Here is a 72,089-nt window from a genome sequence, read left to right on the forward strand (position 1 = left end):
TTTGGAAAGAGGATTTTTATTGAAAATCCTCCAATATTCTTGAGCGAATGAACGGTTTTCAGTATTCGTGCACAGAATCAACGAACTCTGCCTATTCAAGCTCGAATCAACGGAGTGTGATCATATTGGTTTTGTTTTTCACAAATCATTTTGCAATCAACAAGGAAAGTTTTATGGGGAACATATTGGTAATTGAGGATATGAAATCAAGATAAATTGTCGTGTCCATACGTGAAGTTAATGATGTGTGTTCAAAAATCCGTTGTGGGTTTGTTCAGTTTACGATGAGTTTAGTACAGCTTCTAGTTTGAATTGTGCATCGATAGGAATCCCGATAAGACGTTTTAAGCATTGAGGTCAGTGTCCACTTGTTCATTTGGTAAACCTTCGTTGCTCGTGTTCGTTCGTTAAAAACTCATTCATTACTGGTGCATAATTCATCTCATTTTCATATAGCTTAAATATAGATTTCTCTACTGGGTTAGTTTTGCTCAACCTATCATTTTCAGGTACATCGTAGGGATATTGGCATGGAGTGCTTGACGTGCATCTGTCATCATCATTTTCAAAGCTATCAGGGGAGGATTATTTTGATATATTGGGTAAAACTCTTTTGAGAAATGTAAAATTTTAATTTTTCAATGTAACATTTAAACTCTTCATCTTTTGACTATTTATGGATTGGGACCGAAATGCCGATATTGTATTCCGTTTAAACTTAATCTTTTCTTAAATTGATTATGGGAAAGTATTTGGGATAGTGACATGTACACCTGCAATGGTTTTTCATTAGAAAATACTATTATTAATATATTGAAAATCGTGGACGTGACATTGATAATTAGGGTAATGAGGAGGGATACGATAGATGTTAACTTGATATTTGAAGGATTGATGTAAGTGTGTATGAGTTCTTTGATGTCATATGTATTGCTGGTTCGTTTGATGTATTCTTACTCGCATTACGTTTCTCTTCAATACCTATCATCTCATACGCATATAGAGCTAGCAGAAATTTTTTCCTATTGGGCAAGTGTGTCACGCCCTCGATTTTCAACATAAATATAAATGATTTTTGTAATAAAAACCCTCACATTAATCCGTACAATACCCAAAAGATTACAGTATTTCCATTCCCATAATCATAACTCCAAGTCCATTAGATTCCCAAATATTATATCATCGGCGTAACGACCCAAATTAACATAAGCATCAGGTTTCCTGAGAGATTAGAGTTTACAATTTAAGTTTAGGTACATCCTTCAAAAGAAATTTACAAAGATGAATAAGTAACTTCTTTGGTTAGCTTTCAAAAAGGGGGTGTCCACACTCCAAGCACTCCAAGCATGCAAGCTACTATTCCGAGTTAGCACCTGAAAATGATGTAAGGTTTGAGCTACACTAGCCCAGTAGAAAAGTCTACGCAAACCTTATATGCAAATGAAATGAAAGATGCCGATGAAACATACACTTTCGGATAACAAAGGAGCATTGATAGGACACAAGCGCTATATTAGAAATTAAGAACTTAAAGAATATTTCACTCTTGTCAATCAACCTATCGTTGACTTTTGAATTCCTTTTTTTTTTTACTCGATTTTCGATCTTCACACATCCACCGCATATGGTTAGATTCCAACCGTTTAGTATCTCATATGTTCCATATGGGTCAAAGATAGGCACACAAGAAACCCTTCACGTAGTCACATCACGAGATCGATCTAAAGACATTCCGGGCATTAGGACCCCGTATACCCAGTCTACATTCCGGGTAATCATGACCCCGTACATCCAATTCTCATTCCGGGTTCTTGGGACCCCATATATCCGATTCTCATTCCGGGCTCTTGGGACCCCGTATATCCGACCCTCATTCCGGGTTCTCGGGACCCCATATATCATTTCATATTCCGGATATGAAGGACCCGGTATATCCGATTCATACATTTGGTTTCCAACTTCAAATTCAGATGATATCAACTTTTACCCCGCATGTTTCTCATTTCAGTGAATGGCTACCCCTTTATGTCTTCCGTGTTAATAATTTGTCACCACGCTTCAATTAAGTATTGGAGAGCTCACGATTATTATCTTGGTCTATATCTATTCATAATCTGTCATTAATTCCCCTTAAGCAATCTACTAACCTCTCACTTCAAGTTAAACCCCTACCCCATGCATCAACTGCTCACCGCGGTCTTCGATTCATTTTAGACGGTAATATATCACATTTTATCCGTAGTCCGTTTACGTCATTCCTGTTAATTCAAGTTTTCCTAACAATTGACCAACAATCTCATTTAAGTCCATCGGATACCACTCTAAGTGTGAGACAAGTAATACTCTCTAAAACACTTGAAAGAATGTGCAAACAAACCCATTAGAGTTGATAAGAGGCTTCAAAATGTAATTTGGAAGATATAGGAAAATAGCTGAAAGACACTGCAGCAGCTCAATCTCCTACCGGTAGGTGAATGAGTCCTACTGGTACAGCTTGACCTACCGATAGACTCTACCGGTAGGGTTAAACCTTCTACCGGTAGAAATTGGAAACATAAGGGCCAACCGCTGAAAGACACTGCAACAGCTCAATCTCCTACCGGTAGGTGAATGAGTCCTACTGGCAGAGCTTGACCTACCGGTAGACTCTACTGATAGGGTTACCCCTTCTACCGGTAGAAATTGGAAACATAAGGGCCAACCTGTGAACGAAACAATTTTTGCACTAGACCTACCGGTAGGTGAAGAATTCCTACCGGTAGAACTTGAGCAGCTTGTTGAGCAGCTTTTGAGCTACTGCTGTACGTTTGAGCTAGTTACGAAGGAGTTTCTCAATTGTCCTACCGGTAGGTAACTTTCACCTACCGGTAGGGGAAGTACGTTTCAGATGATTTTTTTGACAGAAATTGTAGATTTCGATCCAAGCTTAAACACGACATCACAAGCACGATTTCAAGCACCAAATCGCTCATAAAATATATAAAGAGAGGTAGAATTCCCTACCTCGAGTATCCAAGCCGAAACCGAAGAGATTGAGCAAGCCCTAGCTTCTGGAATCCAAACCGAGCTAAATACATCGAACCGGGCTCTATCCAACGCGATACAAGCCCCGATACACAAGTAGAAGATGGAGTTGAGGTTGATTATTATGGGTTTTGAGTTTGGAGGTGAGTTTTTTTTTTTGGGTGTGGGAGTGAGAGAGACGGAAAGAGCCGAGAGAAGAGAGAGAGACCGAGAGATGGGAAGGGAGAAAAAAATGGGAAAGTTTTTCCCTGGCACACACACATATACACACATGCACCAAATCACACCAACACCCATATTTTTTCCAAACTTTGCACATTTAACCTCCACATTCATATTCACGTTATTCTCACCCTTTCTCTTCAATTACAAACATTAAAATTAAATAAAATTTTTTACGGGTCTCTACAAAGTGTATACTCAACCCTATCATTTTTAGGTATCAATTAAGGACCATAGTATTGGGTTGCTGAGGTGCATTGCTGGTCATATTTTGGAAGCTCGTATTGAAGTGTTTACCTGATCATCATTCGTAAATCCTATTTTTGGAAGAAGAAACTGCAAATTTTGTTACATACTATTCAACTTCGGATGAATGTAAAGATATATTCTAATTTTTTTCTTTTGCCTCATATAAATATTGAAGTAAGACCTCTCAGTTGTACATTTTGACAGAATATTGATTTATGAAATGATATAGGAATGTCTATTATTGGTATTACGTATGAAAGTGATGATATTTATTTATGAAAAATATATTATTATGTTTAAAATTGAGAGCGTGACAAGGAGAATAAGTGTAGAGACCCGTATTAAAAACCTTTTTATTTTTAATGTTGGGGATATTAGAGGACCCTTTTTAAAAGAATTGATTATTATGGTGGATAATGAATTGGGAATTGATGTGCAAGAAGTTGAAAATTCGGTGCAATTCTGAAATATGTGAGTGTATGGCATGTGATAGATGCATGTGTGGGTATAGGAGATAATTTTCTCCTCAATTATAATTCTCTCTTTTCTCTCACAGTAAACACAACACACACCCACGCCACTCTCTCATCTCTCCCACGGCTTCTCTCTCTCTCTCTCTCATCAAATTTCTTCCCCAAATCTCAAATTAACCAAGGGATCTTGGAGTATTATTCTCCTAGAGTCGAGTTCTAGCCTTTGATCGCGTTGGAAAGCTCGGAGGAGGTGTTTTCGGGAGAGGTTTTGCCTGGAGATTCTTGGGGTTTTAATTTCAACCTTCGAGGTAGGGATCTCCTGCCTTCTTTACATGTTTAAGTGTTGGTTTAATGTACGAGAATCAAGTTTGATCATTTATTTTGAGTCTTGAACAAATCTGGTGTATGCTGAAAATTTCGTGGGTTTTGGAAATCTGTCTTTTGGGAGCCCTTCTGCTAGGAACCAATTTTTGGTGTCTTCATAACAGTTAAAGTACGTTTCAATACGAAGATTTCGGTACCAAGATCATGAAAAACGGATAATCACACAATTAGTTATGAATTTTTGAATACCGGCTGTTTCCTGGATGTGCGAATCTGTGCGTGGCTGTCTTCTTTTAATTTTCTGGGCATGATGAACAATTTGGTGGCTTTGGGTCTTTTACAGGAGCTACATATTTAAGTTAAGAAGGGATTGGCGTTGGAATCAAGTGATTCGGTTAAGTATACAATTTTTGGTGAATTTCTAAAGTAGGGTTGGTCGACTAGGGCGAAAATGGTCGCGAATCTGTATTTCTTTTGATTGTTGGGTTAATCTCCTCTTGTTTCTGAACCTGGAATTTTTACTGAGTGTAGGGCTTGTAGTGGTGGGACTTTTGGCGTTGGTTTCAATATTTTTGGGTTTAAGTTGGAAGAGTTATGATTTTTCAATCAATTTTACTTATTCCCGCGTAGAATCTGACAGCACCGGTGGACTTTGGTAAAATGGCCATAACTCCTAGCTCGGGACTTGAAATGACGCACCGTCTGTTTTGTTAGAAACTAGACACATAGGGCTTTCCAACGATACATCCCATACATCATGGGTATGTCCGAGCGATAACAGATTTGCATCCAAAGTTGACCTAAATTCTGCCCTTGCACCAGTTTTTACTGTTATGTTGAAGCTATAATCGCAAGGCCATAGTTAGGTTACCCGAACTCTGTTTTTGATGTATGACCTATGGATTCAAAGAAGAAGAAGTCTACTTTTCAATGGTCAAATGTAAATGATTAGTTTCGCCAATTTGATATGTGGGGATAGGATGAGTTGATCTAGGTGACTAAGTGTTGGTTAAAGAGAACTAGTAAGTATAAAAGTTGACGTTATCATTTGAGATATGATGATGTGGTAGGATATATGGATTTCAAGGAAAGGTGTGGGAATAAAATGGAATATGAGTAGTGAAATGAATGGTCTGCTTAGGTTTGATTGTTTGGACTTACTTCCATGAGATTGAGATCTTATAGGATTGATTGACACGTTGGGATACGTATTGACTAATGATTAGTTTGTTAATGAAATAGAAAATGAGAAGTGTAACAGTTGCTATGTGGATAAGTATACTGAAACAAGAATACGTGAGAACTTGTGGTGTATAAGGGATTGGCGTATTGATATGCGAGAAAATGACTTGACTTTGATGTTAATTGATACTTACAGAAAAAATGAACAGTTTTTCCTCTTTATGTGTTGTATCCATGGGTTGGTTTAGTTTGCGTCTTTTGCTATGTGTTAGAAGTAGAGAAATGTTGGATAATGAAATTGCTTGCTCAACGAGACTATGTGACACTATATGAGTGGCATGGTGGATAATTGAATGGTAATAAGAAAGCCACGGATCCACCATAAGGTGAGATGCCGGAATGAATATGGGACGCACGGGGTCCCTAATGCCCGGAAGTGCACAAGAAAGCCACGGATCTACCGAAAGGTGTGATGCCGGAATGAACATAGGACGCACGGGGTCCTTAATGCCCGGAAATAAAATCGAAACGCGTGACATGGTGAAAACGGAGAATCTTGTTATTATTTATTATCATACGAAGATTGAAAATGTCAGTTTGAGTTGTTAACTTGGATCGTCTAATGTGTTAATACATGTTTTCTTTTATTTTTCCCTTTAGACCTCCAAATCATTGTGGCTTGTTCTCCTGATGTGTGATGGGCATCTTGTTCTGTGTGAATGTATAATTGGTACCTCGTGATGTGATGCATTGTGAGAGTTTCATATATGGTATTTGTTTGTCAGACTTATAAGGGAAATCTTAATGTGGAGGAGTTTTGCTAGATGTTGAGATTTGAAGTTTGATTTGGGATTGACGGGAGAGTTTCCTTGTTGAGGTGCGATATTGTTCGACTTGTCATTGCTTACCTTATGTTCTAGCTCTACATGCCTAGTGTGTATATTTTTGGTGAGAGGTTGGTTAGTTGTATGAGAAAAGAAAGTAAAACATTTTGTTAAAGAACTCAGACTAATCTTTAGGTCATTGAAATGGAAATGAAAAAGCAGGGATTGGGTTGGGTAATGCCGTAGCGGTAAGCTGAGATATTTAAGAATATTGGTGTGTGGTTGAGAGTGTTGGTGTTTGAGAAATGGAGTTAAATATTTTCCAGCGTGAGTATGACATTTTGAGCTTCACTTTTGACAAAACACGTATGCTTTTGGAAAATGTTTTCCCTTGTGATCTGTCTTCACTTATGCATGTAATTTAGGTATGGATATCTCTGCGAGCTAGTGTAGCTCACCCTATCCTTTCAGGTACTCGCCATGGCACTTAGCTTGGATTGCATGGAGTGCACATTGAGACGTCTCTTGGGAGCTTCATTGGAATTATTAAGGAGTTGTTTATCATCTAGTCTAATTCATGTTGTGTACTTCACCTGCAATTGAATGTAGTATCTTTTGGTTTGAACATATGTAAAGCTATGTATAAACTCATCTCTTTGATTATTGTGAAGCCCTTTTTAATGGAAGACGTTTTGGAGACTTTACGTCAAAAAAAAAAAAAATTAGAGAGAAGAAGAAGAGACTTTGATTCTTTATTTGGATTGGTATGACAGTTAAGGGTAAATATATTTTGAGAGGAAGACTTTTGTTATGGAAAATATATTATTATTTTAGCTGAAAATCTAGGGCGTGACAATAAGACATCAAACCCGAAATGAGATAACTAACAGAAAGAAGATGTAAAGACAATTGAGGAATATGGAATACATCCGAGATAGACAAGAAGAGCCAAAGGTAGGAAGAATGAAACCATTGAAAACAGCATTCATATGGGAACTGTCACAACCCAAATCTAGCAGATTTGAATGTTGTGACCGGCCAGTGAGTCCGTCCTTATCAATTTTTTTTAACAAATAAATATACTTAACATTGTGGAAGCCATTACCCATAATTAAAATTCACTAAATATATTTAGGGAAATGATAATGCCAAAACTATTTTTGTTGGTGTGAATACTTTAATGCATAAAAGTCTTATACATTGCACATGGTACAAATCTTTTCTGCACCAGAGTTTTGCCACCAACAAAAATAGTTTTGACATTATTATTTCCTTGTATTTATTCATTATACTAATGGCAACATAGGTTACATTTTTCCCTTATTCATTACTGATATAGGGAGGCGTGTCGAAATACAAGAAACACGCAACAAGGACAATCATGAATAAGTTTGAACTAGAGTTACTCTCTATACGAACAAACAATGTTGAGAAATTTCTCAAAATTTTCATAATCAAATCATAAACAATTGATTAGCCCTTAGACTTACATCCTTATTTATAATGATAGCCTAGAAATACTAAAAAGGAAATACAATAAAGGAAAGCTAAAAATCTAAATATTGGAGAACAAGAAAATAATAAAAAAGGAAATAGAATCAACCTAAATGAGAAAACTTAATATTCTAGGCAATTTATGCTAAAATGGAACGATTCCTACTAAAATACCAAATTCAAAATAATAAACGAAAATTTCTATATTTCTAGGATATTGGCCTGCACATCCTCCCCAGCTTAAAGAAACTTGTCCTTGAGTTTATATAGTTGAATTCGTCGAAACTTGTTCACATCTAGCTTGTACTTTAGATTGATTTTTTTGAACCCAGACTTTAAAGTAGAGTCTTGAAAATGTGAAGGAACAATTTCCATCAACAAAAAGGATTCATCTTCCTCCTGGATTAAAACACACGGACTCTTGCGTGTAGTACCTTCAATAAATTTTCAAAACGGATCAACAAATTCATTACTCTGGTCAACTTCACTATCTTCAAGTTTTCCATAAAAATGGAATCTAATTGATTTTTTGCCCACTCTAGAGAGCACGAACAAATTAGCCGCATCTAGGCAAGCTAATGATTCCACCACCATGTCTTCATTATCCAATTGCACAACACCAATAAATTCTGGAAGTTGAAGTCTTGAGACCTTGTATTTATCCACCATCTTTCTAACCTCACCAACTACGGTAGCAGCACCTATCAGAAAACCATGAATTGGAATGGTTATGCCGATGCACGAGGATTGTGAGATTGAGCTTTGTCGGTTTCCAACAACGCCAACATTGTAACAACTTTTTTTTAGAATATCTTTATATTTTCTCCACCTGTAATTTTCTCCCCCGGTTCTTCGTCAAAAACTGGTGGTTCACTCCAATCCACAATTGGATCTGGAATAATATTTGATGTGAATGGCCACTCAATGATAGCTTCATCCACCATTGTCCTCCCCCTCGATTGATGGTAACGAGTCAAAGGTTTGGTGATAGAAACATCATCTGACACCTCCCGTGGTTGAACCGGACGACAGCGAGACGGGTTTCCACCAACAAACAAGGCAGCAATCTGATCGGTCAGCGCTCCAAACAGCTCCTCCATCCGCTGCTCAAGTTGTAGAAACCACTCCTCCATTCGTGCTTCTTGTGCAGCTTTACTTCATTCATACACATCTTCAGCAGCAACATAACGACCATAACGAACTCCTTGTCGCGCCATGATCCAAAATCGAGCGCAGGCTCTGATACCAACTGATGCAGGGAGGTGTGTTGGAATAGAAATATGCACAATAAGGACAATCATGAACAAGTATGAACTAGAGGTACTCTGATGCAGAATGAGAATTGAAAATAATTTAATAAATAGCATTGTTTAGTTTTCCGTATTTTGGTTTTAATAATTTTGTTAGGGAGTTTCAATTTTAGAAATAAGGGTTCTAGAGCATTCGGTATTCCAATTATAATTTATTCAGTTTCCTATTATATGTTTTTTGTTCTACAAGAATTAGGGTTTAATTAAGGTTAGGATTTTCTGCCTATATAATAAGTTGTAAGCCTTTGGGTTAAGGGAGTTGTTGATTATTATTGAAATTAAAAGAGTCTAGAGAGCGTTTCTCTAAACCATATCGTTTGTGACTTTTCTTGTTGCACGATTGTTCTATAGTTCATACGCTTCCCTGCATCAGTTGGTATCAGAGCGCAAGTTCCAATCCTGACTATGGCCGGAGGATGTACTGGAGGTCGAGGGGGACGAGGCAATCGAACGGCGTATGTGGAGGAAGTTTATGAAAGAGATGACTTTGCGTAGGAAGCACAAACAGAGGCGCGATTTCAACAACTTGAGCAGCGGATGACAGAAGCAATTGGCGCCCTAGCCAACCAAATCACTGCCTTGTCTATTGGGGGAAATCCACCTCACCATCACCCATATGATCGGCGGCCTCAGGAAGAGGACGAGAATTCGGATGGTGAAGAGGCTGACAACCGTTTTACTAGAGGAGCAACCAGTGACGGTAGGACTGGCGGTGATGGCTACTATCAACCAAGGGGTAGAGGTCGGGAGATCACAATTGACCACTGTGATGTCCGTCATTGGGAATCTGGTTCAAAGACCAACTTTCTTGAGTTCTAGGGAGGTATGGCACCAGAAAAAATTCTAGAGGTTGATATGGTGGACGGTACTACTATTGAGTGGCCATTCACTGTTGAAATTCCTATTTTCCTACCGATCCAGTAATCAAGAAATAATAGGAACAGAGAATAAACGATGAACACCAGATATTCGTGGAAAACCCCAAACGGGTAAAAACCACGGGAAGGAATCAAACACTATAGAAAAACATTGTACGGTTACAATCGAACTTACTACACAATTGAGAATCCTCACAATTGACTCGAGAACAATAGTCGAATCCTCGTTCACTGTACCCCGTGGTTGATTGCCGTCACCTCAAATCCTCAAGCCTTCCAAATAACCCTTCAGAAATCCATCGAAGAACGAACCTATGTTTGTTGAAAGAAAGTAGAGAACATCTCTTGGAGTTTGACTGTGGCTTCGAAAAAACTGAATGAGAACTCCAAGAATCAAAGGTAGACAAATCCTTCTATCTTTTTAACAAAGACCCATGTTTCTTTTCTTTTACGCTGCTGCTCTGTATATGCTCTCGTTCCATTGAAAAAAACCAAAAGCAGCTCTCTATTGTGACTGCTATATTTCTTTCATCGTGCCCTAGTAGAATAGGAAAAGCTGCTATTTATATTAATTGCATCCCGATCGATCTATTTATCAATCCGTCCATCCATCTGCTCAAATTCCAAACGGCTACCACAAATAGTCAGTAGGTTCCAATAGATGATAGCTTGACTACCCCGATCGATCCGTTCCAATAAAGCTCAAAAACACTTGATCTCAATTACAAATAATGATTCCTTCCACTCTAGTCCTATACAGACTCGCTACGCTTAGAAAAGATAAAAAGACATTACAACTCGATAAAGAAGGAATACAAAAGAAAATATGTTTTGTTAATGGAATTTGCCAACAAAAAAAAATGCCACTTTTTGGAGCTAACAACTGTAAATATATTTCGGATCCAGTAGTGGATTGGAGTAAATCACCAATTTTTTATGAAGAGCCGGTGAAGAAAATCACAAAAGAAGAAAATCTGAAAATATTGCAAAAAGTATTTGTCACAATGCTTGTAGATGGTGAAGTTGACCAGAGTAATGAATTTGTTGATCCATTTTGGGAGTTTATTAAAAACACGACACGCAAGAGTCTTTATGTTTCAATCCGGGAGGAAGGTATATTTATTTTATTGATGGAGATTATTTCGTCACATTTTTCAGACTCTTGTTCACAGTTTGGGTTGGAAAAAATCAATTTGAAGTACAAGATTGATTTGGACAAGATTCGGCAAATCCAACTATATAAACTTGAGGACGAGTTTTTTCAAGCCGGAGAGAATGATGCAGAATGAGAATTGAAAGTAATTTAATAAATAGCATTATTTAGTTTTCCGTATTTTGGTTTTAATAATTTTGTTAGGGAGTTTCAATTTTAGATACAAGTGTTCTAGAGCATTCAGTATTCCAATTATAGTTTATTTGGTTTCCTATTATATGTTTTTTTGTTCTACAAGAATTAGGGTTTAATTAAGGTTAGGATTTTCTGCCTATATAATAAGTTGTACGCCTTTGGCTTAAGGGAATTGTTGATTATTATTGAAATTAAAAGAGTCTTGAGAGCATTTCTCTAAACCATATCGTTTGTGACTTTTCTTGTTGCACGATTGTTTTGTAGTTCATACACTTTCCTGCATCATACTCCTTCTTCGAACACACAATAATGAGATAAATCTTAAATTTTTTCTTTAATCAATAACAACTAACTTTAGCCCTAAGGCTTACAATTCAATTTATAATAAACTAGAAATACTAAAAAGGAAACCTAATTAAGGAAAAACTAAATCTATGTCTTAAAGAACAAGAAAACAATAAAGAGGAAATAGAATCAACCTAATTACAAAAACTCAATATCCTGGGCAATTTATGCTAAAACAGAAAGATTCCTAATAAAATACTAATTGCAAAATAATAAACTAAAATTCCTATATTTCTTAAATAATTAAAATATCGGCCTGCATCATTCTCCCCGGGTTGAAGAAACTCGTCCTCGATTTTATATAGTTGAATACGCCGAACCTTGTCTGCATCAAGCTTATACTTCAAATTGATTTTCTCCAACCCAAACTGTAAAGAAGAGTTATGAAAAATAAAAGTAAGAATTTTCTTCCCAATTTTCTCTAAGTACGCAACCCAAATATTCTTCTTCATAGCAACTCCAATATATTCCCCAAAAGGATCCACGAATTGATCACCCCATCCAATTTCACCACCTTCAAGCATGGTAACAACTTCTTTTTGCAATATTTTTTGATTTTTTTCTTTTGTAATTTTCTCCACCGATTCTTTGTAAAAAAATGGCGATTTACTCCAGTCTACAATTGGATTTGGAATAATACTTGATGTGAATGGCCACGCGATGGTAGCATCATCCACCATTGTCCTCCCACTCGACTGATGGTTACCAGATGGTTACAAGCCAAAAGTTTGGCAATAGAAACATCATCCGACACCTCCTCCTCTTTCGGAAACCGAGGTTGAACTGGATGACGGCGATGTGGGTTCCCCCCAACAGCCATGGTAGCCATCTGATATGTTAGGACGCCAATCGCATCCCTCACACGCTGCTCAAGTTGTTGGAACCTGTAACATTCTCCTCCATTCGTGCTTCTCGTGCAGCTTTACTTCGATTATACACATCTTCGGCAACATCATAACGACCATAACGAACTCCTTGTCGCGCCATGATTCGGAATCGAGCGCAGGCTCTAATACCAACTGATGCAGGGAGGTATGTTTGGAATAGAAGAATGCGCAACAAGGACAATGACGAATAAGTATGAACAAGAGGTACTCCCTCTACGAACACACAATAATGAGAAAACTCTCAATTTTCATTAATCAAATCATAAAACAACTACCTCAGCCCTAAGGCTTACAGTCTTATTTATACTAATAGAATTCCTAAACCTACCATTCTTAAAATCTGTAAAGGAAAATAAACATAAGGAAATAAATATTGCAAAAAAAACATAAGTAAAAAATAAACATAAGTAAGCCACCAGTTTTTGACGAAGAACCGGTGGAGAAAATTTCTAAAAAAGAAAATCAAAAAATATTGCAAAAAAAAGAAGTTACAATGTTGGCGTTGGTGGAAACTAAATTTATTGATCCGTTTTGGGAGTTTATTGAAGACACTACATGCAAGCGTCCTTGTGTTTCAATCCGAAATGAAGATATATTTGTTTTATTGATGAAAACTATTTTTTCACACCTTCCAGATTCTAGTTTACAGTTCGGTTTGGAAAAAATAAATTTGAAGTACAAGATTGATGCGTACAAGTTTCGGCGAATTCAATTATATAAACTAAAGGACGCGTTTCTTCAACTCAGGGAGGATGATGCAGGCCAATATTTTGATTAATCTACGAGTTTAGGAATTTTATTTTATTAATTCAAAATTAGTATTTTAGTAGGAATTTTTATTTTTGTCAAGATTTTCTAGAAGTATTTAGTTTCCTAGTTTATTTTGATCTAGTATGCCTATTTTGTAGGTTGCTTGGTCAAGAAGAATTACGGTTAATTTTATTTCCATATGTTTTATTTTATTTTTTATATTTTAGTAGGGCTAGGTATCATTATAAATAAGGATGCAAGCCTTAGGGCTAATTGGTTGTTTATGATTGTAACGACCCTGATTTTCGGTAAATAAAAATTTCGTTAAAATATTTAAATTTTATTATAATTACTTGGATTTCTTTAAAAAATTCCGTTTTTGTTTCTAATAATCCGTCATAATTAGATTTGAGATTTATAAGATTATATCTTTTTATCCCGAACAATTTAAAGACAAGTGTGCTTATAAAAGCACTTGTATATTTCCTAACGAGTTAAATAAAATCTTTAAATTTCATTTTCTTGACTAGAAATCCTATATGGCAAGTAGAATTAGTTTTCAACCGGTTAGTTGGAGAAACCAAACTACCTAGTTCCTTTCTCTTTCATCATTTGGTTAATAGCCGCTAGGAAAACTTGTAACCGTTGGATAATAGAGTTTTAATGGCCAATAAAGCTTTGATGTGACAAGTCAAGAAAAGAATCTTGGGTCATGTCATGTCAACCTTACTTTTTCTTTACCCTTTGGTCCATAATTGTTAGGGGAGATATTACCCATTGGATAATAGTAACTAGTCTACTAATATATATATATATATATATATATATATATATGTGACAAGACTAGTCACATGGGAATCTTGTACCTTGCTTCCAAGAAGTCAACCTTGTCATTTCAACCTTTCATGTCAACCTTACTTTTTCTTTACCCATTAGGTAACAAATGTTGGGGGAATTATTATCCCTTGGTTAATAGATATTAGACTTGCCAAGTGTATATACATATATATACAATTTGATAAGACAAGTCATGCCTAGGGTTATAGCCTTAAGCCTATTTATACTAGAGTCACTTTCCTAGATTCTTTAAGTACATATATAACCATATATGTAGTCATATATATATATGTATGTATTCATTGAGAGAGAGAGAGAGAGAGAGAGAGAGAGAGAGAGAGAGAGAGAGAGAGAGAGCCGAGAGGGGGAGAGGAGAGAGAGGCCGAGAGAGAGTGAGAGAGAGGGTGGAGTGTGTGCATGTGTTTGTACACTTGCACAAGCTACCTCTTTAGCCCTATTTTAGCCTTAAGTCCTATTGACTAGACAACTCATTCTAGTCAATTTCTAGCATAGAATCCTAGCCCTAATCATCCTAGATTTGATTCCAAAGTAGCCTTTAATCATCCTAGAAATTGACTACAACCTAGACCTATGAATGACTAAACATGGAAGGCTATGCCTTAGCCTAATCAAACCCTACCCTAGACTTGTAAGACTTCGCAACCTAGACTATAATCACCTAGATTTACCTAGAAAGCCTAAGATCCTACTTGATTTTACAGCCTTATGCCTAAAGATTGGATTTGACAAGTCACAGAAGGCTTTCAATCACGATTTTCCCTTTTAACCATTGGACAATATTTGCTAGGGAAAATTTTATTCATTGGGTAATAGAAGTTAGTTTGGCTATAAATAGCACCCCCCATTCACCATTCAACTCACACCTTCACCCATTCAACTTCTCTCTCTAGAATCCTTGTGTTCTTACTTTATTTTTCCTAGTTCTTCCTTGTTCTTGAGTTCTTCCTAAGTTCTTCAAGAAACTCATCCTAGGCCGCCACTCAACCACCCTTCGATCTATAAAGTTTAAGTAGTTTAGTCAAGATCTAGTTTCGAGAGAAACCTTTCTCTTTCGAAGCTACCGGAGGCCAACCGTAGGAAGTTACTCCGCCCGATGTACACATTCTCTCCGTAGTCGCCACTACCCAATTGCTATCAGAGATTGGATAAATAATGTCAGCATCTAAAAGCTTAAGAATTTCCGCTCTAACTACTTCTTGCATAGCAGGATTTAGACGCCTTTGTGGCTCACGTGAAGTTTTAGCATTTTCCTTTAAATGGATTCAATGCATGACCAATGAAGGACTAACTCCCTTGATATCATTTATGGACCACCCTATTGCTTCCTTGTGCTCTTTTAGGACATTCCACAATTTTTGTTATTGTGTATCATCTAAATCAGAGGCTATGATTACTGGTAAAGACTCACAAGGGCCAAGGAATTTGTATTTAAGAGTGTTTGGCAATGGCTTGAGTTCTAACTTAGGTGGCTCCACGATAGATGGAAGTGTTGGTGATGTAGATAGTGAAAGAGGGTTCACTTTTGGTTGCCATTCATCGATGCTCATTAACGGGGCAGCATCTAATAATGCATTAACCTCCTCAATTGATTCATCTATGTCAAATTCACACCCAAAATGAGCTAGACAAGCTTCTAAGGGATCCTCATAACTTGACTGAACAAAAGTATTTTCAACCAAAGTGTCTATCATACAAACTATACTAACCTCATCATCATCTAGTGGTTGCTTGCTTGTATTAAAAATATTTAGCTCGACAACCATATTACAAAATGATAATTTCATCACACCATTTCTACAATTGATTAAAGCATTAGAAGTGGCTAAGAGAGGACACCCTAAAATAACAGGAATTTGCCCAGTAAAGTTTTGGACAGGCTGAGTGTCAAGGACTATGAAGTCCATAGGAAAGTATAATTTGTCAACCTTAATTACCACATCCTCAATGACTCCTCTAGGAATTTTGACAGATCTATCAGCTAATTGGAGTGTTGCTTGTGTGGGTTTTAACTCTCCTAACCCTAATTGTGAGTACACTGAGTAAGGTAATAAATTGACACTCGCCCCCACATCTAACAAAGCTTGATCAATATGATGGTTACCTATTATGCAAGAGATTGTTGGACAACCAGGGTCTTTATAATTAATTGAGACTTTGCACTAAATAATAGAGCTAACCTGTTCAGTTAAAAATGCCTTCTTTGGAACATTTGTCTTTCTTTTTATAGTGACTAGATCTTTCAAAAATTTAGCGTATGAGGGCACTTGTTGAATGGCATCTAAAAATGGAATGTTGATTTGCACTTGCTGAAACACTTCTAGAATGTCTCCAAATTGTGCGCCTTTCTTAGGAGCTACTAGTCGATGAGGATAAGGAGCTTTAAGGACAAAGTTCCTAACAAGTGGCTCTATTATAAGTGGTGGAGAAATAGACTCTTGAACTTTAGTAGGGTCAACATGATTCTCTTCTTTTTCAGCTTCAGCTAATTCCTCTGTTAGCATACTAACTTTATTATCAACTTCTTTCCCGGATCTAAGGGTAATGATTGATTGAACATGGTGTTGCTCGTTTGAAGGAGTAGAGGTGGTGCCTATAGAAAACTGCCCTTTTGGATTCACTAGAGTTTGACTCGAAAACTTCCCTTTCTCTCTCTGCCACTTGATTAGCCAATTGACCCATTTGATTTTCCAGTTTAGCGATGGCTATGTGAGTGGAATTTTTAATCTCTATAATGGCTTGAGTATTCAAGTGAGTAGTACTTTTCATTTTAGCCATGAATGCTTAAAGAGTGTCCTCTAAGGATGATTGTTGTTGTAGTGCAATAGATTGGAAGTTCGGTTGAGACATGGGAGTTGGAGCATAAAAAGGCTGAGATTGAGCAGGATATGATTGTGTAGGAGGACGAAAACCTGGGGGAGATTGATTTTGTGAATGGAATCGTTGCCCACCTATATTAGTAGAAGGTTGGTTATGACGCCATGAAAAGTTTGGATGTTTTGACCAATTTTGGTTGTATGTTTCCGAAAACGGACTAGCAAATGATTTTTCATAATTATTGAGTGCATTCGCTTGTTCAACATAGCTATCAGAATATCCAATAATGGAAGGACATGTTTGTGTTGTGTGAATGTGACTACCACAAAGAGAACACACCTTACTTTGAACTTGATTGGCTGACTCCAGTTTTACTTAAAACTAACACCTCAACCCTTCGAGTAAGATCATCTAACTTTATTCTTATATCTGAATCTTCTTTCACCCCATATAATCCCCCTCTCTTAGGTATGGAAGTTGGTTTGTCTTGATGAGAAGTAAAATCCCACTGTTGAGATCTCTCAGACAAATTTTCAAGAAACTCATAAGCTGCCTCACCCCTAAGATTTAAAAAATCACCACCGTTCATTGATTCAATCATATTGCGATTAGACTGAGTTAAACCATTATAGAAAATTGGGCAAGTCTCCATGTTTCAAAACCATGAGGGGGGCACTTTAAAATAAGATCTTTACATCTCTTCCAACTCTCATAAAACTTTTCATGTTCTTCTTGACAACAATTAGTAATCGCCCTCCTTAGATGTGTTGTTCTAGACATTGAAAAGAATTTTGAAAGAAACTTTTTAACGAGGGTGTCCCATGAAGTGATTGAGCCAGAGGGTAGAGAATTTAACCATGCCTTTGCTTTATCTTTCAGTGAAAAGGGAAAAAGGCACAATTTAATAGACTCCTCGGAAATTTTTTGAAACCTAAAGGTAGCACAAATTTCAAGAAAGTCTTTAACATGCATGTACGGATCCTCTCGTTCAACCCCATGAAATTGAGGAAGAAGTTGTATTATGTGAGGTTTCAACTCAAACTGTGTCACATTTGTCGTGGGTAACACAATACAAGAAGGAGGATTTGTGGTTACAAGTGAGAACAACTCTCTTAAAGGCTTTGTATCTTATACAAGTTCCGTCATTTTTAATTGATTATGTTATACTCTTTGAATCTTTAAGCTGCATCGAAAGCTTCTCTCAATTTCCGGATCACGAGGTATTAATTCTAAATTTTTCGAACGGCAACCAAACATAAACTTATGAATGAAAGCAAATAAGGGAAACGACCGAAAATAAAAATGAAAATGCAACAGAAGTGTCTGACGCTAACTAAAATGATTCTCTCTTTTTTCAAGACAAAAAGTTCAAGGCTTTTAAAATGATTACTGAATGCTTTACTTAGCAAAATGAAAACCTACAGTAGCATATTTTATTGTTAAAAGCACTAACAAACGTAAATTATGATAAGCAAACAGTGAGTAGAATGAAATTTTTTTTTTCGAACACTAACTTACTAAGTACAGTACTTGATAATGAAAACAAAAACAGATCAATAGCAAAAGTAAATTAAGATTAATTAGAGATCGACTAACGTGTGACTTGTTGCTTCTAACTCCAACCACCATGGTGCATGGTAAATACAGTACGTGGTTCCCAAAATTATTTCAATCAAGCACTTGTAGCCGACTTGGAAATCTCGGCCAACAAAAACAAATAAAAAGACAGCTCTACTGTGTGACAGCAACCACAAAAATACTTAGTGACAAAAAGCAATTTCTACTAATCAGAGATTCACGGTATAGCAAATTAATGCACGTGATGAAGGTTTTTTTTTTTTCCCAGTTTTTTTTTTCAATGCAAAGTAAACTAGTTGAAGAGTGAAATCAATTCAAATCTCTAGATTTCCTAAAAAAAATAATTAAGTCCTCGGCAACAGCGCCAAAAACTTGATGTGAAATGTTAATGTACTCGCAAGCGAACGAATCGTACCAAAGTATAGTAATGCAAGAGCGAGGTCGAACCCACAGGGACTTGGTGATTTTTTTTAGGAAAAATAAATAAACTTAAATCGATTAACCCTAACCTAGTTGACAAAATTGTGATTGATTTAATGGAACTAAAATTGGAGTAAATAGCAATAATAAGTAAATAATGTACTAAACTAGCAAGGACAAGGAGATTGAAGTTTCTTTTTAATCAACGGAAAAATACTAAGGTTTTGGAATCCACACCCATTAACTCATATTATTATATATTCATGATCATTGACTTTACCCTAAAATTTCTTCATGATAATCTGAAAGCTAATTCTGTTACCATGGAAAATATCATCGTGAAAGTTCATTAAAAAGTCTAATGTATGTTCCTCTCCGCTCACAAGTATAAAACCAAATCATTAATTGTATCCGCTTTTAACAAATCACAATAAATATCCAATGTTATAGTTAACTGTGAAAATCCAACATTCAACGCTAAAGACAATTCCAAATCATGAGAAAAACATGATTGAACTCATATCCAGAATCTATCCCTGACAATTGATTTGGAGTAAGAACAATTTAATCAAAATCAAACCAAATAATCGGGTAAAATCAAATCTCATGAACATATAAACAATAGTCATTAATGGGGCTTCATTCTCAACCCTAGTTTAAAGGTTTAGCCACTCATGGAGTGCGAAAGCATATTCATATAATAGAAGAACTCCATAAAACGAAAGCTTACAAAAGAGTAGAATTTTTCCTTCTCTTCAGTGCTCTTCAATGCCGAGATGGTGCTGCCGTGTTGGTGTTGCTGCTTGTGCGTGGAAAAAGGGTCCTAGCCTTCAAACCCTATGCTTCCTATTTATAAGGCCCCAGATCCCTTTGGAATATAATTCCTTTTTCCGTCAACTTCTCGTCAATTCGGTAATCACCGATTGTGTAGTATTTCTTTTCCTTAAACAATACTTGCCTTAAAGAGTTCTAGTATTAGATGTACAAGCCACGTGCAAAGAACAAAATCCTTCCAATCCAATCTTCTTATTTCAATTCCATCATAGAGAAATTCTGTGATCTTAGATTTTGGGTTTTGCTCTTTTGAATCTTCTAATTTAGATTGGGTTGAACCCACTTGAATCAGACTCCATCTCATAAGTCTCGAAAGAAACGTTTTTGCATTATAAAGTCCAAAATACCTACAAAACATAAATAGATGATAATACGACATAAATAATTATAAAGTCAAGACTAACAATGCAAGTATGAGCGTCTTTTAAGTTGGGGAAATTACCGGACAGTGGTCCATGGGGCAAACAATGCCCAAGTGATGGAGTAGTTTTTAGGAAATTCATGTAAATATGGGAAGGAGAAAAGTATTTCCCAATACATGGAAAGGTCACATGAAAAGACTATGAAGCCCCTCATCAAAAAAACCCTAAACCTCAAATCCACCCATCCATCGTTCTCATTCATTTGCCCCCAATTCCCACACGGCTCTGAACAGGACGACCGACTGGAAGTGAATAACAAGAGGTAGGGTTTCTTGGGTTTCTTCTGCTTCTTTCCTCCTCTCGACCTCTTCTCCTTCACCTCTTCTTCCTCTCTGACTTCATCTCTCTATGGTACAGTACTCTTTCCATTCCACGGAAGAAGAAGCAAGATCTTGTCCTCCAAATGGAAAACGTACGCATCTGGTAAGGAATGTTTTGGGTTGGGTGTTTCAATTTTTTTGCAGTTTTCTCTATTTTCTCTTCTCTCATTTCGTCTATGTGTCTTTGTTTGTACGCAAATTGGTTTTTTTCATTGTATGAGTGAGGAATAGAAGGGGCAATATTGAGACTTGCCCATTAGTTCCCCCTAGGAGAAAAAAGGTACTATATTGCTACCAACATTTGATCCACCATTCTGTACCCCCATTGCAATGGAAGTTTGTTTTTCCAGAAAATATAATAGTTGCTCTTTAAGTCACCTAATGTTTCTCCTTGTAAGAACTGTTGTTGCTCTCTATGTAAGAAAGTACGCCCTAGAGTGTTAAGGGCAGTGACCCATGTTTTTAACTCACTGAATGGCTGTGCCTTTACCCTTGTGTGTTGGTCAGTATGAAATGTGGTTCCTTTTTAAGTTATGTAACACTAGCAAATGCCCGTGCCTGAAGGCACGGGTCAACGTGACGTAATATTGCTTCAATTGACAAAGCCAACTAATAATATCAATTACTAAATTATGATCAATGAATCAAATATAAATAATAAATTCAACAAATCAAATTCTCCATTAAATTTAACATGGAAAATGAAAATGAACCACAAAACATGGGTTAAATCTTTTAAAGATTTAGCCGCAAAAAGTAGTCCCAAAAAGAGAGAGACTAAATGCACATAAGTGAAAATGTCATGAACATGTATTTTTTGCTCCCTTACACTGAGGTTGCTTTCTTTTTCCGTTGTACACTATTTATGTTCTAGCAAATTTTCCGGTACCCAAAAACAATCAAGCCCTAAGATCTGATCTTATGCCTAGATAACTACATAATACACAAAGGTGTCCAAATAGGAGATAGTTAGGCACAATAGTTGGCCCATATTTCAGGTTCCAAACTTGAGGTGCATGTAAACTTGTCCAGTAACTAAGGAGCTATTTGCCTTCTCCGGTTTTGTAAACACCACCAAAACCTCATTTTCCTTTACTTTCATCCGCGTTTAGCTTCAGAGTTCTTGCACCAAGAGGATACCATTTAACTAAAATAGGAGAAGTAGCAAGAGGATTTGGGGGAGGGGGAATTTAAATGCGTCAACACATTTAGATTTGTAAGACTCAATTTTTCTACAACTATTTGGAACATTGGAATCAATTTTATCAAAAAAATTCCTATTTCTATCTTTCCAAATCTTCCATAGGGTAATTGGACAGAGAATACACCAAGGAAATACACTTAGGTACTTTCCTATGCATCCAAGTTGTGTGGGGTATTCAAGTCACTCAATCCTATAGAATTGCTCACACCATTCCTATGCACCTGTATCGATATAAGGTGAAGTATCCATTTTTAGATTATGTCTAGTTCAAATGCAGAAAAAAAGAAAAAGAAAAAGGGGGGGGGGGGGGGGGGCGGGTGGGGGGGGGGGGGCGTGGGCATGCAAAGCTTCCTTATAATTCAAACAATATCACATAATAAATGTAAATAGAATATCTCAAAAGAATTGATGATAAGAACCGAAGGAAACCATATTGTGAAGCACAATAGAAGGACATACACATGATAAGTTTGTTCCAACCCGAACTCATAAAAACGAAACTTGAAAATTAACAACACATTCCATTCTAAATTCAACTTACCAAGAAAGATAAACTTTTTCGATCAGGGTACCATATAAAACAAACCAGCTAAGTAGTTACTACCAATTTCAACTTAAAATACAAAAAAGTGTCTAACTCATTCTTAATGATGTCGCGGACTCGCAAAACTTCATTAGTAGAAAACACACGCTTGCGTCAAATAGTTATGCAATACCTAGCTCCAGCTCATTGAGCAAAGTATGTCATGACCCACCGCCCTTCATGCCTACTACTTTTTTAAAAATAGACTGCTGCTATGTGTTGGTTTATATAGAAATTAAAATAAAAGTAGACTGCCACTTTTTGATAGCTAGACATTTAAACCATGTCTACATTTTTTTAGAAATCTATGTCCGTGAGCGTGCTACATAGCAATGGATGCTACAATCAAAACTGAGCTAATTTCATTTCAAACATTTGGGATTGAACTATTAGGACTAAAAGAGGAACTCACACATCTAAAGAGGCTCATAAGTCATAAGACTTGAATGCTTCTCTTTTTGTGATTGATTAAGCAGAGAAAACAAAATGGATATTTAAGGGCTTCTTACCTTGAACCAAAACTTACCCTCTGTTTGTACTGGAGGATGGGTAGGTCAACTTGCTAGTGGCACAACCACAACTTAGCCTCCCTGTTTGTACTGGGTAATGGGCATTTCAACAAAAACTGCAAAGAAAGTGATCGAACAACTTATAGCAAAACCATAAAAAAAAAAAAAAAAACAAACAAACTACTTTTCCCATCAGAAAGTCTGCAATAAGAGAGAAGCGAGTCTTGTGTATTGTAAAGGTCTCACCCATGTGAGAGGAGCGTTGCAAATAACCGTTAGATGGCATCATTCACATTAAACCAAAAGTTCGTAAAGAGTGCTCATATCAAAGAACCCCCGTACCCCATCATCAAGAATATCTCCAACATTAAAGGGTTCAAGCCATTTCCTAGCAAGCTGTTCATTTGCCTTGCATCACCATTGATATAAACTTTCCTACATCAAATGGACATGTCACTAAACCTATTGAATGATATTATGGTCTCACAATGGCTTCCAAACTGAAGCACATGCGTCTTTGAGATTTCGGAACCATAAACCTAACAATATGATCAATTAAAGAAACCAAAATATCAAGGGAGAATTACTGAACAGTGGAGAAAGGGGTTAACAATTCCCAACTCATGGACCACTTTTCAGGGAATTCATCTAAATATGAGAAGGAGAAAAATAATTCTCAATACATGGAGAGGGCCACCTAAAAAGACTATTATGCCCCTCATGAAAAAACCCTAAATCCCCAATCCCATCCACCGTTCTCATTTCAAAATCCAATCCCAATCCCATTCGTGCGCAGAAAGAGGAAGAGAACAACAGAGGTAGGGTTCTTCGTCTTCGTCTACTGCTTCTGCTATCTTTAGACCTCTTCTCCTTCACTTCGATCTTCTTCCCTTTCTCACTTCATCTCTCTGTTCCATTCGACCCAAGAAGCAGCAGCATCTTTTGCTTCCCCGAGCGAGTTCATCGTCGTACGCAGCTAGTAAGATTTTTGGGTGATTCAATTTTTTTGCAGCTTTCTCTTCTCTCATTTCATCCTTATGTCTCTGTGCACTGTTTGTAAGCAACTTGATATTTTTAGCATGAGTGAGTGGTCTGGTAAAGGCAGAGGTTTGTTAGGTTTTGGGTTAGGTTTTCTCTTTTATATAGTGACGCGAAAACAACAACGCAAGCAAAATGGCTTCGACGAATTTCTCAAATTTCGAAATACAGCCCAGCCCCAATTTCCAACAGCAAACTGATAGGATTAATGAAACCATTTCATTAGAAAGTAAACTACAATTTCTTTAAGCCAAAAATGCCTCTCTGAAAGATAGACTGAGGACGTACCTATTTTGTCATGCATAACATGTGCTCGATAAATTGTTGAAGAGAAAGAAATAACCTATATTTTAGACGTAGGATATTGTGGGTGTTTCATTCTCCTATCAGCAATGGGAATGACCTATATTTTAGCTCACTGAATGATTGTCCCTTTACGAAGGTGTGTTGGTTTGTATGAAATATGGTTCTTGTTCAAGTTGTTAGCTTTTGGGATAAGTTTTCTCCTTTCTATAGTGATGTGAAAACAACGCAAGCAAACCATTTCGAGGGCCTTCACTCAAGTATTTTTTCCATTGACAATGTCCTAGCACCATAATTCGTTCCAACTAATGGAACAAATTAGGAACTTTCTAAGTCTAACAATGTGCAAGGCACAATAGTATGACTGCAACAGAAAAAAACAATGTGTTGTCATCCATAATTCGTTCTAACTCATGTAACATGTTTTTCCTGAAAATAAAACTGTTGCTCTTTAAGTTACCTAATGTTACTCCTTGTAAGAACTTTTGTTGCTATCTATGTACGAATGTATGCCCTAGACTGTTAAGGGCAGTGACCTATATTTTAATGGTTGTCCCTTTACAAAGGTGTGTTGGTCAATCTGAATCCACAATTCCACGCACAAAACCCTCCCCCCCTCTCTCTCTGTCTGTGTCATACTCTGTATACTCATAACTCCACAGTCCACAGCATTGTTACAAACACAAATTCAGAATTTTGATCGATGAAGGCTTAAGGAGAGGAGTTGGCTGCAATGGACGATTTTTGTAGCTAATGATAGTTGAATTCACACCATTCTTACACACACAAATCCCGAATTTTGATCGATGAAGGCTTAAAGAGAGGAGTTGGCTGCAATGGACAATTTTTGTAGCTAACGACAGTTGAATCCACACCATTCTTACACACACAAATGTAGAAGTTTGTAACTAATAGCAGAACCAGAATGTGGTATGTTTTTTTTGTAGCTATTGACAGTTTAATTTGAACTAGTTGAACCTACTTTTGTTTGATAGCTACTGAATCTGTATTTGGCTATGAATCTGCACTTTCAGTTTAAGTTTTGTGTTATGCACTTTCAGTTTCAGCTTTGATTTGCAATGATTGCTATAGTTTGCTGCACTTTGATTGATGCACTTTACTGCACCAGTTTTTAGATGCAGCTTTGTTACCAATTTTGGAGTGTTGAAATCATTTCATTGCACAAACAAATGAAAGGTAGTGGTGAAATCATTTCATTGCAATTTAAGCCACAAATTTTAGACACAGACACAGACACAACTTAGGACACAATCATTACTTCAGTTTCAGCACTTCAAACATGGACACAACTTCATGGTAGATACTTTAGATTTCTAGCAGTTACACTCTTGTCAACCAAAAAATGATCAATAGGGTACTCATTTAGAGTGTTTCAAGAGGATGAGGATGAGGAATGCATGGCTAGAGATGGATGGAGGGAGTTCACAGGAAGGGAGGGAAGTCACAGAAAGGGAGAGAGGGCAACGGATGGAGGCTGGTGGTGTACTCTTGATGTTGTACTTTGTATTTTCTCGTTCTTGTTGTGATAGTCATGTAACGTGTTTTTTCCTGAAAATAAAATAGTTGCTCTTTAAGTCACCTAATGTTACTCCTTGTAAGAATTTTTGCTGCTCTCTATGTAAGAATGTATGCCCTAGACTGTTAAGGGCAGTTAATTCAATTTTAACTCACTGTTTGGCTGTCCCTTTACAGGGGTGTGTTGGTCTATATGAAATGTGGTTCTTGTTTCTTAAGGGCAGTTAACTCACTGGTTTCTTAAACTCACTGGTTCTTGTTTCTATATGAAATGTGGCTGTCCCTTTAAATTTTAGGTAACATGATTTTTCCTGGGTATAAACTAGTTGCTCTTTAAGTCACCTAATGTTACTCCTTGTAAGAACTTTTGATGCTCTCTATTTAAGAATGTATGCCCTAGACTGTTAAGAATGTATGCTCTATATTTTGTCTTTTTAGGTATGGAGAATAGGGAAAAGAAAACATTGACAAGTTTTTGCTACTGGGGCGGAGAACGGAAGGTAAACGCCAATGGCACCTTCTTGTACAACGGTGGGATGTGTGTAGCAGTTCTACTTGAGGAAGGAAGTCAACTCAATGAGTTACATGAGAAGGTTTGTGGTGCCCTTCACATTAATTTCGAAGGTAAAATGTTTTTCTACAACACGAAGAGGGACAAGACGAAGTATGTAACATTGAATGACGACAATGGTGTTGCAATGTTGTTCCACTTGAACGAAGATGATGTCGACTTATTTGTAGAAGATTAGGCCAGAATAATGACCCTATCCACAATACCGCTTACAATTCAACAAGGTTAGATGGGATGTTTCATTTTAATTTACAGTTATTATTTATCTGTGTGCATTTGAATAACCATATATATTTTATTTTGTTAGGGAATCGATGGTCACTGACAATAGTAGCTCGCCTGGAGGAATACTGGCAATACCTTCTCCAAGTCAGGTGAGCAATAGTTGTAGCCAAGAGATGGGGTTGGTGCCGTACTTGCCGGACAATGCAAATGAGATTTTAACTGGGAAGGGTCAACTATTTGAAAGCCCTGACCTTTTCAAGCAATCAGTGTTACTATTTGCTGCATCCAACAAGTTCAGCTTCACTTATTTGGATAATAGTAGAGCCTACTATCGATTGGTATGTAAAGTACCAGGGTGTCCTTGGAAGCTAACTGCAAAATGTGAAGGTTCAAGTGATTTGGTTCGTGTCATCATGTTAAGGAATGAGCACCTACACAATGCAGAAGATGCTAGTAATTATAAGTTGACCTTTCGTAGTAAACAAGTGGGGTTGCTTTTCAAAAACCGAATTGTGGACAAGCCTGAATATTTGCCGAGGGATATTTGCAAGGACTTTGAGCATGTGTTCCAATGTCGTCTGAATTACAGTCAAGGTTGGAGGGCGAAAGAAAAGGCTAAGGAAGCCATCACAGGACCTCCTTCGATGACTTTCCACCTAGTCCCATGGATGTGTCGGCGGCTTGTTGAAGCCATACCAAACACTAGGGCAATATGGACGTCAACAAATGAAGCCAAGTTCAAGCAACTTTTTGTTTCTTATGGTTGCTCCATTGCAGCATTCCGATTAGGTTATCTAAGGCCAGTTTTGAAATTGGATGCATGTTTCTTGACCGGATACTATTGGGGCCACGTTCTATCGGCTAGGGCACATGATGCGGACGATGGGTTGTACCCCCTAGCATATGCCATTGTGTCTAGTGAGAATGATGAAGACTGGTTATGGTTCTTGGTTAATCTTAAGGAAGTTCTTGGAGGATGTCAAGTCGTCTTGGTCACCGATTGGAATACTTCTTTGCTCAATGGTATAATAAAGGTTTTTGGCGGGGATTGTAATGCATGGTGTCTCCGTCACCTAAAGGAAAACTTTAGCAAGTTTGCCAGCTCAAAGGGGTTGAAAGCTGAAAGATGAAACACGGCTCTAAAGGTGGTTAATGATATTGCGTACGCAAGGACGGAAGACTCATTCAAGTATCATTTAGCCAAGTTGTATGGAATTTCGGAAGATCTATCAAAATGGGTGGAAGATAACAATCCAAAGCACTGGTCTAATGCTTTTTTCCCTTACAAGAGATGGGACAAGATGTACACGAACCTTGCTGAATGTTTCAATTCTTGGATATTGCCATTAAGGGATTTGGACATCATACAATTTATGACGGGACATGTGTCGAAGACCACTGAATTGTTGCTCCGTAAGCATACCGAGGTTAGGAAATGGAAATTGCCAGTTGGCAAACAAATTGAGAAGGAAATTAAGAAGTCTCAAGAATATGCTCGAAAATTTACGCATTGAAACTCTTCGCCTACCGAGTTCATTGTCGCAAATGACACTAGAAAACTTTATGCAGTCAAGCTGATCCCTCGGCATTACAGTTGTCTTGCTTGGCAGATGTCCGGAATTCCTTGCGCTCATGCTGCTCGTGCTATTCAAAGCTCTGGTTTTTGTATTTATGACATGGTGGATCCTTTCCTCAAAAAGGAGATGCAAATGGCGATATACGATAATACCATGTCCCCAGTGCCGTTGCATGACATGCCTAGTCCATCATCATTTTTGGCTGTGAACGACCTGAATGATAATAACGTCAACAACGGTGTTTCTTGAAGTACCATATTGTGGGCTACATACATGTAATTACTTTTTAGATGGAAACGAACATATAGGACCTTTTGGATTCTTTAGTTAGGAGGACAAACGAATTGTCCACCAATCCTACATAATGAAATGCAGACGAGTATCCCAGGCAACATGTATAGTTACAAAGATTATTTGGTTAGGAAATTCAATTTATACGGCAGCAGCCAGAGAAACAATCTCAAACCCACAATGACTCCAACTTCACAAATACTAAATCCACCTTATTCAATGGAATGTCTTAGTCCACGATAGTGCTTCAAGTAGTACATCCACCTAAATGGGCATACATGTCCTTGATGCTCCAGTTATCTTTATACAATCAACACAATGATTCTGAACGCTTCATCTTCTACGGTTCTACCTACTCAACTTTTAGACACACATGAATCGGCAACAAGACTGTTACACTCTTTAATAGCAAAATAAAACCTCAAAAAAGACCATCTTTCAAGCCATTACTACTTCATTCATACATACAGTTCTAAAACCTGACTGTAACAACTAACATTAGGGTGATATATGTTCATTAGATGTGAGAAGAATCAGAAGACTTTGCATCAGCAACGCAAAGACATTAACGCCTATTTGCAAATGAGCTGAAGATATGCCAATCCGTAAAAGTGTACATAACCTACGTGTAGTCCAACGTATGACAGTTATTCAACGTTATGACACAAATAACACAAATTGAAGTATGGAACATACCATATTAGACACAAGGCCCCTCGGTTTAAACAATTGAGCAACTTCCTTGCGAGTAAGAGGCCACTTTGCCCCTTGAATACGGATCAACACCTCGCTGTTGTGCCAAAATATTTTGTTAGTATACCAAAATCGGGAAAGAGATAGCATGGTTTCAGAAATGTAACCGATGGTCTGTCCCTTACAAGTAATATGGTATGTCGCGAAAAAGATAAAGGTACCTTAAATCATTTGTCGGTCCCCTAATAAGATAGTTAATGACTGATTCTTCGTCTTCCTTTAATTTTGTTGTCTTGACGAAGGGTTGTGCAACAAAAGGAGATTTAATAGATGGGCTCTGCTTCACATTTCTTCGACGTTTTCTCTTTGTGGGATCAGTTGAGATCGCCACCGCTTCCTGCTTTCGCTTACAGGACGCCGACCCATCCATGATTTTGGATGTCCCGCCCACCTCCCCTTCCTCCTCAATCTCATCCCCCTTTTCCTTAATATGATCCCCCTCCTCCCCCTTATGAATCTGATCCCCCTGCTCTTGAATATGATCCCCCTCGTCCCCCTTATGAATCTGATCCCCCTGCTCCTCCTCCCACTCCCCCTGCTCCTCATATTCATGTAGTTCAAAATTTGCACTAAATTGTGGCGAATGGCCTTCATCTTCTACAGGTTCTGCCCGTGGACCATCTTCAGGACTTCGAAGAACAGGGCTTCCAACGACAGGCTCGCCCATAGCAGCATCCATTTCATGCAACCTTTTTAAGTTATTCATAAATTGACGCATGAAATCTTTGTACATATCAATGCAGATTTGAAATGGTATAAGATAAACCAAAATATGAGCATATGTGAAAACTAATTGAGGCAATCTATAAGAACCATGAATATATGAAATATTGAAACTAAGCCAATACCATCACCTGATTTTTCAAATTATGGGGAGGGAACTGAGAAAAAAAATAATCCTCAATTGGCTTGTCCTCCGCCTCTTTGGAAATGCGAATATCGATCAATTCCTTTGTCCATAAGCCAATAGGAGGCTCAGGTTCATTCCCAATTTCAACATCCAACGGATGTAAGTCAAAATATATGACCTGCAAAACAAATCAGTCATAATTTTTAACTTCCTACATAAACCATAATATTGTTATTGAAAGTGTTAAATAGAATGCTACAAAAGATTAAGTAAACATACCATCAAAAGGAACAGACTACCACCAACTCCTTCCGCCTTCCGTCCACGACCTTTGGTTACCCGAACCTTATAATTTCGAATCTCGTTCACCAACCAATCCAACACAAAGGCCGGCCACTTTTACGTCTTTAAGGTTTCAAGGTCGTCGGCAATCACCCCTGGGAACAATCTATTCCCCGCAACTTCCTTTGTGGTGGGGCACATCAAGCATCCTAATGTAAATAGCATGTAAGCCCTATGAAACTTCCCATCAGTATCGCCTTTCTTAATCACATTTTCCAATTTCACGATTTCAATCCCCTTAAAACCTCCCTTAAAGTCCTCTTCAATTTTTGTTCTGTGTAATTCAAGGCATTCCGTAGGCACAGGTGTGTCCCCTATTGGCATCCCTAAAACTCTTCCAACATCTTCTTCAGTAATATGAACAATTAGGCCCCTCCTAAATTCGATGCTACAGGTTTCTGGATTGAAACATTGGACCAAATGCATAGCAAAAACTCTATGCATATGGCCACACTTCACATGAAGTAATGAATGGAATGGATTACATGCTTTGATTGCATCACGTTGGTCTTGAGTCAATTGAGCAATCAAGGAAACAAATTTCCTAGGGGAACACCTTGTCTTTATAATAAGCTGTAAGTATAAACAAACGGAAAATTATATTAGCATGGTAGTAATTTCATTATCACAAAGGTAGCACACATAGCAGGTATTGGGTGGTAATTTTGTTAGTATGAAACATGTACATGTTAAAACAATCAAAAAGTGATTTGTGGTAATGAATTAAGTAGTTGTGTTAAAGTGGGGCTCAACTCAAATTGGCTAAGACCACAATGAAAAAGGATACATATTCAAAGGCATAACTACCTATATATGGACATAAATGCACATAAAGGTGAAATCCCATGATTAAGCATTTCAACTCCTAAGCACGGTACAAAGCATCGTTAGTTATTGACATACCGGCACTTTCTTCTTCTTTTTACTCTCCCCTGTACTCTTCTTCTTCTTCTTCTTTGGACGGGGCGGACAATTGTCGCCCTCTTGTTCACTCGATTCCTCATCATTCACATCGACCTCATCATTCTCTTCCTCACTACTTGATCCAGAATAGGGTTTGTCGTACTTCTTTCGCAAGTATCCCTCATGCCACCATTCCGACATGGCTGCCATCACCTACATAGGAAATGAATATCATAGACGATATTAAAAAATGGTACTGATAAAAAAAATACAATTTCTTTCCATCCCTCAATCCTAACCTCTGTTTGTTTTATTATATTGTCTTCTTCAAATATTGCCTTTAAACCTCGAGTAAAATCCTTCCTACATTTAACCAAGGATTCAGTGGTCAATACGTAAGCAGGATAACAAAAGACATGAAATATCATCTATTAAAACTCACACATAAACAGCGAAACAACTAGGTTTCCGTTGCTTCTGGTGTGAACTACTTCCCTCGTGAACTATTGCACCCATCTTGACCTGCACTTTCATAGGTGGTACTACTGATTTCCTAGCATTGGCCTTTGAACGTACCATCATAGAGATAACTGCACATGAAACGAAGAAGTTTACACATAAAACCATAATAAGCAGCTTGTGAAGTATAAATCTTGAAAATATGTTTCAGATCATCTTAGTTTCCTAGGGCCAGCCAAAACTATTTCAGACTTAGCCAAATTGCATTGCATTGTTAATGGAAGAAGACAATGCAATGCAATTTCGAACATCGGCATCAACTACTTTGATTTGCAAACAGCAGCATCGACTGAGGTCAATGATCAGAAACAGCAGCAGAAAATATCATTAAGGTGATAGCAAAACAGGTTGTAGCAAATAGGAGATTGGAGCTGCCAAAATAGAATATACAGAACAGCAGAACAACATTTTGCAGCTGATTGCACCAGCAGTGTACCAGCAGCAGCCGCCATAACAGAGACAGCAGTAGCATCCACACACGAAATAGCAGTAAGAACTAGGGAATGCCCCCTACAAAAGGCCTAAACACTCCATAGTAGGCTCAAACAAATTCTATACATCCTAGACTCCTATAGGATGGTCAAGGATAATTACCATTATGCTAGTAACACCTATAGAAGCTACAAAACAATTCATTACTTCCAAGGATCTAAATGGTTACCTGAAACGAATTTATGTAAAAAACAAGAGGCATAAACCTGTTTCCTTATTCATAAAACCGTTTCGGTACAAGTTTGTGTTCAAGCGCATCAAGATTCATCTTATTTTCATCTCAACAATCAAAGACAAGGGAACTCTACAAAGTACTCATATTTTTGAATATAATTCATCAATTCTGCTTAACTATGTATAAGAGTTTGATACATAGTTAACCAGTAACCAAGAATAGTAAACATATTTTGAAGAAGCACCTTACTTCCGCTCCATTTCTTCCATTTCCTCCCAAGTGGAGGGGAAGAAATGGGACAAAGAAATGGTTACAATTTTTTTACCTCCTCACAACTCCTCCATACCCCTCCCTCCCTACCCCTCCTAAAAATCAACCCAAACACGCAACTATTTTTTCACCTCTAACCCTTCACTACTCCTCCAAAGCCCGCATTCCAAACGGAGTGTAGAGTGTTCAAACTGCATAGTTCATACATTTTGATGAGTCATGCAACATAGGTAATGACAAAGTAAAAAAGGTTCAACCCCTAAACAACATTCACAGTCCAATAATTTAGAAGTTGTTTTGGTCAACTAATTGAAAGGGTCTCATATAGTCTCATACATAACCATGACAGAAGCCAATTGAAGTACCTAAACAACAATCATATTCCCAATTTAGCACATAAGGCAACCAAATGAGCAGTAAAATTACGAGCTCACACAGATTTAGGTTTTGAATCAATCAATCAATAAAACATGTCGTTTCGAAAGCAAGGGGATTTCGGAAGTTCAAACCTAGATAAACAAATGCAAAAAAAATTTAAAATAAAGACAAATAATAAGTAGGCTAACTTTTCAAAATAGGACCTAATAATTGATTCCTCTGACAAGCAGAAAACAATTTTGGTTTACTCTCAGGCCATTATTGATTGATCTATGAGCAAAATTTGTTAATCCAACAAGGAGTAATGGTTGATTCCTCTGGTCGTTGGATGTTCTCGACCTATGCGATATTCCCACCCCCACCCCCCGCAAGGAGTAATGGTTGATTCCTCTGGTTGTTGGATGTTCTCGATAAAAATTAAGAATGTGGCAAAAACACCCATAAAGCACTGGCACAAATAATAGTAAGTACGTAAGAAAGAATTGAAGTTGTGTAGGTGAAGAACTCTTACCCAGAGCCCCTATCACCAATTATTCCTGCCCTCCTTGATCCGCCGATTAACACCTTTGTTTAGCTGCCGGGAGATACAAAAGAAAGTAAATCAAGGAACAGTAACACTATTACATAACATACTTGCATGTTGTTACAATAGAAAGCTTCAGATTTATCTTCAATGTTTTGCAATGACCATAAATGTAAGCACACCATCAATGGCAATGCTTCGATTACACGAAAATGAACTATTCATGCTTGTTATGCTAGCATATCATACTTTGCCAATTCGAACGACAAAAGAAAGAAAGAAACTAAACCAGTTGAAAAAAACATCAAGGAAGCCTATGTTTGCAATCTATGAAAGTTTCATGGAAGCCTCGATTGACAACTATGGTTAGCTCCAAAATATTATTGAATAAGGCTAACAAAATAGAGGTTATGGATAAAAATATGCACAACATAGTGTCCGTCAATGGTCCTTGTCGTTTTAGTGCTTTCAGTGTGGGGACAAACAAAAAGCTATGACTGTAACTGACTTCTTTTTGGAGATCATTTTTACTGAAGTGTAGAGAAAGATTTAGTAGATTAAGTGGCACATTTAAATGAAGCTGTGGGAATCTAGTTTGGTATATAATCAAGAAATCTTGTATTTGTACAATCACTCGGACCGCATCTCTACAGTCCAAAATTGGATTGCAGACAAGCCTTGTGCGTATGTATACACCTAACCCAAATTTAATTGGTGGATGCATGGAAAGAAAAGATAATTAACATTGTGGAATAAAGACGTTTCACCCAATAATATAAACAAAATGTTTATGCATATATACACAATAACAAGTGGGACTCACTTTAATTTTATGTCAAAGATGACCAAAAACCTTTTTTTTTTTTTCCCAAACAATAATCACCCATGTCCCCTGTATCTGAACGACTTCCCTACTAGTATTTGAAAAGCTCAAGCTCAAGCTGATGTAAATAAGTCAAACTGTACCTCGAGCATCAAACTTTACCAAACAAGCCCGAACTAAGTATGATTGAGCAAACAAACCAAGTATGATTGAGCTTTGAACTCTTCTAACGTCTCACCATCTCGGTTCGCTTGCAGTCCCGTCGGGCTAATTACTAGTGAATGTGTTGCCCCATCACAAGACCATAGGACTTAGGTAAATGAATCTTGATTATAAGAAATTGAAGGGCACCACTAAATATGTCTACTACATAATTTCTATCACTTTTCCAATTCGAACTTATGATTTAAATATCATTTAGAGTAACATAGACCTTGCTCACCCTTCTCAATAAGGGTTCTATCATTTATTCCCAAACACACACAACGGCAAAATGCTTTAAATTAAATAACCAAAGCACACATGCACCACAAATGGCATATGGAAAAGAGATGGGAAACTATATATCAAAGTTCTATACATCCATAAACAAATAATCTATCATAAACAAAATACCTGTTACAAAGGGCAAGAAACAGTACAAAAGATCTCCAACCTAGGGGATTTCGGAAGCAAATTAGTGCTGGAAGTTCAAACCCAGTCAATTCCGAAACCTGATAGAGGTCTCCGGTGGTCGGAAAAGAAAAGAGATGGTCGCCGAGTTCCAAGGTCGCCTGAGGTCAGCGACTAAAGAAAACAACCGTGTCTGGAGATTCAAGCCCAATGACAATGTGAAGGAAGATCGACGAAGAGAGATGGGGGAATTGCTGGTTGTCGGTTGGCAAGAGAGAGAGGAGGAGAGAGGAGTAACGAGATGGATAGAGAGGAGCAACGAGATGGGTTACAGAGAGCAATAGCGAGAGGGGGGGGGGGGGGGGGGTTTCAGAGTTAGGGTTTGGATGTGATTTGGGGGCGGGAGAGTTGTGTGTTTTGGGAAGGAGGGAGAGGGGTATTTTTGTCCATATGTGTTTTCCAGACCATGTATTGGGAAATAATTTTCTCCTTTCCATGACTTTGCAATTCCTAAAAACTAGTCCATGATTTGGGCAATATTTACCCCTCTTTCCACTGTTCTGCAATTTCCCCTTCATTATACTGGCCATATAGGCAATCGTTCATGCATTTGAGTGTAAACTTCTACCAAAAAGGGCAAGAGGGTGCCAATAGGGAGCTCTAATTCAATATTTTCATAAAAACTAGTGCTTCCAAACATGTCTCTCCCCCCCCCCCCCTCCCCCCCCCCCCCCCCCACACACACACACACAAAATCAACCATTTTGCGTTATTAAAATGAGTCAAACGACTAATCAGAATGGGAAAACTCAAGACAGATTGAACACACACTACAAGAAAAATGAAAATTGGTGACGAAAAAGTGGCAACGAAATTTAATTTCGTCACTAAATGAGTATATTTGGCGACGAAAAAATAAATTCGTCACTGTTTTGACAACTTTCGTGACAAAATAATTTCATCATCAATTATACCTGTTTAACGACGAAAAAAATATTTTTGTCACCAAAGGTTCTCATTTGGTGACGAAATACATTTTTCGTCAACGAAAGCTTAATAAAGGTGACAAAATTATTTTTCGTCGCCAAAGATAATCATTTGGTGACAAAATATATATTTCGTCACCAAATGAGACCAATTTAGTAACGAAATATTTTTTTCGTCACCAAATGCTTAACTTTAGTGACGAAAAATAATTTTGTCACCATTATAACACTTTTAGCGACGAAAAATATATTTCGTCGGCAAATGGGTACATTTCGTGACGAAATTTATGAATTGCGCTTTGTCACTAAATGTATTTCGGACATAACTCTTTACTAAAAATTCTGATTGAAATAATTCAAATTGGATTTGAACAATAACTCAATTGCCTACAACTTTCATGTTTATCAAAATTGCTAATTTTAATGTTTAAAGGTTCAACATTACATTCGAAATATATTTTCATGTTAAACATATATGTTATATATTAGATATTTCAAATATTTACTGAAAAGTGTGTGTGGTGCAGTTGGTTAGAGCTTGCGTGAAAAACTTAAGTAACTTGGGTTCGAAACCCAGTAGGAGCAAGAAAGAAGGATTTTTTTTCCATATGAAAACGTCTTTTGCAACAAAAAATTTCGTCACCGATTTCTTATATTAGTGACGAAATTTTTTGTCACTGTTGAGACCCATTGGTGACGAATTTTTTCGTCGCCAAAAAAAATAATTGATGACAAAAAATTTCGTCGTCAAAAAGTACAATAAGTGATGAAAAAATTTTCGTCACAAATTATTCACTTTTTGGTGACGAAATATTTCGTCATCAAAAGGCAATATAGGTGACGAAAAGTAGATTTCGTCACCAGGTAGGAATCCTCGACAACCTTTAGTCGACAAATTAGTTTTCGTCACCTATATTATTTGTGACGAAAAACATGCAATTTGTGACGATTTTCAGTCGTCACCCAATGCAAATTTTCTTGTAGTGACATGTCAACAAGGGGCTAACATGGTAAGATTAAATTTGATGCCTTTCAAGCATTCCATGTAGCCTTGGGAAATCCCCAGCGAAAAAACACCAAGAATTTAGAGAGAAAAATTCTAGCCAATCTTATTTCGGTAGTTCGACACAATTGGGGGATGGAAATGGTTATAGGAACATGAATTCTCAGTCAATTTATGTAAGAAAGAAAATACACATCTGTCCTCATTTATTTGTGCATTTCCAATATCATGGACATCACACAAAATCGTCTATGTTTTCTAACTTTTTTTATTAGATGATTATGAAAACTTTGTCTACAAAACCTAAATGACATCTTTTAATTGCTAGAAAAGATCTTGAAATCTTTTTCCACCAAAAAACAATATATGTTGACCTGATAAAGGCATGACTGTCAGAAAATGACAAACAATGTGGAGTGGGGACAGAGGGAGTACGAGGAGCGACAAAAGACTCCAACTAAGCTTTAAAGAAAATCAGTGCTCTGATAGTTAGGGGAAACAACTTATAGGCTACCGGTATGAACATTCCTTCAAGTAACTCCACACGTCAACAAACAGAAGCTTAGATGCTAGTTCGAAAGAAAATTAAGTAGGAAGAGAAACTATTCAGAATGAGGAGTATGTCATTTCTTTCCCAACTAGTTTTAAGGAGTGAAGTCCAGCTTACCGTGCTATCAAATTGTGCCTTAGTTGCTCCGCACTTGAGCGCAATAGCAATGCCTTGAGAAGGATATCCCAAACAGTATCAGGTGCTGCATATGCAGATATCAATCAAACCACAAAGTAATCCAGAAAAGTAGCACATTCAAAAGAAGTGCTATAGGCAGTACTTGAGGAATACCACCTACTTGAGATACCATGGGATCTACCACAATAGGGAATACACGCTTACGAAACATGGTAAAATTTTGAAAAATGTCCACTTAAAGCACATTTCTTGGCGCATTATGAAAAACAGTTTTTACGCATCTTCCAAAGAACTACTCTCTTCAAGTTTTAGGCAGTAACAATTTAACTTTTTTCCGCATGAGGTAACTACTCTCTTCGAGTTTTAGGCCGTCACAATTTAACTTTTTTAAGCATGAGGTAAAAGATAAAGAAACAAACAGTGAAAAAGTTAGGGAACACTGAATCCAGCACTTTCAAATATCAATGTGCCCTGTTTTGAAAACTGCGTTCCAATTCGCAATCACTAGGGTATTAGCATTTTCCAGTAGCATAGATCCAGACATAGGCAATGCAAGACAATTCGTGTGGACGATTCAATCATTCTAATCGAAACACAAAGGTGAAAGCCCAAGTTCATTACTCTGGTTCAGCCCATCAGTGGAAAGGCACCATGGGAGCTCTTTTTATTTTATTTTTTGCATGGCAATATAGGACTAAAGAATTAACTCAATATGGAACTCTGAGAATTTCAGATTTTCGATGCTCAGGGCTTCCCTAAATATCACTATCTGTTGATGATCTAAATAAAACACAAAAATAGTAAGCCTCAAGTTCCATGTGAATTAACAAATGAGGGATTCAAACCTATATGTAGCTACTGCTCAAGAACTTCATGAAATGTTGGACAAAGACAACCGATACCTGCATAATCTCAGCCGCATCCGGCCCACACATGGATGCTCCAAGAACTTTATCTGTCTCCGTATCAACAACAAGCTTCGTAATGGTCTTCTCTTGCCGTCTACAGATAGAAATGTCAAGTGACAAATGGAGTTTCAGAGATAAGCATTCTTCACAACGTAATAAGAGCGAAACAAATTACATGTCACATGTTAGTCAAGAATGATGCCTAGCTGAGAGAAGCAACAATTTTGTAACGTATTTGGAACTCAATTGTTCAATTCAGATGCATGATAAACATGAACCACCAATTTAGTGGGCCTAATATCCAATGGCTAACAAATGGCATGTATTCAATGCCCTAATAATATAGTGGACAAACTGGAAAAAAACATCAAAATCTGCAGTTGTGAAACAGCTCTGGGCTCTCATTATAACATTTGATACAGGCCCATACAAATGGCAAGAGACCCTACAAATGGCAAGAGAAAACGTATAAAAAAGAAGAGGTTATAAACACATGCACCACGAATGGCATACAGAAAAGAGATGGGAAACTGAAAATCGAAGTTCTATGTTCTATATATCAATGGCCCCCTATATCAATCTCCACAGGGAAATTAAACAGAAAAATTACAAATCCACAAAATTTGTCAGAACAAACCTCTGCGCAACATACTAACCCAAACAAAGCAAAACAACTAATAATCGTAAACAAAATACATGTTACAGACGGCAAGACAGTAAAAAATATCTCCAACCCAGGGGATTTTGGAAGCAAGGGGATTTCGGAAGTTCAAACCTAGATAAAATTGAAGAATGTGGCCAAAATAGCAATAAAGCACTGGAACAAATAATAGTAAGTGCGTGAGATAAAATTTAAGTTGAGTAGGTCAAGAACTCTTACCCTGGACGAGGATGGAACTCGAGGAATTAGCTCTTTACTTTCAACAAATCAGCACTGGATATTCCCCCAACTTCAAACCCACTGAATTCTGAAACCTAATCGAGGAAGATGGTTGCTCTCTAGTCGTCGGTTGGCAAGAAAGAGAGGAGGACAGAGGGAGCAACGGGATGGAGGGAGAGAGCAATAGAGAGAGAGAGAGAGAGAGAGAGAGAGAGAGAGAGAGAGAGAGAGAGAGAGAGAGGGAGAGGGGGGGATGTTTAGCGAGGGTTTCAGAGTGATTTGGGTGGGAGGGTTTCACATTTTGGGGAGGGAATAGAGAGAAGGGGAACGACGTCGTGTAGTAGGAGAATGGGTATTTTTGTCCACCTCTGTTTTGAATTCCATGTATTGGGAAATATTTTTCTCCTTCCCATGACTTTTGAATTCCTAAAAACTAGTCCATGACCTAGGCATTATTTGCCCTTTTGTCCACTGTTCTGCAATTTCCCCAAAATTCAACTACATTTCAATACCTGTATGCTAAAATCACAAATATAAGGGGGGGAAAGGGGAGCCTCGTCCCATCAGTTTGAGCAAATTAAAATTTTGTTCAAGTCAACACCCAGATCCAATCTAGCAAGGAAATAAGATTCAATCGGCCAAACAAAAAAGTTCAGCACCAGGAGATAACATTTAGCACCATTTTATTCCTAATAAACTCGAAAAAAAACATTCCTAATAAACTCGAAAAAAAACTATTAACCTTCGGCCCACATTGAGGGGATTAGAAATACTAAGAACTCTCAAACTTACGGTAAAAAAAGATCTCCAACCCGGGCTGAGGATTTCGGAAGCAAATCAGTGCTGGAAGTTCAAACCCAGTCAATTCCGAAACTTGATAGAGGTCTCCGGTGGCCGGAAAAGGACAGCGATGGTCGTCCAATTCCAAGGTCGCCTGAGGTCAGCGGCTAAAGAAAACAACTGTGCCTGAGATTCAAGACCAATGACAACATCGAGGAAGATCGACGAAGAGAGTTGGGGGAATTTCTAGTCGTCGGTTGGCAAGAGAGAGAGGAGAAGTAAGGAGCAACGAGATGGAGAGAGAGGAGCAACGGAATGGGTTTTAGAGAGCAACAGTGAGAGAGAGAGAGGGGGGTTTCAGAGCTAGGGTTTGGATGTGATTTGGAGGCTGGAGAGATACGGGTTTTGGGGAGAGGGATTCAACGACGTCGTGTAGGTAGAAGGGTAATTTTGTCCACATATATTTTCCATTTCATGTATTAGGAATTGTTTTCCTCCTTCCCATCACTTATGAATTCCTAAAAAGTTGTCCATGACCTGGGAAATCTTTTCCCCTCTTTCCATTGATCAGCAATTTTCCCTTTTAGTTACTACCAAAAAATCAAGGTCTTGGTATACTTACAGGCATGCTATCGCGAAGTTAAGTTGTAAGCCGTTAAGTAATGGTTAAGCAAAAACACAAGCCCAGATACAAGCTTTAGTTATGAAAGCTAGAACAGTTTCTAAATTCGATCATTCACCCAACGACAATGTATGCTACTTGCAAACACAAAATTGAAGCCGTTTGCTAGGCCAGAGTAGAAATGGATTCACAGATCCTATGGAAGGCCGACTAGGGCATTCGTATCAACAAATACCAGAGTCATTACAAATCTCTTCGACAACAATCCTACAAAACATCGAGACAACTACATGGGCATGCGATATGCCGTACGAGGCAGGAGCATCATCGTCGTTCTTTACAACTATAGTTATATTCATTATAACACCATTATCCTAAAGTGAAAATGGAGAAAAACAAAAGCAAAAGCATGAAAAGTACATTTAGATGCATAAAAGTACATTTATATTCATTATAACACCATTATCCTATCTTTTTTTTGATCGGCCAGGAACTATCTATCTTCAGAGCCCACACTTTTCTTTTATCAAATGCCCCCCCGAATGCTCCTCTTTCTATACCATCCAAAAAGTATACCAAGCAGAAACTCCAATCTGATGCCGAAAACACTACTTTAACACTTCAAATTCTAGGACCAAAGCCAACTTCCCAACGAAACTAGGTGGCTAAGGCCAATTTGCTGAATTTTTTAAGCCACCACTGTAAGTCCCAACTGCCAAGCTTATGCAAAATACTTGAAAAAGTCTGCACCTTTTCGGATTGCACTTGGCCATGTGAACTCAACCGACCAAAAACCGTTGTGAGTAGTTATTCAGTCAAAACAGGTACTACAATTGCTTCCACCAACATCTTATGAATCCCACAACATGCACCATAATTTTATGTTTTCATCAAGAAATTTTCTAATGGAGAGAAAAACCATAAGACGTAGACAGAAAATCCAACGTGATAAACTCTGAGCCACCAATCCAAAAATCCTCCAAGTTCATAGCTGATCTTTGAAACTAATTTGTGTATCTCTGATTTATCTTATTCCACTGAAGGAGAGCCAAATAGCCAATCTCCAATAGTCCATTGGTGAAAATAATCAACTATTTTGGTGACTGAGATTTGCCATGTTTTCTGATTCTCTGGGGAAAACAGCGGCAGTTTCTTTCTTAGCGGTAACTATTTTTTGTGTTGTGCTTGCAATATTATGCCATACAGCTTGAGATTGTACCTTTCTAACGAGAACAATGAGGGAGAAAGCCATTTTGCCTTCAAATTCAAGATATGCTATATGCAGATTTTTCTCTGTGGTGGTTAACTAGAGGCTTGTGTCCTCTCTCTCTCTCTCTCTCTCTCTCTCTCTCTCTCTCTCTCTCTCTCTCTCTCTCTCTCTCTCTCTCTCTCTCTCTCTCTCTCTCTCTCTCTCTCTCTCCACATCGAAAAGGATGATTGTGCTACAGTCTGAAAGCCAATATATGTGGAGGGCATATTTTGTCGAACATGTGGCGGGCGAAAGATTTCAATCAAGATGGGGAGGGGAGAGCGTTTTACACAGAAGTACATAGCAAATATAGGAGTAGTAGACTATTTATTATCTGTTCTGAGATTAGGATTGTTGGAGGCGGCTACTGGTCTAGTGACGCGTATTGATTCTTGTATTTGAATTTCTAGAGCAAGCAGAGGTGGCCGGAGATGGGGAACGCACCCTCACCACTCCAGTCGGCGAGTAAGTCGTGATGATTGATGGTCATCGGTTGGCAAGAGAGAGAGGAAGAGAGAGGAGCAACGAGATGGGTTTCAGAGAGCAACAGAGAGAGAAAGAGGGGGGTTTCAGCTAGCTAGGGTTTCACAGAGTGATTTGGGTTGGGACGGAGGGAATAGAGTGAACGATGTCGTCTAAGAGAAGGGGTATTTTTGTCCAGGTCTGTTTTGAATTCCATGTCTTTGGAATTAATATTCTCCCTCCCATGATTTATGAATTCCGAAAAAGTAGTCCATGTGTTGGGTATTTTTTGCCCCTCTTCCCACTGTCCTGCAATTTCCCCTAATTTGAAGTTCGAGTACATTTTACGCTCATCACAGCTCATAACCAGAAAACTGTGATTGGGTAGGGGTTTGGGAGTAAATGTCTAATGTACCCTTCTGTTAGCGCCAAAATAAGAAGGGTAGGGTTGAGTGTTAACTTTTGTGTCAATGATTTGGATGAGAGGGACGAATAGTCTTTAGTATGTAACAGTTTGGTAGTTGAAGGGGCAATGGTGTTCAATAGTTAGTTGAAGGGAAAAGTAAATAAATTTTGGATAGTTTAAGGAGCAAGTACATATTTTATCCCATTAATTACATCATTAGAACACTTATTCAATTACTATATTTATATGCATTTTTTTGTTATATACAACGCACTTATTCCCTAAAATAGAATGATCGTTTCAAAAAAAAAAAATTGAATGATAAGCTTACAACTCATAGAAATTGAAGTACTCCATTTGTCTATTTTTAAGTGTCTAACTTCGTAAATCCAATTCATTAAAAGGACATCATTATTACACATTTCGTATCAACTTTTACCTTTACTTTCGTTACATACTCTCTATAGAAATATCATCATTACACTTTTACTCACTAACTTTTCAAAATTAAAATCTACTTTTACGGATAAACTAAAAAAATGTATTAACTTTTACTCACTAATTTTACAAAATGAACACTCATTAAAGGACAACCCAAAATAAAATACTGAATTCTAAAAAATGAACGGATGGAGTATTATTTGAAGGGAGAGAACGAGAGAGAAGTAATAGAATTTCCATTTAACATAAACTTAAATATAAGTAATTTTATTACATAATCAAACTGGAAATACAGAATACTACTTCCATGGATTTCTCATAGACGACAAACCTTTCCTACACAAACCTTTCCCCCACCCCGATTACAAACACAAAACACCCTTTCCATTTCCGTCACACCCACAAACACAAAACACCCTTTCCATTTCCGTCACACCCACAAACACAAAACAGAGAGAGAGAGAGAGAGAGAGAGAGAGAGAGAGAGAGAGAGAGAGGTACTCCATTTTCTCTCTCCACCCGGCAACTGGATGGGAGCAAGTTTGAGACTTATTACTAAATTCCACAATGACCTCATCTCATCTCATCTGTGGTGCTTGGTGCTGTAACCACCATGATTGCGGTCCCTCAATCCCCTGGAATGCCTCGGCGTCTCCTCTGCCTCCGCCTCCGCCTCCGCCTCCGCCTCCTCCTTATACCTCGAGGGCCTCCTCTTGAAATGCCGCTCATCCTCCTCACTAGACTCGTAATCCACTTCAGCAGCAGCAGCGCTCGTCCTCGATGACGACGTCGTCTTCGTGTAATCCTCATGGTATCCATTTGCTGTCGTCCTCCCGCTATGACTGTGGTGACCGGAAGAAGAAGCGACCAGTGCGTCCGACAACGAAGAAGGGAGCTTTCGCTTCTTAGAAGAAGATTCTTCGGCCGGGAAGCTTATGCGAGAGAAGACGCTAGGCTTCTGCTTCCGATCTGCTGCAGCAGAAGCGGACTTGGACAGTGTTGGTGCTGTTGTGGTGGTGGACTTGGGCTGTGGTGATGGTGGTTCTAGTGATGATCTCCCAGCTGAGGACTCCGAACGGTGGTTATGGCTATGGCGGTGGTGGTAGTTGTCATACTCGCGGTCGTAATTGTAGTCCGACTTCCGCTTGGAGGAAGGGCGAGGAATTTCGGAGTCGCGGGCTACGAGTTCCGGCGACGACCTCTCAGATCGGTGGCGGCGGCGATGGTGCTCGCCGCTCGATGCTTGTGCTGGAATGGACGCCGACTTCTGTAACCCAACAGTTGTAACAATTACAATAGATTAATATTATACTAAAAACAAAATTGACTTCGTAGCCCCAATTTTTCTCCCACTTAGGGGGCGGGGGGGAAAAACAGCGAAAATGGGGCGAAATTATACTAAAACAATTAATTTTTCACTCTTCAAGCTAATTTCGATTTTTGAATATTTCAGAAAACGCAAATACATTAACTACAAATTGAACCCTGCTGATTTAACATTCATCTCTGTTTTTCTGTAGTTCAAAATGTTATCATATTATTGCAAAAAGACTATTTAGAAACTACACGAATACCGAGAGTCTAATTTGAAAGGCAAGAGGAAGATCAAATCAGCAACAGATTTGGACTCCCATAACTTGGAAAAGAGCTGCTGCTTGTACCATTTTACTATGTCATTTAACATTCCACCTCGCACTTAGGGTGCTTTTGGAATTTGAATTAGCAAAAGAACTTGTGAAGAAAAAGAGAGGAAAGACTAAGAAATTCTACGTCATTAACTTTCCGTATGTGATCAAATTGAGATTGTCCTTTCCTCCACAAATTGCTGAAGAAATTCAAAATCCAAAACCCAAACACGCCATTACCATTATAAAGTCTGAAACCAAACATTATAAATGGCATCTCTCTCAGCCACAAAATTGAAGCTCATAAAACGACATTTCAAATCAACCAAAACTACGGATCAAAAAAAAATAATAATAATTCAACCAAAACTGGTCAGTCTCCGGAGGAAGGAGAGGGAGAAAGATCCTTTTCGAGACAAATAAGATATAGCATCAAGGCGCAAAATTGAGAAAGTTGAACATGAATTTTTAAACAGTATTTTCTACGTTTAATCTCAAATGCAGCAACAAAACATCTTTGCCTTTCATTATCCTGGATTGCAGATATTTTATAAGTGCTCTCTTGCTACGTGCCACATTATCGGTTTCCCGGAAACTTGGTGTTCTACCAAGTGTACCTGGTGCAGTACAGAAATAACGTAGCAATACCAAAAGATTTTCAGACAACAAAAAACGTACAGATTTGGATTTCAATGAAGAAAAGTCTGCACTACTGCTGACTTCCCAACTGAACTCCCGATCTTTGGAGAATTCCCTGCTGCAAGAGGAAGTCGAATCTTTAGTCAAATCCACCAAACAGTACCATATTTTGTTATCAGTACTTTTCTTTACCATTCTGAGGTAGGTGGGTTTTTTTTTTTTGGAACGAGGGAGAAGGTCATAGATCTCTCACTTCTTTTTTCTTTTTCTTTTTTGGGCAGATAAATGAGAAACTTAGATATGGAACTTCTTAAGATATGCTGACAAACCAAGACCATCAAACCAGGGATGCCACCAAATACTCTAGATTTCATGGACAGCATAAGCACAAAAGAGTTTACCTTTCACCTCGTCTTTCAATTTCACGCTTCCTTTGAAGATCAGCTTTTCGACCTTCAAATTCTTCTCTGCTCATAACGGGGGGTCCGGCATTGACGCCCATCCCAAAATCGGCAAGATCCCTATATTTAACAAATAATTATGATCCCTTAGCAGACACTAGATGCATTCAGCAAACAAGGCATTCAAATCAGCAACTCCTTAATAGTCCAAGACAATTGCAATGAACATCACAGAGCAGCACAAACCTAACATACACAGATTACAAACACACATCCCATCTTTCCTCTTTCTACATGTACACACAAGTTCTGTATGCATCACATGGCACCAACATGACAACAGACTCGAGCAAGGGGACCAGCCAAGGGTATGGTGTCAGGCTATTCTAATTCCATGACTGAAAATGCCAGGAGATCCGGGACACAACAAATATTCATATTGTGAATACTACTTTCTTTCATTTTGCAAGGTGCCAGCCATGTCATAGAACATGTCATCAATATGACTTCTATGAATTACGTTTGTCAGTTCGCCCAGTTCTATGCCCAAACACGTGCAGGGTGTATGCATCCCATACCATTATCCGAGTGTCCAATGTTTGGACAGGAACACTCGAGACAAGTGTACACGCAACATTTGACAGCAGACAGGCACAGCTTTAGACAGCACATCCAACTCACCCTCCCTAGACAAAACCTTAAATCTTCCCCAAATTTTATTCTCCTATTACTCATTTGTAGGGATGTCAAATGGGCGGGTTTGGGCCAGATTGGGTAAGTTATTAGTGGGTTGGATCTTTAATGGGTCATTGACCCATTTAGTTATGAGTTCAACTACTCATACCCAACCCAACCCCTTTATTTGAAATCAAACCCAACCCGCCCATTAACCCAATTACATATATATTAAAATTTAAAATGACTAAAATACCCATATACACTAAAATGACCATATTACCCTTATGCATTTAAATGACCAAATTACCCTTGTATACTAAAATTACCATAATACCCCTATGTACTAAAATGACCAAATTACCCCTGTATACTAAAATTACTGAACCGAATGGAGATTCTGTTGAAAGCAAAAAATGATTCGAATGAATTGACTATTGACCATATAAAAAAAAAGAAAAAAAAATTGACCATTGCCAACTCCAAAAGTTTCCTTCAAAAAAAAAAAAAAAAAAACTTTTCAAAAACGAACCCAGCTGAGTAGCTTGTGGCTCGGCTCAACTCTTTAGTAACCGAGCCCAGCTTAAGCACGAGTTTTTGGCTTGTTTACTAAACAAGTTGAGCTCGACACTCCAAAACTAGGCTCAGCTTGCAAAAGTTCAGCTCGTTTGAGCTAGAACTCGACACATATACAACGAACTGTCAATCACAAACCATACAATAAACACAAAAATCAGCAACAGAATCATCCAAGAAAGTCTCATCACAACCTCTATACTCCAACAACAAAGATAGAATTACTGCTTGCTTTTGCTTTCGAGTGTCTGAGTAGTCTCGGTTGTCGGAGTAATTCGAGAAGGTGTAGTTATTGGGTCATTTAAGTTTGACCCATTAAGACCCACTTAAGACCCAATTACTAAATGGGTTAGAATGGGTTGGACCCATTTTGACCCAACTAATAAATGGGCTGGGTAGGGTCTATTTTTTAGTGGGTGGGTTTGGGTTGATTAGTGGATTTGGGTTTAATTTGCCACCCCTACTCATAGGGTCATAGCTAAAAATTAGGAAATGTATGAATGTATATCTATAACATTTAGACACAGAGAAAATAGAGCAAAGATACAGAGAACTTGAAAGAAATAAGTTTGCTAGTTCGCCCAGTTCTATGTCCAAACACGTGCAAGGTGTATGTATCCCATACCATTATCTGAGTGTCCAATGTTTGGACAGGAACACTCGAGACATGTGTACATGCAACATTTGACAGCAAACAGGCAAAGCTTTAGACAGCACATCCAACTCACCCTCCTTAGACAAAACCTTAAATCTTCCAAAATTTTATTCTCCTAATACTCATAGGGTCGTAGCTAAAAATTAGAAAATGTATGAATGTATATCTATAACATGTAGACACAGAGGAAATAGAGCAAAGATATAGAGAACATGAGCAAACCTGTGCGGGGGGACAGGAGGCATCATAAAACCTTGTGCTCCAAATGGGTCCTGAGGTAAGACGCCAAATGGAAGGTCATAAGGTCCAAGTCCATAACCCATATATGGCAGGGAACCCCCATATGGGGCTGCATATTCCATGCCAGGTTGCATGCCACTCCAAAATGGATTATACGGAGAAGGCCCCAAAGGCATCATATTATAGTTGTCAGCTGCAAGGTTGTCTTGGGGAAATTTCCATTGCATGTCCGCAGCTGAAACACGTCGAAAAGAGAAACAGAATGAGGTCATGATCATGAAGGCTAAACAGCCTAAACTCAACCCAATGAATGAATTGTATTCCTAAAAATACATCTCTCAATGGTCCTTTGTAAATTGCAAATAAATAAATAACGTACCATTCGCAGGCAAACCATTCATAGGCAAACGAGCTTTCTTCTTTTTCTTTTTCTTTCCTGAAAAAAAAAAAAAAACATAACTAAACAAAATGATGTCATATTCCAATGTGCAACAACGAACGGGCTTTCCGCCCTAATGACTTAATCTCCCACAAAGAAATTATTTCTAGGTCCACCACTCAAAATGTACTGTACAGACACTCTAAGCAGCTTAAAAACACTAATTAACTTGTAACAGACTAGAAAAAATATCCCAACCAGCATCCACAACAGAATGAGACAAATAAAAGCATCCTAAATATTAGCCTTGAGGCATTACCTGCCTCACCAGAAACTGGCCTCTGCTGTACATCTTCATCAGCCAGAGGAGCACTCCCCTGAGATGCAGGTTCTTTCACACTAATAGAATCGTGTGTAGCCTCAGAAGCATCTGGAACTTTTCCCATCTTCCCTTTCTCCGAGCTCTTGAAAGGAGCACTGACAGCCTTTCCCTCGTCTGTACTCTCTTTTACTTTAAAAATCTCTTCACTTTTAGCTGTTGGTACTTGCTCTCCCTTTGAAGTTGCAGAAAGTGAAGGGGACGGAACCCTAGGTTCCATCTCAAGCTGAGGAATCTTAGACTCCATATCTGAAAAAGAATAAGTAGAGCATATTACTATAAACAATTGCTGTAACTAGCAAATTAAGGAATAATTAGAGCATCAATGACGTACACACCTTGGACTTGGCAAGCACTGCCAGCATTTTCTGCACTGCTGTTATTGGAATCCAAAATCCTATTAATTGCATCTCTGAGAGTCTTGTTAGGCAAAAGATCATCTGCTAGTATGTTTGTAGCCCCACAGACACAAATTGACTTAGATATTATGTAGTCTCTTATACCTGCAAGTAAACCTCGTTATTAAGATAGAGAAATTCTAGAGGAAAAGCAGACATTTAATTTGAGTAAGGAAACATTCATGGTCACTAATATCCACGGCAGCTAATCATAACTTCAACTTGCGCGCGCCCACACACAAAAAAAAAAAAACGACGAGATAGAACGATGAAGAAGCAGAGGGGAAATGGGGTGCATAAAGTCAAGGTTAAATATATCCTGATAAATTCATAGCGACTGTGCAGTGAAATTCAAAAAGTATAAGAAGTGCCGACGAGTAACTTCAATAAAATGTGCCGTTGCCTAGACATAAAAAGAAGATATAGGTAGAGGTAAGAAAATTTAATAAAAATCAACAACCAACATCTAATGCACACGGCAAATGTAACAACTCAATATCTTACATTTATCACAAAAGCTCTTGAAGCAGCACTTGCTTGTCAGCACCGCATCCTTCATAACGTCTTTGCATAACGGACAGTGAAGTTCAGGTGGAAGATCACCAACAGAACGAGTTGAAGGCATTCCTTCAATTTCTTTTTCGAACGCAGCCCTGTATGAATACAAAATCCAATAGTCAACTACCAAACTTCTATACATGGGAGGGAGTCCTCTAACAGTATAAATAAACATTCCCAGCAAAAGTAAGAGATTAGCTTACTCATTTGGCTTCAAGACAGCAACATCTCCACTCGGTAATGCATATGAGCCATCTGGAGTTGCCATTAACATAGACCTAGGAATACCAGTAGGAGGTTTCACTCTTTTGATGTCATAATTCGGATCTCCATTTGTGGGGCAGTGCTGAATAAAATGCCCTGAGAAAAACAGTGAAGACAATTTAGTATGTTTCCACTGCTATGTGATTACATCTCACAACAAACAAAGAACTATGCTTTTCTTTTTTCCCTTTTCCGGCTAAATCTTTAACCTAAACACCAAGGACATTTACGTACCAGGAACCTTACACCTGTGACATATATAGCCCTGTGGAGGCATCTTCCGCTCCAGCCCACCTCGACCTTCAACAAAACAAACACAACTTTAGTCTCAACAAAATCATGATTCTTAATTACCAACTTAAATGATCCACCTTCGTCAGAAAGAATCCATTCCAAAAAGACTCTCATATAATGACAGCGGGTTAATGAGGACAAATCTACTGCACAACATGATGCTACCAGATTACATAAAGGAATTGATAAAATTGTAGAAACAAAGCATAAGAAGATCACCAAAACCACGTCCGCCCATCATCCTTCCACCCATACCCCGTCCAAAACCTCTACCAGGTCCAAAGCCATCAGAAGTTTGACTGCAAAACCAACAGGGGGAGGCCATATAAGACACTTCATATTCCAAATCAACCAACAGAAAGTAACCATCACATCACAGATAAAGGTATATAAACAGGAGAACACATACCGCTGCCAATCCAGGGCCGGGGTGTCAATTAAAGCTTTGATCAAACTTTCCTCGTCGGCTTTACTGGGAGGGGAAGCATCCTGAATTGGATTGCTAGCTTGCATTGGTAAAACCTCGGGAATCGCATACAAATCATTTCCAAATTCATCCCATTCTGAATCTTCTGGCTGCGAACAAGAAAGAAGATTCGGTTATTGGGCCAAGGCATATAACTCCAACTCAAAACCATCTGACAAACCCAGTATTCCAACATAAAATGAAGAAGCAAACTAAAGCTTACATAGTGCATGAGAGATGAATCAGCTCCTACAAAACTACTCTTTGCTGCTTGACCATCATCTGACTTGTTAGTGTCCAAAATAGGCCTGCGGAACAATACATACTAACCAATCTAAAACAGACACTTAGAATTCTCACCAACAAGCATAATTCATAATTCATGAAACATACAACAGCTTTCCTTTGTTAGATGGACTCAGATACGGTGTGGGGTATGGGTACATGTCCACGTTGGAGTCATCAAAATTCTCTATCAAGGACGTGGGTGTAAATACTTACTAAATTTCCCTTCTTTTCTATTGTGTATTGTCCACAAGGTCCTGTAGACCATTTCACGCATCTTGTGTAAATGTTGTGCATAGTTTTGCAGCAATGCAGAGTCATCAACTAAAAATGCCGGGCTCATCCCATACCCCTTCCCAAGGGTTTCCAACATGGTTACTCCATGCATTTCGGAGAGTCCACGCAACATAGAAGCTTTTAACATCAACATCGCAAAACCAGCAGGCTCGTAGAACTATTCCAAAATTAAACAAAAAAATTACCCAAAAAGAAGAAAGTGAAACACAACTACACGGTCAAAAAAGAATGAAGGATTGAGATAGTACTCGTCTTGTTCAATAACTGGTTCTGTAACTATGGTCATGCGAGGACGTCCTGGAACTCGACGAATTAAAACAGATGTATTTTTGGGAATCAACATTGCCTCATCAAGATACTCTGAAATTGAAAACACAGAAAACAGTCTATAAAACACGACAAAGAGATCTATCTACATTACCAAGCATACAACTGACTGAATTGAACCACCCAAATGTGTTCGCCATTGATTCTGCCGAAACAAATCAAGTACATCAAAATACCCACTAATTTAATTCACCACAACCATGAATAGAACTGTACACTCAAGGTGCCAGCTCAACCCTCAAACCCAAACCAGGCAAACCTGACTTCTCATTCTTGTGCTTGTAACAGGGAAACTTCTAGATCTTCACAAAAGTTTGTTCTAGTGGACAGTAGATTAAGAACAGAAAGTACTTCTAATGGATTTCATTCTTCTATTGACAAAATCCATCCCACGTGTTTCTGTTTATACATCAATTCCTTCTAAAAAACGATGCGGCGCCTATCGCCCTTTAACCTTATTTTTATTTTTATTTTCCATAGAAGAGGTCACGAGCCTGTCCTATTAGTACCCACCTAGAACTGATGCAAATAATATACCTTAATTATAAATACCCAACCAAGATTTTCTTTTTCTGATCATAATCAAGATATGTTAGAAACCATTAAACAAAACAGAAACTGCATTCAAAATAATCAATTTGTAAACAGAATTGACTTGTTTTAGAGAATCAAACCAACCTTCGTTAGTCTGGGCGTTGGTGACAACGAGGTCAAAATCTGTACCCCTGCCCAAATGCTTGGATTCAAAAATTTTTTCTTTCAAATTGGCAACTGATATGAAATGACCGTCGATAGCAATTGAGTCGTAATCTTTTGCACTTTTAAACTTATAATAAACTGCCATATTGAAATTTCTTTTCCCCTCTCCTCTTAAGAACAAACACAGATCAATCAAGCACAAACAAAGGCCCTAAAAAAATCAGGGGCTGCGATACCAAAAGTAATAAAGGCCTGAGATTGAACTCCAACAACAATATCTAACAGTACAACCAACACAACTCTTTTTCCCTTTTTTTTTTTTTCTAAATCTTCAATGGCTCGAGAAGATCAAACCAAATCAGCAATCCTTTTCAGCACCGTCAATCTCTTTGAACCGTAGTCTTCGATCACAAGGTATCGAACAGGTGAGTTTTTCACGATAAGTGAAATCGTTGAGGAGACTTTGAGCACATCGACCGTGGCGATATCGATCAGATCTGACAGAACATGTCGACGATCGAGAAAGCCCCTTCCTTCCTTCAGATGTCGAACCGCAGCAATTGATCGGTTGAGTCGGAGAAATCCGCACGTACTTGAAGCTTCACGAACGAGCAAGAGCCACCGCCCCTTCAGATCGATCAGCGTCTCTAGCAAAAAGTTACACGGACTCTGTAAAGTGCGCGACAGATTACAGATCCATATTTAACGCGGGATGGAGATTTTTGCCAGAGAAGGTTGATGAATCCTCGGACGAACAGGCGAATTAATCGCAATTAGGGTTAGGGTTTCGAAGGTGTTAGGCTGAGAGAGAGAGGGGACGAAACTGAGTGGACGAAACGCTTCTACTAAGCGCTTCTAATAATACTCCAAGTCTCCAAAATGGGTCAGAATATACGAATCGGTCAAACTGACCCGAAACAATCCGAACCGTAATAGCATTAAAGCATCTCCGGACTCCGGTGACCTTCTAGGGCCATCCACAGTGGTATAAAGATAATCAAAAGTTAAATATCAGCTTTTGATTATTCATTTAAGAGGTTACTAAGCTTATCAATGTTGTTGATGTTCACAATGGTAGCTTCTAGTCCATAACCAAAATAAGGGGTCCGCAACAATTTCACACTCTCTCCCCCTCTGTTTTCCGTCATTCACTTCTCTTTATTTATGATTTTTTGGACAAAAATATATCGATTCATCCCTTAATTTTGGGAAAAAATCGGTGATTTTCTTTTCTCCTATTATGAATTTTTTTTATTTTGGGAAAAAATAGAAATGAGAAAGAAGAGTGAAATACCTTAATCCGGCGACGATGGGTTAAATGGTAGATGATCGAGAGATATGAACTTCACTTTTAGAGGGAAAGAAAGAGAAATAGTTTGTGGGTAAAGTGGAGAAGATATAGAGTTGGTGAAAAAGAGAATAATAAAATACCAATTGAAACATGCGTGTGTGCAAATTTTGGAACTAGTTAACTTATTTGACGTGGGGTCGACAAATTTTGATTATTGAAAAATGTTGCTAGTTTTGGTTATCCAAAACCTAAAATTTGATTATTTTTAAAGATATTGCTAAGTTTGATTATATCATTGTGAATCAACTTTTTGCACAAATATTATTAACTTTAAAAACAATTTGTTTTTGATTATGCCACTGTGAATGGCTTAATTTGGCTCAGACAACTGCTATCCACCTAGACATTTTCACACATATCATGCACATATTACCTTGTAGAGCTCACTACGGATCTCATACAAATGGTCCAAGTCATTCATTAAATGTAAAACATAGAGTCCCTATGAAATATCAGCTCAATCTGATACCTACATGTGTTCGATCTAATCATCTAATTTTTCATTTGGATTTCAGAATAATGAAAAGTTAGATATTTGGATCGAGCATCTATTGGTATCAAATTAAACTGATTTTTCGCAAAGGGTCCTTGAAATAATTATTTTACATTTAATGAACGGCTCGGATCGTTTGTGTAGAATCCATAATGGGCCCTACGCAATGATCTGTGCACTATATATGTGCAAAATGTCTGTGTCAACAGACTTTTTATTTGGCTCAAGTATCCGTTTGATTAGTGACAAAAATATAATGGAAAATAAAATGAGAGAAAGGGAAGCAAAAGCAAAGAAAAAGAAAATGTATTTTTTTCTTGCATCCGTTTGTTTAGGATGAAAATTTTGCAAAAAAAATAAGACATTCAAAGTAATTGTTTTTTATTCTCAAAAGAAAATAAATTTTCCTGCACTTTCTTTTTATGAGAAAAAAGTAAAACAAGTTCTCTAACTTTAGAGAGTTTACGGAAAAGTTTACTTTTTACCACTTTCTAATATATTTTTGCTAAGTAACCACCAAAAAAAAAAAATTTCTCTTTTTTGCAATTTTTACCATTGTCTCGCTAATCAAATGGAGCCTAAGTGAGACTTCTAGTAGTATTTAGCAAGCCATTTGTTTTATTTTGATTTTCAATGGGCTCCTCACACAAGCTCCCAAATATGCCTCCTGACGCTTGCTCAATTTAGGTATCATTGTAGCTGGCCGCTACTATTCGTAGCCCACTTTCTGCTACTCACAGCCAATTAAAACTTTTACCAATTATGGACAAAAATGCCCTCGTGTAGTTTGACCATTATACCCCTAAGACCTCATGTTATTTGACCATTTTACCCCATAAGAATATTACATACAACCACATACTCCTCCCTTTGATTTCCCTGATTTTTCCTCCCCATTTGAAGAACGAAGTCTCCTCCCTCCCTATTCAAACTCCTCCATTTTCATCCCTACCCAGCTCCCACCGCCCACCAGTAGGTCCCTCCCACCTGCAGCCAACCCTGCCTGTCTTCCTCCCCTCCTCTTCCTCCTAAACTGTCAATGGAAACCTCGATTGCTTCATCTCCCTCCATTGCTAAACAAGAAATAGTTGACCCATCAATACACTACGATTTGGAGTTGGAAAATCACACAATGGAAGTTGAGAAACAAGTTGATAGCACAGATGTTGTAGTGACGGAGCAAAAAACACTGCAATAGGTAAGCCTGCCCTCCATTTTCAATTGCAGTTCTGGCCAGACACAGTCGGACACACAATGTCGAAACTTTACTAACTTTTCGGACTCTAATGTCTAAATTATGTTCAATTATTTGGATATTAATATCCGAATATTGTCAACATTTTCGGACTCTTATATCCGAATTTGGTGCCAGTTTTCAGATATTAATATCCGAATGAAACTGCAGAGAATCCTGCGCTTACCTGATTTGTCTTTGGGTGTTACAGGGTGACACTTCAATACTTGGTAGTTATGTAGGGCCATCGACTATACCTACTTCCTCTCGTCCTCCATACGATTATACGGAGCATTTTACAACGGAGAAGGTGAGTGTTTTTTGATGGAGTATTTATCATGTGTAATCTTATATTTTGTGTAGAGACCCGGATAATTTTAATTATTAAAATTATTATTAAATGTCAAGTTGGGAAAAATGTGGTTTATTTGGTGGTTATTAAATTGAGGATTGAAGTGAAAGAATAGAAGATTGAGGGAATGTGAGTGTAATATATAGATATAGGGGTATAAAAGGGGTGTGTGTGGTGTAGGAGATCATTTGATCTCTATCTCTCCCTCTCTCCCACACCGATCTCTCTCTCTCTCGTTTGTCTCTCTCTCTCTCTCACTCAAAACCCCAAGAATCCATCCTTATTTCACCTCCTCTACGCAACCTCGGACTCGTATCGCGTTGGGTGAGGCTCGAAAAGAAGATTTCAGTTGATTTCAAAAGTTTGGAGCTAGAGCTCGTTCAAATCTCTTGGGTTTCGCTCCTTGAATCAAGGTAGGGATTTCTTTGCCTCTTTTATATGTTAATATGTTGATTGGGTGTAGAAATCATGCCTATGATTGTTGTTGTCGTCATTTTTCGTTGAGCCCCAAAATTCTGAGAAATCGCTGCTCGGAGCCTCGCTGTATTATACGAGCTTTTTGTTGTATCGATACCATAAGAAAACAGAAGCTTCAGAACTTCCTGATTTGATTGTTTTATCGATACGACCATTTTGGCCGTATCAATACCAGAGCCTTACAGGCAGTTTTGTTCATGTTGCTCCCACTTCGATTATTTTGAACCCCGAACACTTCTAGCACGTTTTTGACACCTCCTAACCTATCTTAAGCATGTTCAATTGATTTTCCTATGATTAACCGAAGATATCCTTGATCCGTTTGCCTTCCGTTAATGAGGAACGTTGAGGGAATTACTAGGTTAAAACCGTGTCAAAATGCATCCTATTATTTGATTGAATATTCGAGAGTATTTGTGGCATAATGTTAGTATTATTGGCATGCCGTATGATGATTTATGTATGAACGTGATCATGAGAAAGTCTTAGTTCGCATGTTGAGTAAGAAAGTAGTTGTTTGGGTTGGTAGTTGGGATAGAGAGTTTCGTAACGCAAGGGGTGGTAACACGGAGACTCAACTAGGTCTCGTAACGCAAGGGGTGGTAATACGGTGATCCAAGTGGTTGGGGTTCTTCATAACGCAAGGGGTGGTAATACAATAACCCTTGTGGTATTACACTGTAGCGCAAGGGGTGGAAATACAGATGGTGAAGATTGGTGATAGCGAGTCGTGTCGAGATTGTTAGAGTCAATGATGTCTTGTGAATCTTGTGGCTAGTTGTGATAATACCAAGTCTTAAGAACGATCATAGTGAATGTTGGCATACCTATGTGTTGAATGCTATCCATCGATTGAGCTATATCCTCTGGTCTACTTCCTTTGCACTTGTCTCCATATTTGCACATAGAATTGGTAAATATTTTTCTACTGGGCTAATGTAACTCAACCTATTATTATTTTCAAGTTCAAACGCTGGACAATAGCTAGAATGCATTCGAGTGCTTTGATGTGGAAAACTTATTTTTGGAAGCAAACTTCATTTAGTTACTTAATCATCTTGTAATGGCTTTCTTTTGACAAAGATGAGTTTGTAACTAATTACTTTAGAATTCCTTTTGATCAAATTGTTTGTAACTGTAAGGACACGTATTTTTCGGAAATTATTCGAAGGTTTATTAATATTAGAAATTGGAAAAAATGTGTCATATGTGTTATATAATTTGGGTTTTGAGTGATGGAAGTGGAAGTTGAGGGGGGTGCAAGTGTGATTAGTGTGTATGTTAGTATATATAGGGTGAGTGTGTGTGTAGGGGATAAAAAGTCCTCCTCTCCCTCTCTCCCTCCCATCCGACTCTCTCTCCTTCACTCTCGGCTTCTCACACTCTCTCACTCATTCCACCACCAAAGCTCAAAACCCAAAGAACCCAACCTTCTCTCCATCTTCCTCACGTGCTATTGAGTTTGTAGCTCTTCTGGTTTGGCTCGAAAAGGAGTATTTGGGCGTATTTCAAAGTTTGAGTTCAAGGGTTCGCGTGGCCCGATCTCTTCGTGTGTTTGCTCTCCGACTTCGAGGTAGAGATTTCTTGCACTTGTTATATGTTTATGTGTTGGTTTTGCACCTTAATCGTGCTTTAGATTGTTGATTGTTGTTGGGGTTTTGTTTCTTGAAAATCTGCCGAAAATCAGCTTGTAATGTCACTGTATCAATATGGGCTTTTTGCCGTATCGATACTATTTCAAAACTGTAGCATCACTTTCTGATTTGCTTGTTGTATCGATATAGCCAAAATGGCTGTATCGATACCAGATGCATATGGACAGTTTTCACTACTTTGTTCCAAACTTCATCGTTTTGACCCCCGATCACTTCTAACACCTCTAAAACACATTTAAACCAACTCTAAGCTTGGTTACTAGTCCATTGATGATTCATTGTCCATTTTCACTCTTTAAGCAATCTTTAAGTGTCATCTTAGTTTCGTTGTGAATGAAAAATGTACCGTAAAATTGGTTAGGAGTGTCGTAGGCCATATGGGGTGTCATGGCGAGTATTATGGGTAGACGTGAGCATGTCTAGCAGGATCTCTTGTCCTCTTGATTCGTTGAACTATTAGTTCCCAATGGCTTTCGTTACCTAAGGTTTAAGTATCGATAGAGGTGGGTCGTACGTCATATAGTTACTATGGGTTGGTAGGTTACTTAGAGTACGGCAACGTACAGGTGAATGTAAAGGGTAGGTATGAGTGTGTCTAGTGGTCTTCATGGTGTTAAGATGGTATAATAGCTTGTGTCCTCAAGACTCGTCGAATCTTTCAATTCTTTTAGCACTCGTCCTATGAGGTTCAAGCGTAGAAACAAATATATAGAGTATTGTAGGATTATATATATGGGCTTAGTGTGTTATGTAAGATGTGGATAAATAAGCTAATAAGACAGGCATGAACATGTACATTGTGGAGTTATGTAATGGTTGATTGAGTTTCGTGGTACAACCGATAGATTGATGATGAAGTTGATTATGAAATGATGACTATTATGAAAAGTGTGAGGTGATCCAAATGGTCGTTATTGAGGGAAAAGACTCGGGGTGACCCTACACTCGAGGGAACTAGACCCGAGGTGACCCAAATGATTATTATTGAGGGAAAAGACTCGGGGTGACCCTACGCTCGAGGGAAATAGACCCGAGGTGACCCAAGTGATTATTGATGGGTAATACAAGATTAAAGGAAATGAAAGGTTTTGCAATAAAGGGGTTTGGTGATGATAAATGTGGACACGAGAAGGATTGTAGTATCATACGAAGAATAATAAGATGATTTGAAATTGCTTGTAGACTAACGTGGATTGGCATGAGTTTATTAATGTATCTAGTCTGAGAATGTTAGTGGTATTGATATGGTGTGTGAGATGATAGGTATTGCATATAGGATTGCCTAGAATCCTTTGGCCATAGTGAGTTGCTTGTTAATAGCGATATAAACCTTGGGAATATCTGTCTATTCTCATTCACTTAAGATGCATAATTCGGCATATCTTCTTATAACTTGTGTATAGATTTCTCTACTGGGCTAGTGTAGCTCAACCTATCATTTTCAGGTACATTGCAGGCTACTGTCATGGAGTGCTTGGAGTGCATGCTGATGTCGTTGTTTAAAGCTATTTTTGGGAGTACTTGTCTATCTTTGTAAACTAAACTGCATTCTATTGTATTTTTCTATTATGGAAATTTATATGTAATGAGCAGATTTGTGGATTTCAGAACTGAACTATCTTTTGGGTTATTAATTGTAACTCCGGTGAGGATTTTAATTATAAATTGTTATTATTATTTATGTTGAAAATCGAGGGCGTGACAACTTGGTATCAGAGCATAAGTCTAGAACACCTCGAGACCGTGGGGAGGCTTTTAGTCTCATGGGTTTAAAAATCGCTACATTTTTTTTTTTCAAAACCATTTGTGTGCTTCCATAAATGATATTAGTCCATAGATATGTTATTGCATTGGTATTATGGTAGAGTGGTGTAGGGTTTTAGTCATGTTGAAAAAGTTGTATACCTGCATCATATAGCAATGTGATTAAAGCTGATGACTTTCTTTCTTATTCCTTCATAGTAAGATGTTTTCGAGGCATGGAGTTAAGTGTGGTGAAATCGGGGATCGTGATTGTCAGGGCTGTAGTGCATATAGGGAGAATGAGGCGAGTCAGTGTGCTAGGGATGAAGCGATGTTTCTTGAGATCGTTGAGTGTGCGAAGGGTGTTGAGATTCTGGAGGGTGTGCAGATTGGTGTGAATGTAGGGGATACTAGGCATCGAGTCGTTAGCGCGAGGTCATCTTCAGAGAGTGTTGAGAGTTCAGGAAGGAAGAAACCTAGGGTATCAAATCCCTCTATTCAGGATCAGCAGGACCTTAAGCCACCTCCTCATTCTAGGACTCCGGGACTTCTCCCCAAGCGTCAGATTGTGTGTTATCGATGTCGTCAGCTTGGTCATATTCGTTCTCAATGTCCATGGCGTGGGGGATCTTGTTATACTTGCGGTGAACTTGGCCACATGGCAAGGAATTGTCCTCGAGGATTAGGAGTACATGGTGAGTTGGGCTTCGTACAGCAGCATAAACGTACATCGAAACAACAGATGCAGTTCCACAGCTAAATCATTTCCTTCTACTCACTAGCTCTCAGAAATATTAGTTGTTTGAGGTATCTTCTCCTCTTTGTCATTCGATTCATTCGTTACAATACTTTGATTCGAAAGCATCTCATTCATTAAGGATTCCCTCTTTATTCATGTTTAGAATTGACAATCAAGAAATCTTAGTCCTCGCATGTTGAGAAGCATCAAAGGATCGTATATGCTGAGACTACAGGTTAATCATTCCATGTTGAAGTGTTGCTTTTGACTCCTTTAATTTGCTTATAGCGAGATTTGATCTGATTTGGACAGGGATTGGTTGTAACCATGATGGTTGGTGATATTCCGAACATGAATTTGTAAGAGTTGCATCTTGTATTATCCTCTTTTATTGGCCTAGCTGAATGTTGTTAGAATTGTAGTATAAACTATTTTTCCATGAAATCCGTTGTATAGTTGATCCGTTATAATTATTACGCAATTCGTTCCTTGCTTTTCTTGGGAATATTCAAAATCTTGTGGCGAAGTATCTTGTCGCACATTTGCTATTGATGTTGACGAATGTTCCTCGTATCCCATTCAGAGTCTTATTTTGACATCATCCTGCTTGAGATAAGTTTCATTGGTCAGTTTAGATTCTCTTGTTGCGACCATCATTTTCGTCGATTGCTCGTAACCATTATTCTACGTGAGTATCTAGTTTGCCATTTCAACCTATTGAACACAATCAATGGTTACGTACCGTATGCTATACGAATTTGTTGGTGCCTTAAATTGGGACATAATGCTATTGTTACCTACTTTGGTGCCTCCAATTACTCTGATTTCTTGATTATGGAGTCACGTGATTTGAACTTGTATTCACCTTGTATCCATTTGCCTACCGAAACCTATTCGGTTGGTGTGGAATTCGTTGTTGCAGATACTAGTCTGTTTGTTGGAAATTGCTACTCTACTCAAGTTCTTCGTGTCATAATTAGAGTCAAATCTTGTGGTGACATATTTATTGATACCCACTTGTTGATGCCGTTCAATTCGAATTCGCTTGTTATAGCCCCTCCAAGTGTTATTGAACTCTGTTGTGGTCCCTCAACTTTGGCGGTATAAGGTTCATTCTGTAATGCTTAACCTCAAATTGTTGAAATTTTTCCTCATTTCTAGTATTGAGCAATTCCTTATTTTGGATCAATTAGTTTATGAGAGACCAGCCTCATTACCTTGTGCTTGTTCTTAATATCGAAATCTTTCATTTGTCGAGACATTATCCGCTGACTCCTTTGACTTGTAGAGCAATAAGAAAGTTATGATCGGTCATTACAAATTTCTTGGGTTATCATAAAAAGGTACTTTGAATTTGTTGCCTAATCGCCCTAAAGATTCCACATGTTTTTTGAATTTTCGATGTCTCGTTACCGTTCTTTGAACTCTTGATTGACATTGTTTGAGTTTTGGAGCTTGCTCATTTCATTTGAGATAACAAATCGGATTCTTCTTGTAATCTAGGATGACCCGACCTGGAGCAAAAATTTGGTGCGACTTTTAGAAGAATTGGCTTGTGATGTGGATCCGCTAGACTTAGTATTAAGAAGTACGATGAAATCTATTCGCCGACGATATTTGAAAACTCAGGAGAGAATGACCGAACAGAGCAGGAAATCGTCAAAGATTGCTAACCGTGTGGAACCGACCAAAGGATCGTGTTGACCGTCGTCGTCACCTAATGTTATTTGAAGAAGGGAAATCATGTGTTTTACAAATCATCACCGCATTGGAGTTTGTCTCGTCTTGGGCAAAAAGGAAGCATTCATCGCTAGAAAGATAGTTTTAAGTATCGGATACTATGTGCGTGTTTGGATGCCCAGGCGACAACCGATGAAATCCAGTTGGAAGATGCGCTTGATCACCGCACCTTCTAGATAGAAGTCTCGGGAAGTCAATTGGACTATCAGGTTACATTTATAGGCAAGGTCTTTATGCTTGGATAGATAATCATATATAGAAATTTTCGCAATAAAATGGGGAAGCTTAGAAATTGTGTACCATTTGGCAAGGCTACCGAAACTTTTGAGCATTTGTGATGCGTTATATATATGTATGGATATTGAGGAGGTACGAGCTGAATCCATAGAATGTGTTAGAGAGGTCCGAACTTGAGTCAGAAATCGACGTGTCCTATGGTGAGAATCCGATATGTATCCTAGACTTGCGTAGTCAAATGTTGAGAAGTAAGCCGATGTCATTAGTATGAGGTTACGTGGAAATGGGAGGACGAGATTAGAAAGATATACTCGCATTTGTTGTAGTTTGATTAGTATGAATTTTTTTTGACATAGACTTTGTTGGCAATTCAATTGTTATGTGACGGGTAGCATTACAGATGGAGTATGTTGATATGTTGCGTGGCATAGGTGGACTTTGTTTAGCAATTTCGAGGATGAAATTTCTTTGAGGAAGGTAGGGTGTAAGGACCCATATTTTTTGAAATTATTCAAAGGTTTATTAATATTAGAAATTGGAAAAAATGTGTCATATGTATTATATGATTTGGGGTTTGAGTGATGGAAGTGGAAGTTGAGGGGGGTGCAAGTGTGATTAGTGTATATGTTAGTATATATGGGGTGAGTGTGTGTGTAGGGGATAAAAAGTCCTCCTCTCCCTCCCTCCCTCTCCTCCGACTCTCTCTCCCTCACTCTCGGCTTCTCACTCTCTCTCACTCATTCCACCACCAAAGCTCAAAACCCAAAGAACCCAACATTCTCTCCATCTTCCTCACGTGCTATTGAGTACGTAGCTCATCCGGTTTGGCTTGGAAAGGAGTATTTGGGCGTATTTCAAAGTTTGAGTTCAAGGGTTCGCGTGGCCCGATCTCTTCGCGTGTTTGCTCTCCGACTTCGAGGTAGGGATTTCTTGCACTTGTTATATGTTTATGTGTTGGTTTTGCACCTTAATCGTGCTTTAGATTGTTGATTGTTGTTGGGGTTTTGTTTCTTGAAAATCTGCCGAAAATCAGCTTGTAACGTCACTGTATCGATACGGGCTTTTTGCCGTATCGATATGGGCTTTTTGCCGTATCGATACTATTTCAAAACCGTAGCATCACTTTCTGATTTGCTTGTTGTATCAATATAGCCATTTTGGCTATATCGATACCAGATGCTTATGGACAGTTTTCACTACTTTGTTCCAAACTTCATCGTTTTGACCCCCGATCACTTCTAACACCACAAAAATACATTTAAACCAACTCTAAGCTTGGTTACTCATCCATTGATGATTCATTGTCCATTTTCACTCTTTAAGCAATCGTTAAGTGTCATCTTAGTTTCGTTGTGAATGGAAAATGTACCGTAAAATTGGTTAGGAGTGCTGTAGGCCATATGGGGTGTATGGGTAGACGTGAGCATGTTTAGCAGTATCTCTTGTCCTCTTGATTCGTTGAACTATTAGTTCCCAATGGCTTTCGTTACCTAAGGTTTAAGTATCGATAGAGGCAGGTCGTACGTCATATAGTTACTATTGGTTGGTAGGTTACTTAGATTATGGCAACGTACAAGTGAATGTAAAGGGTAGGTGTGAGTGTGTCTAGTGGTCTTCATGGTGTTAAGATGAGATAATACTATCGGTGGAGGTGTTTTTCATTCGGTTTCAAGTTTTGAAGCTAGGGCTTGAAAATCATTTGGTTTTGGTCTTTAATCTTTGAGGTAGGGAGTTCTAACTTATAATATGTTTATGATCTGTTTCCTAGTGCTTGATTCTTGTCATTGTTCGTTGTTTTTGTTGTTGTTGCAGAAAAACCCATGAGAATCTGTTAAAAATCTGCTCGAAGACCATTGTTATCGATAACATTTTCTTTGTTATCGATAACACCATATTCCAGCACCCAGAAAACCCATTGTTATCGATACCATTTTCATAGGTATCGATACCTTTGAACTCCAAAACCCTGAAAACCTATTGTTATCGATACCTTTAGCCACTGTTATCGATACCCTTGCGTCTGGAAGACTTTTAGTCCAAAGGTATTGATACATTTTTTCTTGGTATCGATACCTGTTGCTTATCTCCAACTTTTGCTGTTTTGATTCGTACTTCACCGTTTTGGTTTCCAATCATTTCCAACCCATTCTAATACCTCCCGAATGATTCCTAAACTCGATTATTCGTACTTAATGACTTCGCCGAATGTACTCATAGCCTTAATGTTCATTTGAACTTGATTTCACGGAAATCATTTTATAAATCATTGTTGGATTTGAAAGAGATGAACGTGTCAATAAAAGGATTTTGAAACTTGCGGACATGACGAGAACATTTTAGGACATCCCGAATGGGTAAAGAGCCTGGCGGAGGACATCGGGGTCCTTTAATTGGCCCGGTATGAGCTATACGCTCGTAATTGATACTTCAGGACATCCATAATGGGTAACGAGCCTGGCAGAGGACATTGGGTTCCTTTAATTGGCCCAGTAAGAGCTTCGGCTCTTGACACATATGTGAGACACGTCTTAAAGGTGCTTTCAAAGGTTACTTCTTGAGACACATGATTGGTTTTGGAAACGAAAGGTTGCAACTTGAATTGTTATTGATGCTATTCCATTGGATATTGTAGCCACTGTTCATCTTGTGACCATTCCCGCATTTTATATGCATACATTGTTAGATTAGAGCTTTCTACTGGGCTAGTTGTAGCTCAAACCTTACATTATATTTCAGGTACTAACCTTGGGCAGTAGTTGCATGCTTGGAGTGTTTAGGCGTGGACACTCTTTTGAAAGCTAACATTGAAGAAGTTACGTAGCCATCTTTGTAAATCACTTTTTGGAAGATGTATTTGTAACTCCATTTGATACTTTTGTTAAATTTGGGGCCATTGAGCCGATGATGTACCTTTTGTAAACATTTGGACATTGAAGTATAATTTATGAAAATGGGGATGTTAAATCCTTTTGGGGTTATAGTACGGATATTTGTAAGATTTTTACTATGGAAATTCATTCATTATTATGTTTAAAATTGAGGGCGTGACAGTTAAATAGGTGGGAACCCCCCTTTTGGGTATTATATATGTTATGCGAGGATCTCTTGTTGAAAAGGTTTATTTATTTATGTTGAAAATCAAGGGCGTGACATTATGGGCTATAATTTTTTTTATGTGTGTATAGGTTTTTCCATCCGATGAAGCGTTGGTAGATTGGATAAGATGCACTGGTAAACAACACGGGGTTATCATTGTGATTAAGGACTCTGAGTAATATATTAAGAATCGCATACATAGGATGAAGTTTTAATGTGAAAGGAGCGGTAAGTATAGGCCGTTTGTGAAGAAGGTTGATGGGAAGGAGGTAGCTGCGAAGAAGAGAGTGCTGTCCACGGTGTAGACACCCCAATTTGGCCTAACGATTATTTCAAGTCCCACATTGGGGACCATTCCGATGATGAATGGATACAGTGATTGCTGATTGGCTTTTCATAAACCCGTGGACTTTTGGTGAGTACTTTTAGCTACTTAGAGGACCCAATTTAGAGCCAAACAACCTTTCAAACAGAAATACAGAATCCTAGGAGAATCTACGTTTCGGCCGTAACATTGATCTCACAGCCTCAACTTCATTCCTTCTCCCGTGAAACATGTTGCTTGAAAATCTCCCTGAGAGATTGATTCCTCAGCAGCCAGATTGATACTTCGGCCGCCCAATCTATTCTTCGTCCACTAGATCGATCGGCCACCAGATCAATTCCTCGGCCGCCAGATCGATTCGTTGTCCACTAGATCGTCTTTTTCCAGAATTCTGGAATATTCTGTCATTCGTTTGATTGACACACCAAAACCCTATCAGCCTTTTTCCGATTCTTTAGGGCTACAAAAGAAGATTCGAGCAGAGATCTTGATTCCCTAAACTACCTTATTGATTCACGCCATTTGATTGGCCGGAGTGAGTCACCAATTGCCTATATAAAAGAGGCCTTAGGGTTCCGAAATTAACATTCAATTGCTCCATCTCATACTCCAAGCTCTGAAGAAATCATCTCTCATATCCTCTCTACAAAAGCCCTAAACCTTTGTGAGCAACCGCATCTCGAGCGATTAAACCCTGAAGTACAAACCCTAATCCTAGGGTTTCGAGAAGAAGATCAGTCAATCACCCTCAATTCGAAGCAATCAAGTACTGAGGGATCAAGGTGGTGAGGCCCAGGGGCCTATGGTTTGATTCATCTTCTGTTTTTATACTTTAATCGTAGTGTTTTAATTCCTAATTAACTCTTCGTTCTGGTTTGAGGAAGAACATCGGCTGAGATATCATTCCCACGACTGGTACATAGATCCAATAGGATCCTGCGGCTGTGACATTAATTCACCGGCCGCGGGATCCATTCTCTGGGACAGCCTGCTGTTTTCTTGTTTATTTCATGCATGCTTTACTTAAGGTCCTGGCTCACCATATTAATTGTTAAAGGCCAAAAACTAGTCTATGTGTTTAGAATTAAATAAAGCAAGTAATAATCGTATGCTGAATGATTATGGGCCAGTCTCACGGCTGGGTGAAGAGGGGTGCCTAATACCTTCCCCTTATCATACTTTTGGCTCCCGTACCCGGAATCTCTATCTGTTTTTCCTAGTTTTATAAACTAGGTGGCGACTCTATTTTGATGATAACCGTTATTGTGTGGAGATATTCCTAGCCATGGGAATGTCTACGATTCTGGTTTATGAAGTGGAATCAAACAAACATGATCAATTTGTACGGCGATGCCCCGTTTGGGAGGTGTCTATAGTTTTTGGCAACTTTGCTGGGAAACTTGAGAGTCATAACCAAAAAATTTGACATAAGATTAATGCTTGCTTTGTTTAATTCTTGTATCATATGCATCAAGCGGACAACCTCGTTGAGTTCACCTAATATCCCGGTATGTCATGGGCTATGTTATGGGTTCTAGCAAACTCCTAACAAGAGCACCCTTTTGAGACTACCCGAAACCTTGCATATTGTAGAAAGCCAAAGAACTCTTTCCAAACTAGGACAGGAAATCCTAAACAGGGTAGGACTATGTGTTACATTATACCCCAAACTCTTGTTTGATTCAATGATTATCACTCTCTAGAGTTTTAATTGTTGTAGAAGATGAATGCATGCTCATTTTATTAAGAGTTTGTGATGAAGTCTATCTCTCTTGAGATAAAGAATAGACCTTGCATAACTTTGTCTCTCTTTGAGATAAGTTTTGACTTGTGAAAAGTTGTCACAGTCCTATACTGTTAGGAGTTCTGAAAAAAAAAAAAAACAAAAAACAAAAGTCTTCTTTTTTCTCTAGGTTTTATTTATTTATTTCTTGCTAGGATCCTTTCAACAAACAAAAAAAGAAGAAGAAGAATCTTTCTTTTTATTTCTTTCTCTTTTAATCTTTGCTAGGATCTTTTCAAAAGAAAAAAAATCTTTCCTTAGTCTTTAGGTTTTCATAAATTTCTTTCTTTCTCTATTCTTATAAAGAAAAAAGAAAAAGTGGGGGTTTCATCAATTGTTTATCTTGCATGGTACATTGTATATATGATCACTTGATTGCATAATTGTCGCATGATTGCTTGCTGTATTGCATTACAACCTGATCACATCACTTCATAGTACTAGTACTTTGATCAATCACTTGGTTGCATACATGATACATGAGTCATCATATTACGGGGCAATAGGTGTTGGTACACACTGCACAATCACTTGATTTGGGATGTCTCAACATGAATGTAATTAGGCTCTTGCTTTTCTTAGATTTGCGTTTGGACTTAGTTGTGACAGTTGTGGCTGCCGATATCTCAGAAGCCCTTTCCCTCAGAAGTTGATAGCGCCGTGATCATAATGGAAAACCATGAGCTTGCTCAACAAGTCAAGGACATCAAAGCTGTCTTGGCTCGCTCAAAAGGAGATTAAATCCTTGATTTTGATGGACTCTGCCTTTTCCCAAATGCCAAATTGCTAGATAAGTTCAAGATGCCCGATATTGAGAAGTTTAATGGCACCGGCAATCCCACCAGCCATTTCCGCCATATCATTAACACCCTGAAACCTATGGGCCTAAATGATGAACTCATTGGCCAACTTTTTCAAAGGACTCTCGACTGGTTTCTCACTCTGGACTTCACCAAGTACAAGGGGTGGCAAGAAATTGCCAATGCTTTCATCAATCAATATGCCTACAATGTCCAGATTGAGGTAACCACTCGAGATTTGGAGATGCTCAAACAAAAGCCAAATGAGAGCTTTCCCAATTTTCTTACTAGGTGGAGAAAGAAAGCCGCACAGATGAAAATTCTTCCCTCAGAAGAAGACCAAGTCAGAATGGTAGTAAGAAATTTACAGCCACAGTTCCTGAGGCACATGTATTCCTAAGCAATTTCTACTTTTAAGTGCCTCTATGCTACTGGATTGCAAGTTGAAGACAGCCTTAATCAAGGATTACTCGACAATGGAAAAGTTAGCAACAAGGTAGAGACAAGCACAAATACCAACAATGATAATGGTATTAATATGGTGAGATCTCATCACAAGCATAAGAGAGAATTTATTCCTCTTGGAATGAAGTTAGAAGATGTGTTCCACATCTTAGAAGCAACAAGCGATCTGAAACCATTGCAACCAAAATTTCCTAATAATCTTGCACAGAAGGGTGGGGAGTATTGCAAATATCACCAAGTGACTAGTCATTCCATTGAACAATGTGGGGCTCTCAAGAATGCAGTCCAGGATCTCATCGATCAAGGGATAGTTGATCCAACCAAGCTGAATGATTGAGAAGCGGCGGCCAAATTCTGTCATGTGTTTTGAGTCAGTTTTTTTAGGCCTTTCTTTTGGTTCTTATTTGCTTCTTTTTAGGTTTTGAGTCTCGAGTTTGTTCTCTTTTAGGAATTTGAGTCTTGAGTTTATTTTCTCTTGAAATTAAAGTCATTTTGTTCGTCATGGTTTTGGACCAACTCTTTGCATTCAACATGAAATGTGAATCTCTCCCGGAATATGAATCTCCTTAGACATGAACTACGAATGACCTGATTCTCTTTAGAGATACGTAGGCACCTTAGGGTCGGCCACGTTTTTGAAAATGTTTTCTCTTGTGCTAACTTGTTGCCATGAAATACTCATGATAACATTAAGTGTTGAAAACAATCCTCAAGGGTTTCAAAGTAATCTCATGATATCGCTTGAAACACATCATAAATCACCCGAGTTGTCAAATGCAAAGAATGAATTATGACCCATGTCATTTGTGTTGAGTTGATGGAGAGTTGAAAACATTTATGTGCTCTTATGGAGCCGCTTATAGGAGAAACATGTTGAAGATAGAAGAAAAAAAATGAGCTCACTAGATTGAAAACCCTCAAGGGCGGTCTAGGCAAAAGTTAGAGCCATAAAAAAATGATAAAATTTAGCCATGTCTCCATGCACCCACTTTGAGTCTCAAGACTTGTCGTCGGTTTTGAAGAACCACTTGGTAAAACATCAAAGCGTCTTAATCTCTTGGATTCTAGTTGCTCTATTGCATAATTCAAAATGAAGAAAGGCCATCATTTCTCTATCCAAACACTTATCCCTTGCTAGCCACATTGAGCCTTTGAATAGGTTCTTCCAAATAAAGCCTGCAAGACAGCCATCCCTCACATTGGGGTAGATAAAAATGTAATGAGAGATAACTACAAAACGGAAAGTAAGCATCCCGTCACATAAGGGGGTTTTGAAAGAAGAAAAGAAAATCATCATCCTTCCCAATCCAAAAACAGGGGGCATTTTGAAGAAACATCTCTCTCTCGTACAAAATAGAGCGATTAGATGGCTGCTAGCTTTTGGAACCCAAGCATGAGTGGTATGAAGCAAAAGGGCACAACTGCATTCCCCTTTTTAGAAGCACACAATCTCTAATGAGGCATAGTGGTCATTTATCAATCCAACCCAAAGTAGTCAATTCACCCTGAAGCAGTAAACTCGCTAGGGTCATGGGTTCGTGGAATAGTTTTGCATCTCTTGACGACTGAGTGGTTTGAATGTGAATCATATAGGTAAAATGATGTGGTTTTGAAATCCTCAAGAAGAAATTTTCAAAATTGATTTTATCCTAAGCATTTTTGACACAGCAATATAAGCACAATTACTTATTTACAAATTTTCAAGAAGATAACATGGGTTTCCCATTTCATGAGGAGTGTAGCTAGAAGGTCCCTTGGCCATACAATGTGTTAGCAGCGTTGCTAGAGTGTTGCAATCTTTCAAGTCTCTTGGATCTCATCGTCTTCTTTGTCATAGCCATTTGGCTAGTATAGAGTTTGTTGCCATCTTATGGTATATGAGAATTACTTGCTTGAGTACGCGAAAGTTGAAATGTCCCAAAACACTTGTTTGCATATCACCACAATCACATGATTGCTTGATGTGTAGTTCAAGCAGTTGCATTGGCCTCTTAGCTCGCACAGTTGATTTGTCTACATGAGCACCTCACTGTTTAGTCTTATCTATACATTTTCCTGGGCCTCTTTGGCCCGCGCATTTGATTCACTTTCATGTCTTTGTGGTTATTTGGTCTTGCATTGGTCTCTTGATCTAATACTTGATTTTTGTCTTCACTACTACATGTTGCTTGCATTATGAATGTGTTTGATTATCTATTAGTGTGACACCTCTTGGCTCTGAAGAGGAAAAAAATAGGCGCTATCACTTGATACATTAGGTCTCTCGAACACTATGCCTCTTGGCATTGCATCTCTCGATGTATTAGGTTTCTCGACCACTATGCCTCTTGCCATTGCATCTCTCGATGTATTAGGTCTCTTGACCACTATGCCTCTTGCTATTGCATCTCTCGATGTATTAGGTCTCTTGACCTATACACATCTCAATGTTGTGTCCCTTGATGCCCGAGTCTCTTGACCTACATGCCTCATGGACTTGCACATCTTGATATGTTGTGTCTCTCGACATGTTGCACCTCTTGGCCCCTAAATGATGTGGTATTGTGGTGTACTATGTCTCTTGACATATTTTGCCCCTTGGCATCCTTTAATGTGGTATGACCTATTTTACTCTACGCATTCCATTAACCGAATAATGTGCACATGCCTCTTACACCATTATGTCTTGAAAAATGTAGCTTGTTGTGGTTGATGTCTTTGTTGCATGTCACTTGACACAAGCTAATCACATGTCCTAGGATTTGAAGCATGAGGTGTAACAAAATAAGTGTTACATTCTAAATTCCAAATAGAGTGCGTAGAAGTCAAAATTACGTCTCTTGTCTTGTACGCCTCATGGCGTTGTATCTTTTGATGCATTATGATGATGTTTGTGAGTCAGTAGACTTATTATGCCTGAGCATTCCCTTGAATGAAACCTAGTGCTACACTCATAGGATTCACTAGTTGAGTGCATTTTGCTATTAAATACTTACCATGTTTTG

General features: G+C 38.3%; 3 protein-coding genes and 2 long non-coding RNA genes across 8 annotated transcripts; 2 read left to right on the plus strand and 3 right to left on the minus strand.

Moving 5' to 3' along the window:
- Positions 1–4,013: 4,013 nt before the first annotated feature.
- Positions 4,014–6,984, plus strand: LOC131308107 (uncharacterized). The gene is made up of 2 exons (XR_009194307.1): positions 4,014–4,276; positions 6,770–6,984. It is a non-coding gene; the product is annotated as an uncharacterized LOC131308107 (long non-coding RNA).
- Positions 6,985–26,490: 19,506 nt separating this feature from the next.
- Positions 26,491–28,320, plus strand: LOC131308108 (uncharacterized). Its single transcript, XM_058334925.1, has 2 exons — positions 26,491–26,524; positions 26,608–28,320. Exon 2 carries the CDS (start codon positions 26,615–26,617, stop codon positions 27,653–27,655), a length of 1,041 nt encoding a protein of 346 aa, XP_058190908.1. The 5' UTR covers positions 26,491–26,524; positions 26,608–26,614; the 3' UTR covers positions 27,656–28,320.
- A 2,409-nt stretch (positions 28,321–30,729) lies between these two features.
- On the minus strand, positions 30,730–32,256 carry LOC131308109 (uncharacterized). 2 transcript variants are annotated; one of them, XR_009194308.1, is made up of 4 exons: positions 31,684–32,256; positions 31,541–31,604; positions 31,146–31,454; positions 30,730–30,911 (listed from the first exon to the last, which is right to left on the minus strand). XR_009194308.1 is itself a non-coding variant. In XM_058334926.1 (3 exons), the coding sequence occupies exons 1-3, from the start codon at positions 31,866–31,868 to the stop codon at positions 31,230–31,232; spliced, it is 474 nt and encodes a 157-aa protein (XP_058190909.1). In that variant the 5' UTR covers positions 31,869–32,256; the 3' UTR covers positions 30,920–31,229. The 2 variants fall into 2 exon arrangements, 1 of the variants encoding a protein (XP_058190909.1); XM_058334926.1 differs by lacking the exon at positions 30,730–30,911 and having other exon boundaries at positions 30,920–31,454.
- A 6,115-nt stretch (positions 32,257–38,371) lies between these two features.
- LOC131308110 (uncharacterized) lies at positions 38,372–39,061 on the minus strand. The gene is made up of 2 exons (XR_009194309.1): positions 38,970–39,061; positions 38,372–38,926 (listed from the first exon to the last, which is right to left on the minus strand). It is a non-coding gene; the product is annotated as an uncharacterized LOC131308110 (long non-coding RNA).
- A 4,613-nt stretch (positions 39,062–43,674) lies between these two features.
- LOC131308111 (E3 ubiquitin ligase PARAQUAT TOLERANCE 3-like) lies at positions 43,675–53,470 on the minus strand. Of its 3 annotated transcripts, none has more exons than XM_058334928.1 (15): positions 52,595–53,470; positions 51,838–51,949; positions 51,231–51,315; positions 50,951–51,117; positions 50,761–50,840; positions 50,482–50,547; positions 50,187–50,343; positions 49,930–50,078; positions 49,366–49,530; positions 48,968–49,276; positions 48,649–48,705; positions 48,252–48,504; positions 46,124–46,243; positions 45,762–45,837; positions 43,675–44,725 (listed from the first exon to the last, which is right to left on the minus strand). In XM_058334928.1, the coding sequence occupies exons 1-15, from the start codon at positions 52,758–52,760 to the stop codon at positions 44,042–44,044; spliced, it is 2,646 nt and encodes an 881-aa protein (XP_058190911.1). In that variant the 5' UTR covers positions 52,761–53,470; the 3' UTR covers positions 43,675–44,041. The 3 variants fall into 3 exon arrangements, with proteins under 3 accessions (XP_058190911.1, XP_058190910.1, XP_058190912.1); XM_058334927.1 differs by having other exon boundaries at positions 45,762–45,840; XM_058334929.1 differs by lacking the exon at positions 51,838–51,949 and having other exon boundaries at positions 45,762–45,840; positions 52,595–52,734.
- Between the last annotated feature and the right edge of the window lie 18,619 nt (positions 53,471–72,089).

This window comes from Rhododendron vialii, chromosome 11a (genome assembly GCF_030253575.1).
Source record: "Rhododendron vialii isolate Sample 1 chromosome 11a, ASM3025357v1".
Lineage (NCBI taxonomy): Eukaryota > Viridiplantae > Streptophyta > Magnoliopsida > Ericales > Ericaceae > Rhododendron > Rhododendron vialii.

Excerpts from the sequence above, each read along its gene's own strand:
- LOC131308108 (XM_058334925.1), top strand. The coding sequence starts at position 26,615 with ATGGTCACTGACAATAGTAGCTCGCCTGGAGGAATACTGGCAATACCT.
- LOC131308109 (XM_058334926.1), bottom strand. The coding sequence starts at position 31,868 with ATGGTTTTATGTGTAAACTTCTTCGTTTCATGTGCAGTTATCTCTATG. Across the intron at positions 31,605-31,683 it reads AGTTGTTTCGCTGTTTATGT|GAAGGATTTTACTCGAGGTT; the intron begins GTGAGTTTTAAT and ends GGTTAAATGTAG. Across the intron at positions 31,455-31,540 it reads ATATAATAAAACAAACAGAG|GTGATGGCAGCCATGTCGGA; the intron begins GTTAGGATTGAG and ends TTTCCTATGTAG.
- LOC131308111 (XM_058334927.1), bottom strand. The coding sequence starts at position 52,760 with ATGGCAGTTTATTATAAGTTTAAAAGTGCAAAAGATTACGACTCAATT. Across the intron at positions 51,316-51,837 it reads CCAGTTATTGAACAAGACGA|GCCTATTTTGGACACTAACA; the intron begins GTACTATCTCAA and ends ATTGTTCCGCAG. Across the intron at positions 44,726-45,761 it reads CTTCATTGAAATCCAAATCT|AAGTCGGCGTCCATTCCAGC; the intron begins GTACGTTTTTTG and ends GTTGGGTTACAG.